This window comes from Microtus pennsylvanicus, chromosome 9 (assembly GCF_037038515.1).
Source record: "Microtus pennsylvanicus isolate mMicPen1 chromosome 9, mMicPen1.hap1, whole genome shotgun sequence".
Lineage (NCBI taxonomy): Eukaryota > Metazoa > Chordata > Mammalia > Rodentia > Cricetidae > Microtus > Microtus pennsylvanicus.
The window spans coordinates 60540607-60603706 of NC_134587.1; the positions used below are offsets into that span (position 1 = coordinate 60540607).

A 63100-nucleotide genomic window follows, 5' to 3' on the forward strand; every position below is an offset into this window, starting at 1 on the left:
GGCACTCAGGTGGCAGAGGTAGGCGAGTCTTTTGGAGGCCAGTTAGGGATATATAGTGAAATCTTGTCGTTAGGGGGAAAAAGTGTCTTTCCTACCACCACTTGGCACCATCAACATGCCCTTAAGGGCTGCCCTGTGCCTGGACCACGGAAAAGACAGAGTTGTGGCTGGTCCAAGACACCAGTTCTTCGCCTGAGAGTGGAGGCCAGCCTGGGACTAGCTAGGACGTGGGGTTAGATGTGAATACCCACCTGGAAATGGCTTTGCACACTGTCCTGGATGTAAACACTGGTATGACCCTAACCGTGGACGTCAGCCGACTGAACGGTGGCAAGCAGCCTGACCTATTGGCCTCGGTCCAGCCTTTGCCGCTTCCCGTTTCCGCCCTCACTTTCCCTGGCAGCGTTTACTTCGTTCCCTTCTCAAAGCCACAGCCTACTTTCCATTTCGGGACACACCGGGGAAAACGACCGACGGTCACGCATCACGTGGCCGGCGGGTCACGTGACAGCGACCGACACGTGACGGCATCACACGCGAAGCGGAGGCTCGGGGGAGAGGTGGGGAGGAAGCGGCAGCCGGGGACGCTCTCGCGAGACCCCCTCCCCCCTCGGCTCACGTGACCGGCGGGCGCGGCGCTGCTCACGTGACACGCGCTGCCGGCCGCAGGGTCCCCTCTGTGCCGGCGCCGCAGCTGCCGGGCCTCTCGAGTCGGTGGACGCGCCCTCCCGCCGGCCTCGCAACCGCCGCATCCCGGCCTCGGCTGCGTCGCGCCATGGCGGCCCCCGGCGCCCGGCGGCCGCTGCTCCTCTTGCTGCTCGGTGAGTCCTGGGAGGGCGGGAGGGCCGGGCGGGGTCGGCGTCTCGGGACGAACTGGGAAGGGGGCGCCAGGCCGGCTGGGAACGGGGCGCCCGGGCCGCGGGCGTCGAGCAGGCCTCGAGCCTCCGGCCGGCCCGGCAGTGGCGCTTGCTATCTCGGAGCCCGGGCGGGCCTCAGGACTCGGGTGCGCGTTGGGAGCCCAGCCTGCGCCCCCTGAGACGCTCGAGTTCCCGGTGGGTAGTGCTGCTGGCACCCGGGCTACCTTGTGAGCCCTGCCTGAGGTGCCCTTCCTCACCGCCGGACCTCAGCAACACGAAGGGTTTAGCCGCAGTGCCCGCATCTGCAGGACCCGAGAGAGGTGGCTGGCGAGAGTTCACCTGGGCCACTTAGGGACGGGTACTCCTGGGCACACATGCTCACGAATTCCCGAGCACCTCTTAAGACCCGTCAGACCCCCAAATTCTGTGACTTTGTGGAATTTGGGTCCCCCCCTTTTTTTTTCTGCGGTGTGAAATGAACTCTTCATCTCAGAAGAGAGGCGCGCTTACCCGGCGGTCTCAAACCTTGCTAAGGGACTTGTGACCCTTCACAGTTCAGGAGCTGTAACTAGAATAGGAATTGCTGAAACAAGTTCGGTCGTGTCGCAATGGCTTCATGAGAAGAGCTCACGGGGTTTGGGGGATGTAACTCAGCCATACAGTAACTAACTTACAGTGACATTACTTGTGGGCCCGGAGTTAAATCGCCAGCACAGCCAGAACTACATAAAACCCTTAGACTGTGTATACTTTACTTTCTTTAGTCTTTTAAAAAAAAAACAACAAAACAAAAACTAGGACCTCAGCCATGTAGAACATGCTGACCTGAGTTCAGAGTTCCGCCGGCATCTGCTTCCCAATAGCTGGGGTTAAAGCCTTGGGACAGCATGCCAGGCCTCGTTTGATCTTTTTAAAGCTAACCTCTGGCTGGCGTGGTGGCTTCTGCCTCTAATCAAGCACTAGGGAAACAGAAGGAACTCTTTAACATGCCAGTCTGGTCTGTGCCCTGAGTACTGAGTTGCAGGACAGCCAGGACTAGAGACCCTGCCGCTAAATAAACAATAGATAACTAGAACTAGCTAGTGGTGCCTCACTCTTGTTAGACTTGGGAAGCTGAGGCAGGAGAATTTCGAATTAGAGGTCAGCCTGGGTTAGGTAGTGAAATCCTTTTTATTTATTTTTTGCTGGACGTGGTGGTTAATGCCTGAAATCCTAACACTTAGCAAGTGAACGTGGAGAGTTTCTGTGAATTGGAGGCCAGCCTAGGCTACAGGGTGAGACACTTTCTCAAAAATCAAATTAAGTGGAGAGAAAAATCAGTGACACTGCGTACTGTATTCCATGAGTTATGTCCCAGCTTTCACAAAAGCACTTTAACAAGTTTGCTTTAGCTCTTACTTAAATCTTTATTTCAATTTCATAACTTCAAAAATAATTTTATCTTTAGAAAAATTCTAACTTTGAAATTATTCATTGTTCCTGCATTAGTTTTTAGCCCCGCTAAGCTGCCGTTGCGTTGGGGTACTTACTAGAAAGCAGCCTCGTGTGAACCGAAACTAGTGTGTTTGGTTGCCTAGTGGGACTACCTGTTAAGTTGTTGGCTGACCCCATGACCTTCCCCTTTCTGGATGAGCTCTGCCAGCCTAGAGGTCTGAGAAGTCTGCTAATTAATAGTGTTAGCCTGGACCGTGGGATCTTGAGCTCTTCCCCTAGATTGGCGCTCAAACGTCCTGTGGTCCTTCAATTTTGAATTGATACCCAATTGTTATCCTGAGCTGGCCTTTTAACTATGCATATGTAGACTGTAGCTCCTGGCACCTGTCCTGGGAATGGCCATCTACTTTGTCCAGTTCAGAGCCCCAACCTCCTGTCCTGACACAGGCCCGTGGATGGTGCTGTCATGACGACGTGCCCAGTTTGATAGCAGTGGTTCTGAGCTGGATCTAAGTAAAGGCAGCTGTCTGGCAGTGCGACTCTTGTCTTTTCTCCACAGCAGCTTGCACAGCACGAAGCAGCCTTGTGGAAGCTCGCCAGCAGGGAAGGAGGCTGCTCCTCTAGAGGTGGGCAGTTCAGTGCCTGCGGTGGAACTTTGGTCTTGAAGTGTTCAATGGTGATTTATGTGTCACTAGATAAGAAACCTGGTTTAAAGGAATCAAGCCAAGATAAGTTAGGGTGCGGCTGGTTGGTGACAGGGTCTCCCTGTGTAAGACTGGCTTCAAAAATACTCCCTCACCAAGTGCTGCAGAAGCAGCACTGTCAGCAGCCACACACTGAAGCCAACAAAAACTGGACCACTCACTTGCTTTAGTACCTCTGGGCCTCTCCATCTCAGCAGGAGGGATTATCATAGTAACTGTCTTTTAGGGTTGTTATAGTAACCTGATGGAAACATGGTTTGAGAAGTGCCTGTCATAAAGTAAGTGTGTCACAAGTAGTTGTTAAGCAGGTCTTCATAGTAGCAACACACTTGAGTCCAAGAATTCCAGGACATCCTTGACAAAGAAGCAAGAGAGCCTCCCAAACAAAAGTGAGTCAGTAGCAAGGCTTTTTGATAAAAGGGTGAACTGTTGAGAGTGTCAGGCAGCCTTGAGGCTGCACTCTTCCTGTCTCAGTTGTGTAATGGGGTGGTTAGGTGGCTGCTCCTGGCCCAAGATCACGCCAGCAGTAACTGAAGAGCTTCAGGCTTGAGCTGCCTGCTTCCCACTGCCTCGCTAGGTACAGGGAAGGGGATTTCCTGTAATGCGTTGTTTTGAAAGAATTAACCAGGATTGCCCTTTGACCCCTGGAGAAATGAGAAAGGAATGGATTGTCATTAGTAGGCAAGTGGGATTCCTGACAGCTGATCCTGTCCCGGGTCCAGGATTGCCATAGGCATTGTAACTGATTCGAAAAAAGCTCTTTTTGTTAAAAGATTTAAATTTTGCACGTTAAATAATTTCTTAAAGATTCATTTTTATGTATATGATTGTTTGCCTGCATGTACAATGTGCCTAGTGCTTGTGGAGGTCAGAAGAGGGCACAGGATCCCCTGGTACTGAGTTGCAGGTGGGCAGATGGTTGTGAACCACCATGTAGGTGCTGAGAAGCCCAGGTCTTCTGAAGCAACGAGTGCTCTAAGTCACCAAGCCATCTCTTAGCCCCATTTTATTTACAAAGTTTATCTTTATCTTTTTATTTTATACATGTGTGTTTTGCTTGCATGTATGTCTGTGCACTGTGTATATGCAGTGCCCACAGAGGCCAGAAGAGAGAGAGCATCAGATCTTGTGGATCTGGAATCCTTGTGAGCTGCCATGTTGTTGCTGGGAACTGAATCTGGGTCCTCTGAAAGAGCAACCAGTGCTCTTAATTGCTGAGCCATTCCCCCCCCCCATTTTATTTTATTGTTCTATGTAGTAGAATTAAAGACAGTTTATTAAGAAAAACTCACCAGGGAATGGTAGCAGTTAGTGACTTGGGAATGTTCTCAAAAGCCACAACGTTTATTTTAATTTATAGTAATACTTTGTTTTCCTTTGAATATGGATGTGTACTGCTTTGATTGACAAATTCCTATACTGACAAGAAAACTCAAGAAAAGACAGCCATAGGGCGTCTGTTGGCGAGTGTGACCTCGGGACGTTGTAAGGACCAGGAAGCCTTGGGCTTGCAAATACTCACTGTTCCTGCCACTGATCAGGCTACGGGTTTGGGGCTTGGGGTTTTTGGTGTTTTCTTTTTTTAATAAGCTATTTTGTGTATGTGTGAGAGGTGCTCACAGAGGCCAGAAGAGGATGTTGGACCCCATGTAACTAGAGTTACAGATGGGTGTGAACTACCTAATGTGGGCACTGGGGCTCGAACTTGGGTCTTGTGGAAGAGCAGCAAGTAGTTTTGACCACTGAGCCATTTCCCTGACCCCTAGTTTCAGTTGTTTCTCTGAAACAGAAACTTGTTATGTAGCCATAGGCTGGCCTAGAACTTGATGGGTGAGCCAGGCTGCCTAAATACTTGTGTGATCCTTTTGTCTTTCCTATCTAGTTCTGGGATGACACATGTATGCCACCACACTCGGCCCTTATACTGGCTAGTTTTATGTCAACTTGACACAAGCAAGAGCTATCTGAGATATGGGAAGCTGAATTTAGAAAATGCCTTCATAAGATGGGGCTGTAGGCAAGCCTATAGGACATTTTTTTTAATTAGCAATTAATGGGTGAGTAACCAATCCATTGTGGGTGGTGCCACCCCTGGGCTGCTGGTCTTGGGTTCCATAAGAAAGCCAGGGGGGTGCCAGGCGGTGGTGGTGCACGCCTTTAATCCCAGCAGAGGCAGCCTGGTCTACACATAGTCAGATAAAATCACAAAGCAAGACCCTGTCTCAAAAAAAAGAAAAAAAAAACGGGGGGGGGGGGTGCGATACTTTGACAACTGGTAAGCTTCATTACAGTTACAGATGAACAAAGCCAGGTACGTCTGCCATTCTAAAGGCATATAACTGCACAGGCTTATCAGCCATGCTGTCACAAGCTTGCACACACTCCTTCCAAGGACACTGACACATTCGGGGCCTGGGATGTCTACCTCAGGGTGAGGCAGGAGCATAAGTTCCAGGCTGGGATATTCTACATAGTAAACTCAGAGTCCAAGAGGGAAACACAGCAAGACTCTCGCTTAAAAACAAACAAATGAATAACAACAAAATAGAAAAATCTTACTTCCTGAGAAAACAAATGGACTTTGATGAACCCAATTTATTTCACTCTTGTAACTTGGGGGGGGGGGGAAGCTAAACTAAAAAGTATAGATTAAAAAAAACACCATGACCAAAAGCAGCTTGGGGAAGATTTATCTGGCTTCCATTTCTGTATCACTGTTCATTCTGTTCAGTACTGAAGGGAAGTCAGGACAGGAATCCAAACAGGGCAGGGACCTGGAGGCAGGAATTGATGTAGAGGCCGTGGAGGGTTGATGCTTACTGGCTTGCTCCCCCTGGCTTTTTTTTTTTCTTTAGACAGGGTTTTTCTGTAGTTTTTGGAGCCTGTCCTGGAACTAGCTCTTGTAGACCAGGCTGGCCTTGAACTCACAGAGATCCGCCTGCCTTCTGGGTGCTGGGACTATAATAAAGGGGTGAGCACTTCTGTGCTCATTCAAACTTGCTTCTGGGCATCTCGATTAGGAGAGTGGGGTTGTTAGTTTGTAGTGAGTCTCTACACTGCAGGTGGCCGACTGGAGATCTCTGCCTCAGCTTCCCCAGTGCTAGGATTACGGTGTGAGATTTACTAGCTTTACTTAAAAAGCCAGAGTGGAGCTGTCCTGGAAAGACCACTGTTCACTTGAAAACCTTCAGAGCCTCCATATGTCCTTGAACCTCCACAAATAGGGCAGCCCTCACTTGTATGGACTGAGGATGTGCCCAGTGTCCCTCAGCCATGCTGGTGGAACCCAGACACTGAGCTCAGTTCTTTTGCCACAACCCTGGTCTGAGGTCAAAACTAGCCACACTGTAGCTACTAGTTGCAGACTCTCCTTGAGCTCCTCTAGGAGGCTGATGCTTGCTTGGCTTGCGGTGCACCTTTCAGACTCTATCACGTCCTATAGATAGATCCTCTGGGGGACATGTGCCTAGGGTAAGTACCCTGATACCAGCATGCAGGAGCTGTAGGTGGGGTTGGCAAGTTGATGGCAGTTTTCTATGGGCTCCAGGGTTGGGAGGTTAGAAGGACACCAGCCTATAATCCACTTGTCTGGTTCAGTGTTTACCAAATACCATGAATCTTAATAAAAGTTACAGAAAACAGAAATACTAGTTGTGCTTTGAAGTAGGTTTGTGATTGTTTCTTTTTACTGGAAGCAGCAGGCCTTGCACACGGTGCCTCAGCATTGTTTGTGGTGAAAGACAACAATGGCACAGCTTGTATAATGGCTAACTTCTCTGCCTCCTTCTGGACCATCTACGAGACTGCACATGGTTCTCAGGTAGGAGACACCAACATTTGTGGGACTCTGAAAAATTACCCAACCTTGGTCTGCCTTTCTCACTTGGGCTTCTAGCTTCTAGGTCCATAGGTGATCTCTGCTGTTTCTGCATTCACAGCAAACCATTTGCATTCTGTTTCCACTGTTCAGTGACCACATTTTCTGGGTTTCTTCATGGTTGTTTTATAACCACTTTGTAGAACCTCATGGTAGTCAGCAAGTTTGCCAGATGCTTTACTGGTGCACCTTGGTGAGCTTTCTTAATAGTTTTCATGGCCAATATATAGCTCTACATTTCTTGATCTTCATTTCCTCCAGACAGTCACTATGTTCCAAGAGATGTATCCTGTGTGGTGGCTTGGCTTGATGAGCAATGCTAGACTGTGTTCCTTTAAGAACCTGGTGGCACACACCTTTAATCCAATCAGTCAGTCAGGAGACAGAGGCAGGCAAACCTTTGTTGATTTTTTTTGTTTGTTTGTTTTGTTTTGTTTTTACTTTTTAAAGACAGGGTTTTTCTTGTGTAGCTCTGGCCTGGAACTCACAGAGATCCGCCTGCTTCTGCCTCCTGAGTGCTGGGATTAAAGGCATGCGCCATCACTGCCAGGCCAGGCAAATCTTTTAATTCAAGGCCAGCCTGGTGTACAAAGCTGAGATTCTGACCAGTCAGAAAAACTTGGTGAGACCCTGGACCAACAAATAAACAAGCAAAAGATGTTCTTAGTGGTTACATTAAAGCGGGTTTGTGTTTACACGCTGAGTACAGACTTTATATAGTTCTTAGATTGCTAGCAGATGATCAGCCTGTATTTTAAATTTAATTCTAATTACCTGTTAGTGGGCATTTCACATACTCATTATATGTTATTACCTTCTTAAATGCATCCCTGGATCACGAGATATACCACACCTATAAAGAACCAGGAGTTCAGGCCTAGCCTGGGCTACAGGAAACCTATCTCATAAATTCAACCCTGAATCACATTTTATTTTCAGTTCTTGGTTGGAAGTGTCATGTTTTCTCATGCAGCCCCATAGAGCAACACTCAGTTCTCCACTGGAGGCTAGTAGGAACTAGGTCTGCAGGACTGCTATTTCTTAGAGCTGCTGGATCCCTAACTCATTTGTACTGGTTACTGTGTAAATATGGAAAGACTTGGTCTCACAGAAATCTCTTGTAGTAAATAATTGTCCAAGCTTATGTAAGCTTCTGAGTAGTTTTTATTTTACTTATTTTTTGTAAATAAGTGTTTGCATATGTCTATGCAGAACATGTGTGCAATACCCATGAAGACCAGAAGAGGGCATCAGATCCACTGGAACTGCAGTTCAAGATAGTTGTGAGCCACCATGTGGGTGCTGGGAATTTAATCCAGGTCTTCTGAAAGAGCAGCCAGTGCTCTCAACCTCTGAGCAATCACTCCAGCCCCTCTATAGTTTACTTTTTAAATTTACATATGCGTTTGCTCAACTTGTGCGTGTGTGTGTGTGTGTATGTGTGTACACGTGTACATAATATACTTTGTGAGCAGTCTGCCACAGTGCATGGATAGAAGCTAGAGGACAGCTTGGTAGAATTGGCCTTTCTACCATGTGGGCCATGGGCCCTGGTATTGCACTTAGGTTACTGGGCCTGATGGCAGGTGTATTTACTCACTGAGCCATTTTACCTGCCTCAGCTTTTTACTTCTCTTCTGTGGTTTTGGGGCCTGAGGCTGATAAGGGTGTGTGGGTGGGTGGGTTGGTGGTTGTATTGTGAATGATGGGATCTCACATACCCCATTGTGACCTGAAATCCCTGATCCTCTAGCTTCCCACTCCCAAGTCTTGCCAATCCAAGTCTGGGATTATAGTCTTGTCCCATCTCGCTCGAGTTGTGCAATGCTGGAGAGCAAGGCTGGGGCTTCATGCGCGCTAGACAAGTGCTGTACCAGCCGAGCTTGCTCTCTCACCCCAGGAAACTTTCTTTAAAGAGACACTTTGTCCTTAAAAAAAAAAAAAAGTAGATTCAGTTAGATTCTTTACTTTCAAGGTAACTTTGGCTTTGGTTCTGTTATAACTTGAAATTAATTTGCTAGTATATTTTTTTAAATATTTATTTATTATTTATTATGTATACAATAGTCTATCTGTGTGTATGCCGAAGGCCAGAAGAGGGCAGCAGACCTCACTACAGATGGCTGTGAGCCACCATGTGGTTGCTGGGAATTGAACTCAGGACCTTTGGAAGAGCAGGCAATGCTCTTAACCACTGAGCCATCTCTCCAGCCCGCTAGTATATTTTTTAAAAAAATTTATGCTGTATTTTATTACACAGCATTGGCCAGCCTCAAAGTATGATCTTCCTGTCTCAGCCTCCTGAGTATTAGAATGAAGCTGTGCACACAGTGAATGAGAAGCAGATTTAGCTATGACTAATAAGTCGTTCTCTCTCCCTTGATTCACTTGTCAGCCTAATTCTGTCGGTGACACTGCAGGGAGCTTTTTATCAGTTACGTTAAAACTGCACCCTTTATAAACACTGTCTCTGTGCTAGACCACCACTGTCTACTCAGCAGTGTTTGGCGGTTCCTAGTACACAGGGATGCACACATTGAACTGCCCTGTATTCCAGCAGTCTGCACTAATGCTGTGCCACAGACAGTGTTTGTAAGTGACCACTTGAGCACTGGTGGACGGTTAAGTTTCTATCAATGGACATCCAGAGCCCCCTTTGGCAGCATGCATTCTCAGTGTGTTGTGTTGGAATTGTCCTGTTCTAGAACTCGACCATCGATCTGCCGCCCTCCGCAGAAGTACTGAACAGCAGCAGTTCTTGTGGTAGAGAAAATGTTGCTGAACCCAGCCTCACTATTGCTTTTGGAAGCGGGTATCTACTGACGCTCAACTTCACGAAAAACGCAACCCTTTACCGTGTCCAGCACATGCGCTTCACATACAACTTGTCAGACACACAGCATTTCCACAATGCTAGCGCCAAAGGTGGGACCTCTGTGGTAATCCCACACCTGGAGGGACGGGTGGAGGACCGGCCTTTCCAAGAGCCATGCGAGGGTCTCTTAGGTCCCTGCCTTTCTTAGTCCTGACATCCTTTTTCTCTTCTGTCCCTTTCTTTTAGATGCTGGCCAGAGCCTAAGTATGTTTTCTCTGTACTTCAGGCTTTTTTACTCCCCACTGTGGCTGACTGCATGCTGGTTTGCAGCTAATGGCATGGCTCTTCCTTTTCCGTTTCTCCACCTTCCTCCCTCAGCCTCTGAGATTTACGGCTTGCTTGCCCTGAGGCTTTTTTCTTTTCCACTAATAAACTGTCTTTAAGCTTCAAAAGAAAAGAAAGAATACAAAATGGTGGTAAATAAGTCACATTTCACTAAGTACTACCTACAGTTAAAAATTATGTGTTTTGTTTTGTTTGTTGATTTGGATCTAGGGATCCACTCTGTAGACTCCATAACTGACATCAAGGCAGACATCAACAAAACATATCGATGCTTGAGTGCGACCAAGGTCCACATGGGCAATGTGACCATCACACTCCGTGATGTCACTATCCAGGCCTACCTGTCGAATAGCAACTTCAGCAAAGAAGGTAAGGTGCTGGGCTGAGGTGTCCACAGGGCCGTGAGACTGTGCCACCACCTGGCAGCCCTTCTGCTTTTACCAGATGCCTTTTACCTTCTGCCTTTGAAGGTGAGAGTGGGTACGTCCCGGTTAAGAGGCGAGAGCATGGGATTAAACACTTGGTCTCAGTCACCCATGGAATGCGAAAGAGTGATCTTGTCAAAACCCTCTACCTGTGAGCCAGTTTCCTTAGACCAGCTCAGGCAAGCTCAGGGTTGGCTTCACCTTATGGCCCCTGGCCTATACCTGTTGACTAAGCTGGTGATCCCTGATATCCAATCAGCTCTGAAATTGTCCATTGGACAGGTGAGGGTATGTGATTTGTCTAAGATTTACTTGACCTAACAGCCTTCTAAAAATCCAGACCTGCCCTGATTGGCTTTTCTTCTCAGGCTTCCTCAGCAACCCTAATGGAAGACTGTGATGTAACTGCTGGAAGAGCTGACTCAGGCTGTCTTTCAGCTCTGTCAGTGGAGGGTCAGGGTGTAGCACGTATTTTCTCCGCAGGTCACACTAGTGCGGGCCCTGTTCTGCCCCCTAAAGTTAAACAAAGAAAGTGTTTCATTCATAGGGAGCTGTTGTGAAGTCAGTGTCTAGAAACAAGGCTTTGCTGTGATGTCGTCACCCCTTTTGTTTTGTTGAGACAGTCTCTCTATTACATAATTCTTTTTTTTTTTTTTTTTTGGATTTTCGAGACAGGGTTTCTCCGTAGCTTTTTGGTTCCTGTCCTAGAACTAGCTCTTGTAGACCAGGCTGGCCTCGAACTCACAGAGATCCGCATGCCTCTGCCTCCCGAGTGCTGGGATTAAAGACATGTGCCACCACCACCTAGCTATCTATTACATAATTCTGATTGTCCTTAAGATCATAGAGTAGACCAGGCTGGCCTCAAATTTACAGAGATTTACCTGCTTCTGCCTTCCAAGTGCTGGGATTAAAGGTGTGTGCTACCGTGCCTGGCAGTATAGCCATTTGCACTAGTTATAGGTGCTCCTGCACTGATGTAAGCAAAGCCCAGTTGTAATAGAGTCCTCATCTGAAATACGTATTGTCACGTTACAGATAGCACTGGTTTTTTATTCTGTTTGTTTCGAGACAGGGCTTCTCTGTAGTTTTGGAGTCTGTCCTAGAACTAACTCTTGTAGACAAGGCTGGCCTCCAACTCACAGAGATCCGCCTGCCTCTGCCTCCCAAGTGCTGGATTAAAGGAGTGTGCTACTACCGCCTGGATTTTGTTTTGTTTTTCTAAAAAATTGTGGGGTTTTTTTGTTTTGTTTTGATAAGATTTATTTATTATGTATACAATATTCTGCCTGCATTTATGCCTCCAGGCCAGAAGAGGGCATCAGATCTCATTACAGGTGATTAAAGCACTGTATGGTTGCTGGGAATTGAACTCAGGGCCTTTGGAAGAGCAGCCAGTGATGGCTTTTAACACTCTTTTGGTTTCCTAGGCATTGTTTCTCTGTATAACAGTCCTAGCTGTCCTCTGTAGACCAGGCTGGCCTCAAACTCACAGAGATCTGTCAACCTCTGCCTCTAGAATGCCACAGTATACACTCTTAACCATCAAGCCTGTCTCTATAGCCTGATCATTCATGTCTTAATCTTAAAGGTTTGTTAGGTGAAACTTAAGCATACTAGACGCTTCTTCCATGACCTTGAGAAGTTATGAATAACAAACAGCATGTAAAAATAGACTTCCCCTCCCCACCTCTCCTGTCCTCTCCCCTCCCCTCCTCTCCTGTCCTCTCCCCTCCTCTCCTGTCCTCTCCCCTCCTCTCCTGTCCTCTCCCCTCCCCTCCTGTCCTCTCCCCTCCTCTCCTGTCCTCTCCCCTCCCCTCCTGTCCCCTCCTCTCCTCTCCTGTCCTCTCCCCTCCTGTCCTCTCCTCTCCCCTCCTCTCCTGTCCTCTCCCCTCCCCTCCTGTCCTCTCCCCTCCCGTCTTCTCCTCTCCTCTCCCCTCCTCTCCTGTCCTCTCCCCTCCCTTCTCTCCTGTCCTCTCCCCTCCTCTCCTGTCCTCTCCTCTCCTGTCCTCTCCCCTCCTCTCCTGTCCTCTCCCCTCCTCTCCCGTCCTCTCCCCTCCCTTCTCTCCTGTCCTCTCCCCTCCCCTCCTCTCCCCTCCTCTCCTGTCCTCTCCCCTCCTCTCCTCTCCCCTCCTCTCCTGTCCTCTCCCCGCCTCTCCTCTCCCCTTCTCTCCTGTCTTCTCCTCTCCCCTCCTCTCTCCTCCTCTCCCTCTTCTCTTGTCCTCTCCCACTTACCTACCATCTTCTCTTCTCCAGGCTCTTGTACACCCTTGCCAATAGTACTAGACTGTAGTTAGTTCGTGTTTTAACAAATGACAGGCCTAGTCCACCGTCTGTCAGGAACCCCTGTCTTGTTTCTAGCACAGTGCCTTCCTTATGATAGCTCAGTGTGAACACTTGAATTCAAGCTACCTTCATCACCCCCTTGTGACAGAGTGAAGTTTTCTCTTGGCCTCATCTCATAGTATAAGTTTTGTGTGCCCACGGAGAAGGGATGGGGCAGGTGCTGACGGGTGGGCAAGGGTGCTCTGGGTCCTCTCTGCTCTACTGCCCAGGACCTGCTGTCCATGTACCTGGCAATTGTGGGTGGGAAGTGTCCTGCAGAGTTTATAAGTGGGTGTTTCCACTTCTGATAAGCCTTCCAGCATCTGAGGTAGTCATAAGCAAACTTGACTTCTTTATTGTCCCTGCAGAGACACACTGCACGCAGGACGGACCTTCCCCAACCCCTGTGCCACCTAGCCCCTTGCCACCACCTGTGCCCACAAACCCCACTGTGGCTAAGTACAATGTGACTGGTGAAAACGGAACCTGCCTGCTTGCCTCTATGGCGCTACAGCTGAACATCACCTACTTGAAGAAGGACAATAACACGGTAGGAGGAGTGGGGGGTTGGTTTATTCATGAGAGGAATATGGTGATGCAGGTTGTGGTGCAGAATTAGAGGCACTGCTGATCTGAGTCCCGTGTTCACTTCTGTCCATCATTCTGAGTCTTGAGCTGCACTTGTGTGATGGGGCTGTGGCACACCATCTGCCCAGGAAAGCCTTGCTGCTAACTAGCCACCTCACACAAGTGCCCACATCCTAGTGGGAGCATTGTTACACTTCTGAAGTTGTCTGTCCCAACAGGAACAGTATCTGTGGGGATGGGAGAAGGTTGTTGGTTTGAATTTTACAGTGTCTTATTCAACCAGGCCAAGGTTGTATGCACCTGTAGTCTTGGCTGTTCAGAAAGGTAAGCCTGAAGCAGAAGGACCTGTGGAGAATGATAGGAAAAGCACTGGGGTCTGTTTAGTCAGTGCTCTCTAAAGAAATAGAATGTTTATCTGTAAGCCATTTTAGTAAGTCCCTTGTATATATTAGGTACATGTATAATATATATTTATAGTATAGATAGATTTTAGATAGATAGATGAATAGATAAGTGGATGGATGGATATCTTAGAGTGTCTGTTGCTGTGCAGAGACACCATGACCACAGTCACTCTTGGAAAGCATTTCATTGGGGCTGGCGTACAGTTCAGCAGTTTAGTCCATAATCACCATGGCAGGAAGCGTGGTGGCAGTCAGGCAGACATGGTGCTGGAGAGGTAGCTGAAAGTTCTATGTCTGGATCTGCAGACAGAGGAAAAGACAGCCACTAGGCCTGGCATGAGCTTCTGAAATCTCAGAGCCCGCCCCCAGTGACATAGCTTCTGCAAGGCCACACCTCCTAATAGTGACACTATTTATGGGCCTGTGAGGGGCCATTTTATTTCAGCCATCCCAGTGTGTATGTTATATGATTTCTAAGAATAGGCTTGGTCCTGCTAACCCGACAATGACTGTCTACCAATGAAAGGTCCAAGAATCCAGTAGTTGTTCAGTGCACCAGGCTGGATGCCTCAGCTCTTCTTCCAGATACAGCAGAATCCCAAAGAGTAGGCTCTAAAGCCAGTGATTGAATGAACTTGCTAGCAAGAGCAAACAGGCTAAAGCATGAGCTTCCTCCTCCCATGTTCTTTATACAGGCTGCCAGCAGAAGGTGTGACCCAGATTAAAAGTGGGTTTTCCCTGAGGAGGAAGGATTGCAGGAGCCAGAGGAGTCAAGGACACCACAAGAAAAACCACAGAACCAACTAGTCTGGGTTCCTAGTGACTCATAGAGACTGAATGGGCAATGAGAGAGCCTGCACGGGTCTGACCTAGGCCCTCTGCTTATGTTATGGCTATGTAGCTTGGTCTTCTTGTGGGACAGTAGGAATTGGGGCTGTCTCCGACTCTGCTTGCTTTTAGCACCCTTTTCCTCCCACTGAGATGCCTCATCCAGCCTTAATATGAGCAAACATGCCTAGTCTTACTGCAACTTGATATGTCGTGTTTGGTTGATAGCCCTAGGAGACTTGCCCTTTTCTGAAGAGAAATGGTGGAGGAGTGGATGAGAGCCTGGAGGGGGCACTAGGAGGAGAGGAGAGGGGAAACTGGTCAGGAAATAATATATGAGAAAATAATAAATCAAGAAAAAAATTTAGGTGGTTCTTCCCACTTCAAATAGTTTAATTAAGAAGAAACTTCTCACAAGTGTACTCAGCCATTTGGGTTTTAGTTATTCCAGGTGTTGTCGAGTCGACACAGAGAATAGTCATCATAAGGTCCAGTCCAAGCCTCTAGTGCAAGGTAGCATTCTGAATAGTAGCACTATTCAGAACCCAGAAATCTCTGGACGGGTGTGGTTAATAGTTCTCCTGGCTTGTTCAAGTGGGTGTTATCACTTCATTAGCCATTGGTGGTCATGTCTGTGGTTTGAGAGGGTCACCAGAGACTGGATTGATGACTTGTTTGCTTTTCTTGTCAGACTGTGACCAGAGTGTTCAACATCAGCCCAAATGACACATTTAATGGGACCTGTGATATCTCTGCGGTGACCCTAAGAGTTGGGAACAACAGCACTCTCCTGCAGTTGAAATTCGGGATGGTGAGGTTCTGTTCTAGTTTGTCAAGTGAGACATGCTCACTAGATTACTCATGTGTCACCTTTCTCAAGCCCTCGGTATGGGTGGCAGTCAGCAGAAGAGTTCAGTGCTTCCTCGGGAAGGAAGAGGTGGCTCTCTCCTTTCTGCCCACCCTGTGTGATAGGAGTTCTACCTTTCCTTCCTCACTTCTCACCAGCAAATATCCCTGACTTCATCTGCATATATATGGGGAAGACCTATTGTGAGTTAGGTAATGGGGGTGGCTGCAAAGAGCAGTGTGTGAAGCCAGGCTGTGCCACCTGCTCCTCACTGCCATTCTTTCTACTGCTTGTACCATCTCCTGGGAAGAGTCACATTTATAGTTTGCAAAGTCAACGAAAGTTAATGGCTCATGGAGTATCTTTGTTTGTTTCTGTAGTCCTGGGTAATGTATGTGCCCGGAGCCTCCTGTGTGTCTCCCAACTGTATCCCAGCCAGCATAAACATTTTAATAAGAGACACAAATGAACTCAATAATTTCTTATAAGAAAGTATGGAGCTGGATCATGGTGTCATATCTCTTTGATACCAGCACTCAGGAGAGAGAGGCAAGCAGATCTCTAACTTCCAGGTCAATCTGGTTTACAGAGTAGTCCCAGGACAGCAGGGCAACACAAAGGAATCCTATCTAGAAAAACAAAGTCTGGAATGGGCTAACCAAAATATTTGCTGTTTTTGTGCTGCAAATGTAGATGTCCTATTAATTAGGTGCCTGGCGGGTGTCTTTTTTTTTAGAATGCCACTTCGAGCCTGTTTTTCCTACAAGGTGTCCAGTTGAACATGACTCTTCCCGATGCCAAAGGTAAGATTTGCTTCCTCCTTCCTGTGGTTCATGTGCTCCTCGCCCAGTGTAGCCCACGGTTGAGCGGACTCTGTCTCCCATTGCAGATTCCTCATTCTATGCCTCTAACAGTTCACTGAGAGCTCTTCAGGCCACGATTGGGAACTCGTACAAGTGCAACACTGAGGAGCACATCTTCGTCAGCCAGACCTTTTCCCTCAATGTCTTCAGTATTCAGGTCCAGGCTTTCAAAGTTGAAAGTGGCAGGTTTGGGTCTGGTAAGTAATATCCATAGTAACGGTAACAAAAGAAGCATCTTAGATCTTCTTGTGGGACCAAGATGGCAGGGCGAGAAGCACCCTTTTTCTTCACAGAGTGTTCCCCTTGTCCCCTTGTGAGGAAGGAACTGCAGGCATAGGTATGTGAGGCAAGGGTGTCATGGATGAGGAAAGACATTGAGGAAAGTGACAGTAGTGGCTCTCTCTAAAAGTGGTTTTGAGGGACCTGTGCCTAGGTACAGCACAGCTGACCATTGGTCCAGAGTGGTTGGCGCCGTTCATTCTAATTTGGGTGGAGCGTACCTGGGCTCTCCCAGCTGCACAGAGAACGCTCATGCCTGCAAATTTCCCAGAGGTAGTAAACTTGTCATCCCTACCCAGGCTTCATCCTGTCCCCTCAGGAACAAGAGGGTGGGGAGGGTGGACTCCATAGTGAATACACTGGACTGTCTTTCTTGCAGTGGAAGAGTGTGTGCAGGATGGTAACAACATGCTGATCCCCATTGCTGTGGGCGGTGCCCTGGCAGGGCTGGTCCTCATCGTCCTCATCGCCTACCTCATCGGCAGGAAGAGGAGTCATGCTGGCTACCAGACCATCTAACCTGGTGGATGGGCGGGTGCACCACAGACGCACAGGGGTCTGTTCTTACGTCCCAAGCTTAGATAGGTGTGGAAGGGAGGCACACTTTCTGGCAAACTGTTTTCAAATCTGCTTTATCAAATGTGAAGTTCATCTTGCAACATTTACTATGCACAAGGAATAACTATTGAAATGACGGTGTTAATTTTGCTAACTGGGTTAAATATTTTGCTAACTGGTTAAATGTTAATGTTACCAAAGTAGAGCTCTAAGGAGAACAAGAAGGTTTTTTGGAATCGCACAGGCTCCCCCATTTGACTTTTTAAGATTTGGTGTTTGGTTTCTTCATTCTTTTACTTGGATTTAGCCTTACAAAGGGAATTTCTGGTCTGAACCCTTGGGCCTGGTGAGGGCGGCTGATGGTTCGGCTGCACACTGCAGATGCCAGAAGGGGCGAGCGGGAAGCCCTGCCGCAGAGGCGTACGCAGGCTCAACCTCTGGACATTCAGTTGGGCTGCTGGCCTGGGGGGCTGGCATCTGGTTGGGCACATTCACCAGTGTTTTGTGCTCTGCCACCCACGCGCTGGCACTTTTCTAAATAGAAAATGGCATTATTTTTATTTACTTTTTGTAAAGTGATTTCCAGTCTTCTGTTGGCATTCAGGGTGGCCCTGTTTCTGCACTGTGTACAATAATAGATTCACACTGCTGACCTGTCCTGCGGCGTAGGTGGGTTGTACACTGAGGACCAGCTCACGTGTAATGCATTGCTGTAACGATGCTAATAAAAAGTCTCCTTCTTTGTCTGTCTGGACCTTGTGCCTCTGTGATCCACCAAGAGAGCCCTCTGAGTGATGCTGATAGGGTTTGGGGACTGTGGGGGGAGGGTGAAATTGTGTTGCTCATGTGCTTAGGTTTGGGACAGTGTTGGGATAGCCAGCCTTGTGCTTAGCAACCAGGAGAAAACTAAATGGTGGTTTATTGTTTTGTTAAGGAAATGTTACTGGTCATGGTTCTAGATGCTAGGTGGTTTGTTACTGTTTTGAGGCAGAATTTCATATAGTTGATGGCCTTGAACTTTCTGTTCAATGGTTCTGTTAAAGGGTGCTTTAAGCTCCTGAGATGAGAAGCATGTGCTGCCATGTCTGCTTTTAGATGAGTCTTAATTAATGATGACGTGGCTGTATAATTACAGTCTCCAGATGAGCCACACCTGTGTCACAAGAACCATATACACATCAGACCTGGGCTGAGCTGAAGAGGCCAGTGCTGCTTCCTTGAAGGTCTGATCTGTCCACCCTCCTTTCTGTCCTCTCAGGCACAGGCTGTCTGGCACAGACCAAGCCATGCCAGACTAAGCAGCTGCAGCCTTCTGCAGTGTCTTCTGCTCACATGTGGGATTTGTAAGGACTTAGGAAACCTCTCCAATGACCACAGCAGCTGTATTCATTGATGTGAGAGGCCACCATCCTAAAGTGCCCCACCCCATCTTGTGGGCCATCTCCCTCTGGGTGCAGAAGACAGAACAGGAGCCCTGCCATAGAAGCGTCATGTGTCTTTGACTTCAGAAGCCAACAGCAAGCAATACAGACTCCACACTGGCAAGCACTTCCAAGGTTTGCTTGCTGGCCCTGGAACTCGAACTTCCTGTCCGGTCACCGAAGGGGTCCTAGACTCCTGCCTTTGGGGAGAGGGAATCTGTACCTCTGTTGGGGTCGCTGGCAGGGCGGGTGCAGGTTTTACCTTTCTGGTCTGAACAGAACAGAAGCAGCTTGAAGTCAGCTGTTAGAAAGGGACTGAGCTGAAGAGAGTTCTGTTCCTTGACTGGGGCAGGCTCTCTACCACTCAGACTGAGCACGAGTTCTCCCCCAGGTGCCTCTAGCTGCTCCCTGGGGCCCCAGCACGCTTCCCTCCCAGCTATACCTTGGGGGCGGGGCGTGCATACTGCCTTGTGAAATATCTCTACAGTAATGTTAGGTACAGCTCTGGGTCTGCCCACTCCCAGACAGAGTTAGTACATCACGATTTGGGGCCATCCAGGTAAGACTACTGGGCAGCTTTGATAAATGATTTGGTGTGAGGGGGTCCCTTTCAGCTGTCATACTGGCTGCAAGACAATGGGCTCAGTGCTTATTTGCAACTAATGGCAGCTGCCATTGGTCAAGACCTGATGATCTAGCTTCATGAACAGCCTGTCCCAGAGGAGATTTTGTCAGTCTGCCAGGCTGTGCTGTGGCTGTGGGACATTAGGGTGGGTGTTTTAGAAGGTCTGAATGGAGGACAGGGACCTCACCAACCTAGCTGTAAGGTCCATTTCTAAAAAGCAAGTATAACCATGTTTAGCAGGTGGGCTGCTCTGCTCCATCTATCCCTCATAGGGCCCTGTCTGTGTAGGCACAGCACGAAAGTATCCTGGGAAGATGGGGGTGGGCCACACGTGACAGTCACTAACTTCAGGTTGAATGATACTAGGAAACTCACCGCTGACCTCTACTCAACAAAACGTGTGCTTCCTGTCTCACGTTCCGGACATCTCAGGGGAAATAGATATTTCCAGTGTGTGCGTGTGTCTCAAAAAACAACATACGGTGCCAGGACCCGGGTACGGCCTGGTAGGCGATTGCTGAGCCATCTCACTGGGCCAGATAATTCTAATTCTGACTCCAAAGACAGGCAAAATGTGTAGAGCACATTTTAAATCATTTTCTTTTAAAAGTTCACATTACTAGTGTCAAGACTTCAAGTATTTACAGAGGAACTGCGCGGTCGGAATCGGTAAAGTGTCTGCTGTGGCGGTAGAGTTGCAGCAGCGAAATGGGCGTGGGCCTCAGCCCTGGGTCAGCAGCACAGCCCGGCAGCTCTCACGCAGTCTGCTGATGGTCGTCATGGACAAGCTGCCTGGCTCTGAAAAGATTTTCTGCAAGAAAGGCAAGTGTGTCTTTCCAAACAACCCCTCATGACACATTTTTCACTTTGTGTGGTGTTACTTTAATCCCACCACTTAAGGGACAGGCACAGGCAGGTCTCTTGAGTTTGAGGCCAGCCTGGTCTATAGAGTTGAGTTCTAAGACAGCCCTTGCTACACAGAGAAACCCTGTCTCAAAAAAAAAAAGTTGGCACCTAGCAGGCCGACCAACCTGCCAAGCTTTGACAGGGAGGTGGCCTGGGTGAAGATTCCATTTCCCAGAAGATAGGGCAGCACAGTGCCCTGCGCTACCCTAAAGCGGTTACCCCAAGACAGCCACAGTGCTCAGTACACTTAGTTTTCGGTTTCTCCAAATCCCAAGCAACAGTGGCTACTACAATTCTGAGGTACAGAGGTCAGTCAACCAAGACTCTCAGTCCTGGAGTGTCACGCTCAGCTCAGGGTCTGGCTCTGCCACGTGATGAGGAGACCAGAGGAATGGAGACAGTTCTCTGGGAAAGGTAAGGTAAGGCCTGGGCATCCCTGCCTCCACATCACATAAAAGCATGTCTGAGTTTGTTCACTTGGCATCCAAACCGGACTAATGAGGTACACAGCGTGAGCCACAGTTAGGCTTCTACCCATGAATGGAGATCATTTCTTCCAGGTCTGTGAGGGAAGACCATGTGGGCTCTATCTTGTAGGGGGCACAGGAGAGGTTATTCCAGCTCCTGAGAAAACAATCTAAACCATTCTTCCCAAGAAGCACCATGTAAATGGCTGTGGAAAGATGAGATGTATTGTTCTAGGAGCCAAGCTCAGGGGAGGTGGCAAGGTGCCTTCACCGAGCCGTTTCACTAGACCAAATAATTCAATTATAACTGCAAAGATAATGATAACAAGACCTGCAAAACACCATGATTTTAAATCACTCAGGGCACAGGGACAATAAAACACAACTTTCAGTCCTAGTTCTTCATGGAGACAGGAACTGGTGGCAGGCACTACCTGCCTGTAGATATGGAGGATGGCCCCCAGGCACTGTCCAGACACTTGAATCTTGTCTATGAGAACACAGATCCTCTGCAGCCTGTGAGCCGCTGGTTCTGGAAAGCCTGGAGTCTGTCTGCTTTTTTTATTCTATGTTGCTATTATACTTAAGTTTGGGATGAAGCCCCAACTCCAAGAAGTTCACGGAAGAGCTCTCTCCACCACACCTAGACCTCCCTGGCTTGGCTTCAGCCTCCTAATATGAGGAATGGGAAACAGCTGTGGGCCTGTTTCCCAGGTTCCTACGAGGCCCACCACAGGTTCCCGTCCCTTTACCCACTCGGAACTGCTCACACTTCATCTGAACTACAAAAATTAGAAGCAACCCAGGTATGTATGGGTATCCTTTCTAGAGGTATGTACCCCAGTGGTAAATTCTGGGGGTTTTGTTTAAACTTCTTTGGGCTTTTTTTGAGACAGGGTTTCTCTGTGTAGCCCAGGCTGGCCTGGAACTCTGTAGCCCAAGCTGGCCTCTCACATAGATCCTCCGGTCTTGGCCTCCCTAGTGGAGCTCTAGGACTAAAGTTTTGTGGGGTTTTTTTTTTGTTGTTGTTTGTTTTTGTTTTTGTTTTTTTCAGACAGGGACTCTATTGTAGTTCTGGCTATCCTAGAACTCTGTGTAGACCAGGCTGGCCTTGAACTCACAAAGATCCTTCTGAGTGCTGGGAATAAAGGCAATGAGTTGCTAACCCCACCCCATCCCACCCCACCCCCGCCCCAGCCTCAAAGGGTGCTTGCCAGGAAGGGGCTTCAAGTATGGTAGAACAGAACATGGAAGGGACCTCGGCAGCGTCCTCAGACTTAGTGCTGGATGTGACGATGCACTTTTAATCCCAGGCTTCAGAAGACAGCCTGATATCTGAAGTTTGAATACAGTGTTGTCTACATAAGAAGGTCCAAGCCAGCCCTGAGTCAAACCAACAAAAACTTGAAACCTCAGGTTCTGTTTTGCATGGGTTCCTGCCAGGGTCACTCAGCTCCGGGCTCTGCTGGCTTCTCAGTCCTCCAGCCTTGGTTTTGCCCAGTCTCATCCCCACCTCGTCCTTAGCAGTTTCCAGCCAGTCCACACAGCCTGCATTTCCTAGCCTCACAAGTGGCCCTCTGAGGGGCCAAGGATCAGGGCAGGAGGGAAAGCTGGTGGTCAACAGCTGGTGACGAGACTGAGCTAGCTGAAGACGTGAAGGCCTCACTAATATGTCTGCCCTCTCTCCCAGACAACAGAACAAGCTCTCCAGGTGAAGAGCAATGGCCTCAGACTTGAGATCAGAGAGACTTTTGTAGCCACCTGGGCAGCTCTCAACTCAGCAGAGACACCAGGACACTTGACAGTTGCTGGGTGGGACAGAGAACTGCCCCTCCCTGCACAAGCCAAGCAGCCCAGAACTTACCTGCATGAACGTGTGACACTCAGTCACAAAGTCCCCTTTGGTGATCTGCTTGAACTTGTCACAGATGTCTGGAACACTGCTGGCTTCCAATATAAATTCCTGATGTTGCTTAATTAAGGTCAGAGCAACCCGGAAGATGATCTTGGAGCCTTCGTTGAACAAGCAGTCCCAGATCCGTAGTACCGTCTGTAGAGACAGAGATCCCCAGTCACTCTACAGCAGCCCCCACAGGCCCTGAGGTTGATCAGGGAGTTACTCGCCTCCACAGGCAGGATGTCCACAAACAGGCAGATGAACCAGCGGGATACCAGCAGGGTCCACAGCACACCATGGGCGTCCATCAGGGCTGCCACTGCTGGCAGCTTCATCCTCACCAGCTCTGCCAGGACCTCCTGATCAGTCTTCAGCCCCAGCATTGCTGGGCTGTAGTAATCTGCCACACAGAGGGGACAGAACCGAGACTCAGATCAGCAGGGCCTGGGGGCAGAAGCCTATATTCCCAGGTTCTTGGGAGGCTAAATTCAAGGACTGCTTGAGCTGCAGAGAGTTCAAGGACAGCCTGGATAGTTCATGAGCCCCTGTTTCAAAATGAAAGTTAAGAAGAGGGCTAAGGGTGTAGGCCAGTGGTAGAGCATTGGCGTAGATAGCAAGCTCTCACGGCTCCTGGGTTTCATCTTCCGTACAGAAAAAGATTCATGACCCATGGGAGGAAATTTTGACATAAGATCCTCCGTGGAGGAGCCTCGAAGGCACCCAGCTTAGTAAGCTAGGTCGGAAAAGACAAGTCCTCAGGACATAGACTCAGGTGAACCACGGTGAGGAACAGGAGTCACAGGTCAGTGGCTCTATGACGTCGTCAGGATAGGTTCAGGCCACAGCAAACGGGTGAGGAACGGGAGACACAGGTTAATGGGACAGTTTCAGATTCTCAGGGCTGGGATGCAGCTCAGCTGGCATGGCACTTGTCTAGCAGGCAAGAAGCCCTGAGTTTATCCAGTGCTTCATAAAACTAGGTATGGTGGCGCACCTGAAATCCCAACACTTGGGACAGTAGCACTTATCTGGATAGTGAGTTTGAGACTAGCCTGGGCTACATGGGGCAGAGAGGGGAGCAGAGGGATGGGGAAGGAAATGTTAGGGTAAAATTTTTATATTACAACAATAATCAAATTCTCAAATGCTTCCAACAGCATTTCATTTGAAGACACAGGTCTTAAAATACTTTTGGGTTTCCTATTTAATTTTTTTTCTTTAAATTACAGTGCTTTATTCAGTGGGCAGGAGGGGCAGGTGGGCTGTCACAGCCATGCAGATGGAGATCAGAGGACCAGCTTCTGGACTCAGCCCCCTTTGTTCAGCAATGTGGTTGCCTAGGAGACAAGTGGCTTTGCCCACTGAGCCATCTCACTGGCCTTCCTACTTAACTTTTTAAAAAACTTGTTAGGGCAGTGCCAATGCTTGGTTTACGCTACAAAAGAAATCATTAAGTCTATGACAAGACAGAAAGCCATGGCACACTAACTATACACCAACAGTGTCCTGCTCATGAAGTGAGCCACTGTAGCATGGGATGAAGAGTGCATACTCATTTGACACCAGGGTTGGAACTGACTCTGTTGACACGGGAGTGCAGGGCAGCCTAGCTCAAGGAAGGAGGAAGGAGAAGCTGTCCTCTTCCACACACTTGCCTTGAATCTTCCTCTGGGGGCCTTTCCACCCTTTGTTCTCTGCCTTGTTTTTGCTGGTGACTTATTCTGGGTGTTGCTGGTGACGGTGGGAAGGTTTCTGAGATAGGTTCTCACTCTGAACCCCAGGATGACCTACAATTGGTGATCCCCTTGCCCTGACCTCCTAAATGCACGGATTACAAGCTAGGATTACACACCCAGCTGGCTAACCGTTCATCCTGTTGAGCTGGGAGAGGCGTGTTCAGAGACAGCCAGGGCCATCCCCAGGTCTGTCCTCCCAGCAGAGGCAGGGAAGATTTGCAATGGAGTATTTCATGACCTTGGCCTTGCTTGGAAGCTTAGAGCAGCTTCCAAAAATAGAGCCATTCGAACTCCATGGCCCTGACACGGTCTCCCAGGGGAGGATTACATTAACCCCTTCACCTCCCCACCTTCCTCCCACTCTCCTGTGGTATGACCACACTGCACACTGGCCCAGAGCCATGCACAGCCCTAGCTCCAGTGCCTCTCCTAGTCCAGGGACATCCATGCCTTTGTTCAGAGCCCCACACCTAGCTCAGCCACCACATCCTGGCTGCCCCACAAAAGGCAGAGCTCCCCACGCTCTGATAGCAAATCCAGGAAGAGCCACAGAGTGGTGTGGTCTGCAGGTGGCTGACTTTCTAAGACTTTTCATTCCACATGTTTCCATATGGAGTTGTATGCATTGGGTCACACATGTTTTCATATGCAGTTGTATGCATTGGGTCACACATGTTTTCATATGCAGTTGTATGCATTGGGTCACACATGTTTCCATATGCAGTTGTATGCATTCTGGGTCACACATGCTGAGACTCCACCAGTTTGCTACCAATCACAGATAGGACATGTCAAAAGGACTTATCACTAGTTCCAGTTTTCAGGCTGGCAGAGAGGCTCTGCTGGGAATGGGGGAATCAGCACCTTCTATTAGGAACCACTAGGGAGCCAGGCGGTGGTGGCGCACGCTTTAATCCCAGCACTCGCGAGGCAGAAGCAGGCGGATCTCTGGGAGTTCGAGGCCAGCCTGGTCTACAAGAGCTAGTTCTGGGACAGGCACCAAAGCTAACAGTGAAACCCTGTCTCAAAAAACCAAAAAAAAAAAAAAAAAAAAAAAGAACCACTAGCGAGGCCAACTTGGCCCTGCAAGCAGCCTAAATGAAAAGAAGGAGCTGGGTGGTGGGGTGGTGGTGCACGCCTGTAGTCCCAGTACTCAACAGAAGCAGGCAGAGCTCTGTGAGTTCGAGGTCAGCCTGATCTACAGAGTGAGTTCCAGGATAGAAAAAAAAAAAAATGTATCAAAAACAAACAAAAAAGGTGAAAGCTCAAGTCTAGAGTCCAGGGCAGACCCAGAGTCCAGGGCAGACCCAGGCAGAATCCTTGGGTCTGGGCCATATCAGGGTCTACAGAACAAAGGGATGGCATGGGCCACTGTGCTGGAACCCCTCACTGTGGACAGGCTGGGAGTTTGGAGACAGCTGTGCACAGCAGAGAACAACTCCTCATACAATGAAGAAGGCCCCAAAGCTATCATTGTATAAGCCTACAAAACAGTACCTCACACATACACACACACCCTGCACACCCAGGCCTTGCAGGTAGATCTCCATAGCTCGGTCATCTCTCAGTGAGGGCCCAGGTCCGGAGGTTCAGCCTTGGAGACCAGTGCCTTCCCCTTGCTGTGCCCTGGGGTTACCACTCTGTGGCTCTGTGCCTCGCTCACAGATCCTCACCCCAGCTCTACCTACCTGCACACAGCCACATCCCTAGTTAAAGGACATCCTGAGGATCACTCTCACATCTTAGGCAAAGAGCAGAGACAGAGGAGTCTAATCTTCAGGATAAAGCGTTCCTTCATTTGTCCTAAACCCTAGCCATAGCATAAGTCCAACTCAACACACAGGGGCCCCAACCTACAGAATGTCCCTGTGTGCTTCTAGTCTAAATCCCACAGAGTCTCCTTGACCTCAAGGGTGTCAAAACAAGGCATTCTGGGAGAGGCTGTCTTCCCTAGCAGGTCTCACAGTGCGTTCCTGTTGGTGTGCCCCCCAGGAAAGAACGGCACACCAAGGCTCAGTGTCCAGGAGCCCGTGTCTTAGGGTGCACCCTGGAGTCTGAAGTGGTACTGAATTATCTCCCACACCCTCTCCTGGCCTTTCAGATAAGAATTCCCCAGATGTCTCAGGCTGTCCTTGAACTCCTAACCCTCTGATGACCATTCCCAGCATAGACCACTCTTTTGAACGGATGAGAAATGCTTCTATGGGTCTGAAGGTTGAGAACTTGGGAACGTAACTGGGTAACTGGTGAGCATGAACAACAAAAGTAAATGGACTTTAAAAGTCGTCAAGATGGGAAGCTGGGGGTGGAGCAATGCAGCCCCTGCAGTGGGAAGCTGGGGTGGAGTATATGCAGCCCCTGCAGTGGGAAGCTGGGGGTGGAGCAATGCAGCCCCTGCAGTGGGAAGCTGGGGTGGAGTACATGCAGCCCCTGCAGTGGGAAGCTGGGGGTGGAGTGCACGCAACCCCTGCATTGGGAAGCATGCAGCTCCTATAGTGGGAAAATTGCAGCCCCTGCACTGGGAAGCTGTGCGCAAGGTTCCTCATGAGCCCAGGAGGTCCAGGCTGCTTGGATGAACAGCGGCTTTGCCTCATAAGGAAGATGCCAAGGAAATGGCTCAGATGGTAGAGTGCTTACCTAGTGGGTTCTATTCTCAGCACCCCATGGCAAGTGTGATTATGCTTGACTCTCTTCTCAGCACTGAATGTGAGAGGAGGGTCAGAGGCTCGAGATCAGGCCGGGCGGTGGCGGTGCACACCTTTAATCCCAGCACTCGGGAGGCAAAGGCAGCCGGGTCACTGAGTTCGAGGCCAGCCTGGTCTACAAGAGCTAGTTCCAGGACAGGCTCCAAAGCTACAGAGAAACCCTATCTTGGGGGGGGGGGGAAGAAAAAAAAAGAAAAAGAGAAAAAGGATTCCCATGTTCTGGGACACTAGGGTGAGAAGAGATAAACAGACAGGAAAAGCAAAGTCCCTAGTCTGAAGCCAGGCGTGATAGTACACACCTGGGTATCTTGAAGTTCGAGGCCAGCCTGGTCTATATAGCAAGTTCCAAGACAGTCAGGGATATATGTGAAAGCCTGTCTCAAAACAAAACAGTCCTCAGGCAACTTCTGCTTAGCTGCTGACTGACAGGCGCAACTCCAGGGAGGAAGACAGATGAGGGGAGGGGTGGGGCTAGACCCAGCCTCAATCAATGGCTCAGAGGTGGGACCGGGACAGCCCTGGGCTAGTCAGGTGGCCTGGGAGTCACTCAATCTCTCACATCCCCAATTTATAGCATAAATAGCATCTCCAACAGGCTTCCCGCAGACCGGGACCACGTGCCCCATAAGGGACAGAGGAACCTGACAACTACAGGAGCTTGCCTCTCCTTGCTCCACGTCCCTCCCCCCTTCCTCCCTCCCTCCCTCCCTTCCTCCAAGCTGGATTTCTGTAGCCACAATCCCGATACTAACCGCGTCACCTATAAGGACCACACACACTTCCTCAGTACTACAAGCGACCTCACTCATGGCATCTTTAACTAAAACTCCTGGCATGGGCTTTTTATGGGCTTTTTTTTTTCTTTCTTGAGATGGGGACTCCTGTGTTGCCTTGGATGAACTGGAACTTGCTATACAGACCAGGTTGAACTCAAAACTCAAAAAGAGCCTGCCTCTGCCTCCTGAGTGATGGGATTAAAGGCTGTGCCTCCATGCCCGGCCTCCCCATCTTACTTAGGGTTTCTACTGCTGTGATAAAACACCATGACCAAAAGCAAGGTGGAGAGAAAAGGGTTTATTTGGCTATAGTTCTATATCACAGTCCATCATAAAGGACCTCAAGCAGGGCAGGAATCTGGAGGCAGGAGCTGATGCAGAGGCCATGGAGGGGAGCTGCTTACTGGCTCGCTCCTCATGGCTTGCTCACCCTGATTTCCCAGGGATGGCACCATCCACAGTGAGGTAGGCCTGCCCCATCAATCACCAGTCAAGAAAATGTGCCACACGCTTGCCTATAGGCCAGTCTGGTGAGGGCATTTCCCCTGCCGAGGTTCCCCTTCCCAATGACTCTAGCTTGTGGGAAGCTAACACTGAACCAGCCAGTTTGCATCCCTACCCCTGTGGACTAACAGCAGGAGGAAAGGGAACTGTTTTCTCTCTGGTGGGTCCCTGTCCACCAGCACAGCCCTACCACACGCCTCAGCGAGGACACATACTACATACAGTCCTCAGAACCCAGTCCTGGTACCTCAGAAACTAGGCTTAGAAAAAAACAGCAGTGGATCGGCCTTGCGCTGACACATTCCCTAGGCCTCCGGTTTCCTCATCTGGGAAATGGGCCTGACCAATATGAACACACAACTTAGGTAGAAGCGAAGGCTGTGTTTGAAGTTTAGCAGGGACCCAGGAACTAGGAAAACATCCCAGGCTCAAGGCCACACACCCTCTCGTGTTCTAACTCACTTCTGAGGGGCCAGGCACAGGACTGAACAGGCAGGAAATCTCTCTGTTCCAAGTCACCTCCCTCAGGACAGCACTGATTCTTCCTGGTGACCCTCACCACAGCCTGTGGCGACTTGATTACACTGAATTTACTACACCTGGTGACTGTTCTCTGTTAACAGACAGCAGGTCGGCAGCCTGAAAAGGACGAGCGACTCCCAGCTTTGAAAGCAGCAACATCTGTCCACAGTGTGCTTCCTCACAAACTCAGTACCACATCTGTCCACAGTGTGCTTCCTCACAAACTCAGTACCACATCTGTCCACAGTGTGCTTCCTCACAAACTCAGTACATCTGTCCACAGTGTGCTTCCTCACAAACTCAGTACCACATCTGTCCACAGTGTGCTTCCTCACAAACTCAGTACATCTGTCCACAGTGTGCTTCCTCACAAACTCAGTACCACATCTGTCCACAGTGTGCTTCCTCACAAACTCAGTACATCTGTCCACAGTGTGCTTCCTCACAAACTCAGTACCACATCTGTCCACAGTGTGCTTCCTCACAAACTCAGTACCACATCTGTCCAGTGTGCTTCCTCACAAACTCAGTACCACATCTGTCCACAGTGTGCTTCCTCACAAACTCAGTACCACATCTGTCCACAGTGTGCTTCCTCACAAACTCAGTACCACATCTGTCCAGTGTGCTTCCTCACAAACTCAGTACATCTGTCCACAGTGTGCTTCCTCACAAACTCAGTACATCTGTCAACAGTGTGCTTCCTCACAAACTCAGTACAACATCTGAGCTGTGTGGCTCATGTGTGATCAATTCAACTACATGAAGGCCCCCCCACACACGTACACACACACACACACACACACACAACACAAGGAAGGGGCCATGGAGAATACCTGCCCAAAGGCAAGCCCACCCCCCTCAGCAGAGACCACAGAACTCAAGTCTTAACTTTGGCTTCCACAAACTAACTATGTTTTCACTAGATTTCTCCCCTCTCCTCCCTCTCTCCAGTGATGGGGATTAAACCCAAGACCTTCCTTCACAAAAGCCCAAGAAGTGCTCCATCCCTGAGTTAACCCAGCCATTTCCCTCCATCCTGACAGTCCAGCCATCAGGATGTCGAAGGCATCAGAAGCCGGGCGGAGTGAGGGCAAGGACGGGGCAGGACAAAGAGAACTTTCAACCCACCAGGTAGTATTCTTCCAACAAGAGCGTCCAGGAGCCAGAAAGATTCCTCTTCATTCTTGGTGATAAGGATCAAATATCCTGCTATGAAATTCATTCCCTGAAATCAGAATGAGACACAAACCTCACCTGAGTGCTGGACAGACAGAGTGCAGTATTTCAGCTCATGGTAGGTTCCTATTCCTGTGCCCTTCTTGGAAACTCAGGGCGCTCTAGAGCAGGGGTTCTCAACTTTCCGAACGCCGCCGTCACTGAACATTCGGTGACCCCAGCCATACAACTATTTCCGTTGCTGCTTCAAAACTCTAAACTGTAAGTCTCTGATATGCAGGATGTCTGATATGCGACCCCCAAAGGGGTGGAGACCCACAGGTTGAGAACCACTGCTCTGGACCCACCTTTGCGTGGCACAGAGACCCAAGGCTAACTGTCTGTACTGTCCAGCCATTCAACATGAAAGAGGGAACTCAACCTGAAGAACACTGATTGCCACCCAGAATAGAAAACTGAAGGCTTTCTCTTCCGACTGCAGGCTTATGGCACAGTCAGTGGGGATCAGTCTGACCAGTACAGAGCTCTGGCAATCCGCTAGTGACTGTGTTTGGGACAGTAGCTATACTGGCATTTCATCTGTATTTTAATAAATAAAGCTTACTTGAGGATCAGAAAAGTAAAACAGCCACACTGGCTGGCCTTACAGACCAGGCAGTGGTGACACACACCTTTAATCCCAGGAGCCACACTAGTTGCCACAGAAACCAGGTGGTATGGTGCATGCCCTTAATCCCAGCCCTAGAGAGGAATATAAAACGGGAGGAGATAACTCTCCGACAGTCTCATTCTGAGATTCCTGGAGGCAGGATTCCCATTTTGGACTGAGGTTGAGGTAAGAGCCAGTGGCTGGCTGTTTTGCTTTGCTGACCTTCAGGCTGAACCCCAATTTCTGTCTCTGAGTTTTTATTAATCGTGTTTCAATCAGCAAAGATCAGCCAGGCCTGGTGACTTAGTCCTATGATCCCAGTGTTTTAGGAAGTTTAGGTAGGAGAACCGGGAGTTCAAGGCAGCCTAGAGACTCTGATTCAAAATAAGAAAGTGAAAAGAGGGGGCTGGAGAGATGGCTCAGAGGTTAAGAGCACCGACTGTTCTTCCAGAGGTCCAGAGTTCAATTCCCAGCACCCACATGGTGGCTCACAACCATCTATAATGAGATTTGCTCCCCTGTCTGACATGCAGGCAAAATGTTGCATACATAATAAATAATAAATCTTAAATAGAAGTGAAAAGAGGCCCCAGGAATAGCTCAAGAGTAAGGCACCCACTTCACATGATCAATCCTCAGCTCCCACAAAAGGCAAGCAACAAGAAGTCCTGACTGAAGAGGTGGGACAGTGAGGACTCCCCGCAAAGGGCAGGAGCTCCAAGTACTGGCACAAAGCCAGGCAGAGGTCATGGCACTCGAAGCTCATGATGGGGACCTAGCAATGTGTGCTCCTGTTACCTCTGAGAGAATAAACCCTTGCATAATTTCTGTCTTCCTCCCTTTTGTTCTGTCTATACTTCTAAAAGATAACTTACCAGGAGCCAACTGCCACTGCCAGGCACCCAGCCTCTAATACCTCAGAATGTCCTCCACACACAAGAGGCCCAGGGCCTAGGGAGGCGGCCCTGGTAAATTGTTAGCTCCACAACTGAATGCGGATCTCTAGCGCCCCCTTGAAAAGGCAGGCACTGCTGCTGATCTCTTTCCTTCCTTCCTTCCTTCCTTCCTTCCTTCCTTCCTTCCTTCCTTCCTTCCTTTCCTTTCCCTCCCTCCCTCCCTCCCTTCCTGTTTTTTTTTTTGAGACAGGGGATGTAGCTTTGGAGCCTGTCCTGGAAGTCGCTCTGTAGACCAGGATGGCCTCGAATTCACAGAGATCCGCCTGCCTCTGCCTCCTGAGTGCTGGGATTAGAGGCATGCGCCACCACCACCCGGGTAACAGAGAACTTTTCAATCATGAAAAAGATATAATGCCCAGCAATGAAAAAAGTAGCCGGGCGATGGTGGCGCACGCCTTTAATCCCAGCACTCGGGAGGCAGAGGCAGGCGGATCTCTGTGAGTTCGAGACCAGCCTGGTCTACAGAGCTAGTTCCAGGACAGGCTCCAAAGCCACAGAGAAACCCTGTCTCGAAAAACCAAAAAAAAAAAAAAAAAAAAAAAAAAAAAAGAAAAAAGTAAAGAAGGAAAAGTGTACAGACCAAGGCACCGTAACAGCCCAGAGGCCGGGACCGGCTCTGTGTCCCTGGGTCATGAGAGTGACAGCAACTGGGAAGATGCCAGCAAGGTATTGGCGCTCACACGGAAGCACCTGTGGAAGTCAGCACAGCTTCATCAAAGCAAATGCAAAGCCATTTGCTAGCACTTTATGACTCCCCATGTCATGGGAAGGACTGTGTCCCCATAGAGAGTGTCACTACTAGGAGGTGTGGCTTTGTTGGAGTAGCTATGAACTTGGAGGAGGAAATGTGTCACTGTCGGGGTGGGCTTTGAGGTCTCCTATGCTCAAGCTGTGCCCAGGGCCTCAGTTCACTTCCTGTTGCCTGTGGATCAAGATATAGATCACTTGCCTCCTTCTCCAGCACCATGTTTGCCTGCATGCCACCATGTCCACCATGAGGATAATGAACTCCAAAACTATAAGCCAGTCCCAATTAAATGTTTTCCTTTATAAGGGTTCCTGTGGTCATGGTGTCTCTTAACAGCAATAGAAACCTAAGACAGTCCCCAAAGGCAGAAGTCTTCTGTCTTGGAGTATGGCTTCACTTGGAGACAGGTCTGTGCAGATTTTCTAGCTAAAATGAGGTTCCCTAGGAATAGAGACCTTCGGCTAGATGGTGTGTGGCCTTACAAAAAGGGAGATGGAGACACTGATGACAAGCAGGGCAAATATGGAAACAACAATCCCAGAAGTCTCAGATTCTTGGGTGGAGCCTGGACAGGAAGTAGGAAACAGCTGCAGAGGAGGTAGCCCTGACTGTCGTCCAGCCCACACCTGGGTCTCATATTTCCAGAGTCATTCTTGGTTTAGCCAGTTTACAAGTACATAGTTCCATCACACTCCCAACCACAATCAGGAAACTGCTCCCCAGCTGGCAATCCGAACAAGACCAAAATCTACAGGTAGGATCTATTACACCAGGCTTCCAGAAGCAACTGTGAGAGATTGGCTCTGCATCACATGGTGGCCACACCCACAGAATGTCTGCACAGTGCACCTCAGACCCCAGCCTCCTTTTCATTCTGTGCCTCTCAATGTCACTCCCATTGTTCCCAGCTTCCACCCTCACCTTATTCACTATGTGACAGCTCAAAGTCATCCGGCAGGTGTCCCCTGCTTTTCCAGCAGGGACATACAGAAAGCTAGGCCAACTTTGAGACAGGCATCCCAACCCAGAGCCCATGACTCAGGAATAATGTTTGTGTAGTCATTTAAAAAGCACCGCGCAAGAGAAAGACGCCACGCAACAGAGTTCACGTGGAGGGGTCTTTATTGGGGAAAGGAAACGGAAAAAGAGGGAAGGGGAGGGGGGAGACCAGACTCTGGGGACAGGAGCAGCAGAAGAGAAGAGAGAGAGTGAGAGAGAGTGAGAGAGAGAGAGAGAGAGAGAGAGAGAGGGAGGGAGGGAGGGAGGGAGGGAGGGAGGGAGGGAGGGAGGGAGGGAGGGAGAAGAGGCAGGCAGAGAAGAAGAAGAGAGAGAAAAGGACAAGCAGAGAGAAATGGAGAGAGAAAGAGCGAGCAGGGAGGTGCGCAAGGCCCACCTTTTAAAAGGGAACGTAGCAAATGTGCACAGGAGGCGCCCTTAGTGGCTGCCGCTGAGGACGCATCCTGTAAGGACCCTAAGGGCAGGCTAGTGCAGATGCCTGAGTACTAACCGTTTGTACCTGCAGAATGTCACTGCTATGGACCTATGGGGTATAGAATGACACACCCCAACACATGCCAGCTCTGTCTGGGGGCTCACCTGGCAGTACCCCACACCTTGGTTGTGTAGCCCATACGCCAGCAGCACGTTGTACAAGGTCTTCTGCAGACAAGGCTCCGCCGTCTTCCGGAACCTCACGTTGTCAGGGAATGTCCGGTTCAGGTCTACACAGAAACGCACCAGCGTCACCGTCAACCTCTCTGCGGCTGCCAAGGAGGCCAGACTCTGTCTCGGATCTGAGCAGTGGCACCACCCTGGCTGCACCCGAGTCAACTACCACCTCAGGCGTTCTGCACACAAGATCCTTAGCCCAGGAGATGGTACAGGTACCAGGAAGGAGGGCAGGGATGGGCCCTAGTGCTCTTTCCGAATCGGGAATGGCAGGCAGCTGCCTGGACCCACGGTCTCCACGGGACACTTCAATTACTGTCAGCATGGGGAAAAGGCCTCCAGAATCAAAGATCAAATATATAAGACTAGGGTTGGGCATGGAGCACACCCCTCTCTGGTACTTTAATCCCAGTACTCTGGAGAGAAGAAGGCAGGTTTCTGTGAGTTCAAGGACAGCCTGCTCTACACAGGGGCTTGCAGGTCAGTCAGGGCTAAGGAATGAAAGTCAGTCTTAACAAACAACACAAGGCTAGACGTGGTGGCTCACACCTATAACCCAGGAGGCCAAGGAAGGATGATTGCAGAGTTGGGGCTAGCCTGGACTACAAAGTGAGCTGCAGTTTCAAAAGAACTGAAACAAAAACCCGCCGAGAAGCAGGGAGGAGAACAGGCCAAGACTCCCTCCAGAGATAAGGTGATAACCAGGAATTAAATAAACTCCGCTGCTGGGCTTTGTGCAGACGCTTCTCCACCCTGCGCCGCCCCACCCCTTCCTGCTGCCACAGCCTTTCACCCTCCCTAACCTCCCAGGCCCAAAACATCTCCCCTGGAACCATAAACATTCCCTGAGCAGAACGGTCACAGGAAGAGCAGGGCCTAGCCACTTGAGTCTAATGGTGCAGGCTGCATTCACCCTATATGGCACCCCTGGCTGTGATATTTTCGCCACACGGCAGTGTCTTTCTGTGACACAGGTAAAGCCGAGTATAGACAAGTCTCAGTGCCCTGTTTGTGCAGCACCAAAGTGATTCTGTGGACACAGAAAGTCCACCGTGTGGTTCTTTATTTATCCAGACGGTCCAGCGTAAACCGGGGCTAGGGATGGGGTGCAGCTGATAGGTGCCTGTCCGCATGGAGAAAGCCCTGGTTTGATTCCCAGCACCACATACACCAGCTGTGGTAGCATACACCTGTAATCCCAGCACTCAGAAGGCAGAGTCAGGTCATCTGTGGTTACATACAGAGTTCTAGGCCAGTCCGGAAGACCATCCTGTCTAAAAGACAAAGGTGCCTGCTACCAAGCTTGAGGACCTGAGGTCTAGCCTTGGTATCCACATGATGGGAGGAGAACCAATTCCTGCGAGTTGTTCTTTAACCTCCATATATCCATGTGAGCTTTCATGCATGCGCACGCACACACATGCTAAATAATAAATGTAATAAAAAATTTAAAGCAAGCCCGGTATGGTGGCTAAATATCTTCAGTCACAGCTGTTGGGAGGTAGAGCCATGCAGATTGTTAGCTGAGGCCAGCCTGGTCTACATGGCAAGTTCTAGGCCAGCCCCAGGACTACACAGTGAGGCCTGTCTCAAAAAAAAAATAATTTAAAAATGGCTACGTGATGGCGCTTGCACGTGTCCCACAGGATCGACGGTAAGAGACAAAAGCAGAACTGACACCTGCCAGAGCTGTAATGTTGTGGGAGAGCCATTTCCTACACTGTGAGGCATCTCTGCAAAGGCACCTTCTGATTGGCTTAACAAAGAGCTGAATGGCCAATAACTAGGCAGGAGAAGACAGGCGGGACTTGTGGAGAGAGAGAGGAACTGAGGAGGAGGGTTTGAGAGGTGAGGAATTCACCAGACACAGAGGAAGTGGACCGCATGATACTGAACAGAGGTAATGAACCACACTATATAAACATGGATTAATATAAACATAGATAATATAAATTTAAGTTGTAAGAGCTAGCTGGGAACAAGCGTAAGCTAAAGCCAAGCTTTCATAATTAGTAACAAGTCTCTGCGTCAATATTTGGAAGTTGGAGGTGCAAAGAAAATCTTACCATAAAAGATGTTAGTGTTTACAGGGGACGGTTTCGATTTGGGGAATAGAATGTGAACGATGATATGCATATTTTCCCACAATAATTATTTTCCTAAAATGCACTAAACAGAACCTTAAACTCATTTTCCAAATAAACAGCGATAGTCTACTATTATCTAAAATACACAAGGCTACCTGAGGACCTGTGCTTCTCAGCCTGAGTCAGCACCATAGCTCACTGAGAACCTCGGGCAGAGCTGTGTTCTGAGACCTCTGGCTGGGTTCCACAGCCCCCACAGACTGCCTCAGTTCCCGCAGACTGCCTCAGTTCCCACAGACTGCCTCAGACCCCAGACTGCCTCAGCCCCCACAGACTGCCTCAGCCCCCACAGACTGCCTCAGCCCCCACAGACTGCCTCAGCCCCCAGACTGCCTCAGTTCCCACAGACTGCCTCAGTTCCCACAGACTGCCTCAGTTCCCACAGACTACCTCAGCCCCCACAGACTGCCTCAGCCCCCACAGACTGCCTCCGCCCCCACAGACTACCTCAGCCCCCAGACTGCCTCAGCCCGGACAGACTACCTCAGCCCACAGACTGCCTCAGCCTCCCACAGACTGCCTCAGCCCCCACAGACTGCCTCAGCCCCCACAGACTGCCTCAGCCCCCACAGACTACCTCAGCCCCCACAGACTGCCTCAGTTCCCACAGACTGCCTCAGTTCCCACAGACTGCCTCAGTTCCCACAGACTGCCTCAGTTCCCACAGACTACCTCAGCCCCCACAGACTGCCTCAGCCCCCACAGACTGCCTCCGCCCCCACAGACTACCTCAGCCCCCAGACTGCCTCAGTTCCCACAGACTGCCTCAGTTCCCACAGACTGCCTCAGTTCCCACAGACTGCCTCAGCCCCCAGACTGCCTCAGTTCCCAGACTGCCTCAGTTCCCCCAGACTGCCTCAGTTCCCACAGACTGCCTCAGCCCCCACAGACTACCTCAGCCCCCAGACTACCTCAGTTCCCACAGACTGCCTCAGCCCCCAGACTGCCTCAGTTCCCAGACTGCCTCAGTTCCCACAGACTGCCTCAGCCCCCACAGACTACCTCAGCCCCCAGATTGCCTCAGTTCCCACAGACTACCTCAGTTCCCACAGACTGCCTCAGCCCCCACAGACTACCTCAGCCCCCAGACTGCCTCAGTTCCCACAGACTGCCTCAGTTCCCACAGACTACCTCAGCCCCGACAGACTACCTCAGCCCCCACAGACTGCTTCAGCCCCCACAGACTGCCTCAGCCCCCAAACTACCTCAGCCCCCCACAGACTACCTCAGCCCCCACAGACTACCTCAACCCCCACAGACTGCCTGTCCCCCCCAGACGGCCTCAGGGCCCCATACTCCCTCGGCCCCCACAGGCCCTGGCCATGTGAGCAGAGACTCAGAGGCAGTGGGAGCCGCAGAACAGCCCTGCCCATGGCAGGAACAAGTTGTCCCCTCGGCTTCTGTGCTCTGTTAGGTAACAGAAAAACTCCAGCACACTGTGTTTACGCTGGTATTGTTCACTGGCGTTTGCCCTTTGGAGATGCAGCTGTGGTTCCTAAATATTAATCTCACAACACTCAGTGTATGCTGACTGCAGAGCTTTTGGGGGTGGTAGGGTTTGTTGTTGTTGTTCCATCTTTGTTTTGAGACAGGGTCCCTCTCAGTGGCCCTGGTTGTCCTAGAATTTGCTATGGAGACCAGTCTGGCCTCGAACTGAGATCCTCCTGCCTTACCTCCTGAGTCAGCTGGAACTAACGGTGTGAGCCACCCTGCCTGGCAACTAGCTTTCTGAGAGCCAGCAAAGTCCTGTTACTGGGGTCCTAGAGGACAGGGAAGAAGAGCACAGAGAGCACCCAGGTCAGTCATAAAGGCCATCTGACACCAGGGTACAGGGAGCACCCTTCACAGTGACGCCAACACGACCGAGGCCACTGCTGCTTAGCGCCACGGTGCTGCCTGCTGCTGGGGCTCCTAAACCCCCCACAGAGGAAATTCCATCTGTGCAGCCATTGGCTCACAAGCTGGTAGTCCCATAAACGTCTGCTGTTCCCCTTGTGAACACCTTAGTCTTGATTTCTGCCCCAAACACAGCATCCGCAGGCTTCCTTATTGCCCTCCCCATCCGAGCTACACGGGCCCAGGGCACTGAGCGCAGGCTTCCCACCTGTCCGGATGGCTTCCTCCAGGCTGGGGCTGCCCTCTCCCTCCAGCAGTCGGTGGTAGTATCCAGGGTTCTGGTCCATCTGGGCCTGGGCTCCACTCACGGCCATCCAGACACGGGCCCGGTGCTCCAGTGGGATTCCCTTCCGGACATAGCGCTTCACTGAAACCCAGAGAGACCGAGGTGAGCTCGGAGCCCAGGGGATCGGAAGGACACCCCAGTCTTCCTCCTTCACCCAAACACTTGTCTTCCTAAACTGCTCCAGAAAAGACCTGAAGCTTACTAACTTTGTCAAAATAGAAGTTCTCAAGACCTGTGAAATGAAACACACCATGTATCTACACTAACGGTTCACTTCTAATGCAGCCACTGGCCAGAGAGAAGACAGGCTAGGGTTACACGCTCATCACCCACCACACTGAGTAGACCCAGTACATCAAAGAGTTTATCTGGGGTGTAGCTCAGTGGAATAGCATGTGTTTGGCATGTACAAGGCTCAGAACCCAAAGAGACAAAACAAAGTTTAAAAATGCCTCAGCTGGGGAGGTAGGTAGAGGTGTGGGTTCTCTGTGGAACAGTGGAGCTTCAGGTAGAGAGGCAAGGGCCCAGGGACTTAAGGGATACAGTTCTCAAGGATCCTGGCCACCAACCAGGCGCTGGTCCTAACCTGGCCAGGTCTAGCAGTCACCCAGCACATGGCTATGCGGCCAGAAGCCAGTGGGAGCTAAAGAGGACCATTCTGCACGAGAATCAGCTCACGAGCCCATGAGCCCAGAGGGACCACAGCTTCAGCACAGGGAGAACCTTGGTTGGAATGTAAAATGAATTAAAAAATAAATTAATGTAAAAAAAAAGCAAATACTGGAATTCTACAGGCCACCATGAAAAAGAAAAAACCTGGGGTCAGAATACTGCTTAATGATATAGCATTTGCTTAGCATAGATGGGGGTCCTAGGTTCAATTCCAAACACTACAAAAAAGAAAGAAAGAAAGAAAACGAAAAGAAAGAAAAATAGAAAAGACCCGAGGCAGCAGTTCTGTCCAACAGATTAAATCATTAAAAAACAAAACAACTTCATGTGGGCTGGAAAGGTCAGCAGGTAAAGGAACCTGCAGCGAATGCTTGGTGAGTTTAGTGCCTGAATCCATATAAACCCATGGAAAGGTGGAAGGAGAAGGAGAGAATTGATTCCATAGTATTGTCCTCTGACCTACACACACACACACACACACACACACACCACATAGCAATTCTAATGCTGACTATAAACTCACAATAACAAGAACAATATGGTACTGGTGAAGGGTGAGGTCAGTGGATTCATGGCACACAATAAAGAACGTCAAAAACAGCCATCCAGAGAGCTGACTCAGCGGCTAAGAGCACTTGTTGCTCTTCCAGAGGATCTGGGTTCAATTATCAGCACCCACATACATGCAGGCAAAATACCCACAATCATAAAAAAAATGTTTTTAAGAAAGCAATACTTTCTGTATTTTCTATTTTCTAACAGGCTCACACAAAGAAAGCCAATTGCTTCCTAACCAAAGTAGCAAAGGAAATTCAATGCAAAAAGAATAGTCTGTCCAATAAAGAATGGTTGAAAATAAATAAATAAATAAATAAGCCAACAACGTAAGATTTGCATCCACCGGAGCTCCCAGGCATGGTGGGAATGCAAAAATGCACAGCCACTTTGCAAAACACTTGCAATTTCTTTTCTGGCTTCCCTCTCCCATCTCCTTTTGATTCTGGGATCAGAAGGGCCTTACCTTTGCTAGACAATGCAATATCTTACTAGTTAAGATATACAATCTAGCAATCCCACTACGTGTTTACCTAAGAAAACCTACATTCACACACAGAAGCCTGAGAGCACTTTTGCCAATGGATTTCATGTCCAGTGTCAACTAATGAGCAAACAGGATGGGAAACACCTCAGCCATAGAAAAAAAGAGCCAGTGATATACACGAGACCGTAGACGAGCCGCTAGAGCAGTGGTTCTCAACCTGTGGGTCACAGGCCCCACAAAGGTCGCATATCAGACATTATGATCCGCAACACTAGCCAAATTACAGTTATGAAATAGCAATGAAATTCTTTTATGGCTGGGGGTCATCACAGCATGAGGAACTGTATTAAGGGCCGCAGCGTTAGGAAGGTTGAGATCTAGAGGCCAGGGCAATATCAAAACAGACTCAATGCTGCAGCCTTGGCAAACAGTTAGTTACACGGCATCCTGGGAAGGCTGACTCAGAAATGATTGACAAGGAGTGGCCCATAGAATTCGGAAGGTGATGAAACTTAATTTTTCATGTGTATAGGAGGGTACACCTGAGTGCAGGTACACATGAGGGTACCGGATCCCTGGGAGCTGAAGTTCTACAGGTTGAAGAGCTTGACATGGATGCTGGAAACCAAACTCAGGTTCTCTGTGAGAGCAAGACGCACTCTCAACCGCTGAGCTGTCTCTCTAGCCAACCCCCACCTTGGCAACTCATCCATTTTTGGAGATAGACCTCACTATGTAGCTCTGGCTAGCCTAGAACTCTGTGTAGAACGCTATGTAGACCAGGTTGGCCTCAACCTTATGGCAATGCTCCTGCCTCTGCCTCTGCCTCCAAAAACTGAGATTAATGTCACTCTGGCTCTGGTTTGAATTTAGTAATGTAAGTTTTGTGTTGTTTGTTTGATTTTAAACAAAAGACAAAATAGTCCCACACATCAGCTCTGGCATCTGGACACCTGCTCCGCTCTGGCTTCCTAGCTCCACACCCAAGCATGCCTCAGTTTCCTTATCTGTGGCGTAGAAACAGCACGGAGCCCGCCTGCTGCAGTCGTAGAGCTGGGATGCCCTGCTGGCCCAGAGGCCAAGTCTCTACGCACACTTTTTTTTGGGGGGGGTGGTGGTAGGTTTCAACAGGGTTTCTTGCCGGGCGGTGGTGGTGCACGCCTTTAATCCCAGCACTTGGGAGGCAGAGGCAGGCGGATCTTTGTGAGTTCGCGGTCAGCCTGGTCTACAAGAGCTAGTTCCAGGACAGGCTCCAAAACCACAGAGAAACCCTGTCTCGAAAAACCAAAAAAAAAAAAAAAAAAAAAGGGTTTCTCTGTGTAACAGCACTAATTGGCCTGGAACTCTCAGAGATCCGCCTGCCTCTGCTTCCCCTGGGGTTAAAGGTGTGCGCCACCACCACCCATTTGTTTGTTAGTTGGTTTGGTTCCTCCCCACACACACACATGCGCTTTTACCTCATGTAAACTTTTTTTCTTCAAAAGGATGAATTTAGCTTTCTTGCCCTCATAGACTGAGCTCCTTCTGAGGGCAGGGTTCTCCTACAGGTGGCCACTAAACCCTGCAGAGAACCCCCGAGAGCTAGCTTCCACCTCCACCTCTCTGCCCCAACTAAATCAAGCAAAAGCTAGGTTTGGGGCATTTGGCCCTGAACGTGCTCCCACAATACACCGGGAATTCAGGTGTGTGACACTAAAGCCACCAAGGAGTAAATGGCCACTGCTTTCCCTCTGCACCAAGTAGGGATGCTAACCAGAGAACGGCAGGACAGGAACAGCATGCTCTATTTCTGGGGGCCCCTGGCGGATCCTCACATAGACAGGAAAACAGCATTCACTGTGCCTGCTCTTGATCAGCAGAGTGACTTAAAGCTGTCGTAGGAGATGTCTCAGATAACAAGATATGCAGGTAACTGGACACGTTCATATGATAGGGGATACTTTGCAGGGAGAACACGAAAGAAAGGGGCCCAGGTGACCATTTGAGACACCCTGACAATCTCCTCTGATACCAATGAAACAAACTATGACCCAAAATATCTTTTCTCATACAGGCAGAGGGGTCATCCTGAATCAGAAACCTCTTGGGGACACACAGAATACCAACATGGTGACATCCTCTGGCATAACCGGTGGTCAGTGATCTCTGTATAGATGAAGCCATTGTTTGACACCATTTTGATAGGGAAGGTGCTCGCCTTACACAGACAAGGCCAAGAAGACCCGCGTAAAGTCAGATGAAAAGAAGCATGGGGCACCAGAATACACGGTAAAGAGAACAGGAGGAGTGATGGCCCCTTACAGATCCCCAAATCTCTTCCTGGATCCAGCTGCTTACATACTCCCAACTTTTCCTCTTCTAACCCCAAAATGGTAACTCTTCCCCAAATTGATCTCCCGGCAGCTGCTGAGATCTATAGCTTGCCTGTCCTACAGTTTCCTCTATTCAATGCCAGTAAGATGTCTTTGAGTTTCCTTCCAAACCTGTTTAAATCCTATTACCAACTCCAAGGCATGGTAATGCATGCCTCTAAGGCCAGCACTTGGGATGCAGGGGCAGATGGATGTCTGTGAGTTCGAGGCCAGCCCAGTCTATAGAGCAAGTTCTATATCAGCCAAGGCTTGAAAAGACCATAACAGGTAAACAAAAATTTACCAGTGAGGTCAAGAACTTCAAAAGGGGCCCTGTAGGTACTATTGACTCAGAGAGAACACCTCCAAAACCAGAAAACTATGTATGGTGGTAAACAGGCATAATGCCTGCGCTCTGGAGGCTGAGATAATACAGGAATCTTAAGTTCAAGACTAGCCTGGACTACACAGCCAAGACTCAAAAAAAGAAACAAGTGAGACAGATGTGGGGGGGGATGAACGGACAGAGGGATGGAAGTCAGCAGATACCAAGGGATGCTTACTGAAACTCAAGAGTGGATTTAACATTGAGCCCCTGGCTCCTACCCCCATACATGAACACAGCTTCCTTGGTCATGTGATCTCTCTCCTGGGGATATTTGCCCTGCTGATTACACTACAGTCAACCTAGAATACCTGGCAGGAATTTCCCATTTCTGAAATGACTTGCCTACTCCTGTTTAATGCTTGATTGAACTTCCTCAGCTCTACAGCTTCCCTGCCTATAAACCTAGAAACAGGGGCACCTGGCAGACTCCCAGGGACCCCCACACACCCCCAACTAATTAGGCTTGTTTCCTGCCAGAATATCAGGGCAGCTCTCACCCTTCCTCAGGCTCAGGGTCTGCCAGGAGCCAGACACATCTGCTTGCACCATCGCTACCTGTTACCATAATGACAGCAGAATGAACGTTACATAATCGAAATGATGGTAAAGCGAAACGATGGTTAAAGCAAGTGAAACTTTTTCTTTTTGGGGGGGGGCACTTATTCTTAGCCAGGCCTGGAGTGGTGTCACGCACATTCAATCTCAGTCGGCAGTCAGAAGATGGAGGCAGGGGGACCTCTGTGAGTTCGAAACCAATCTGGTCTACATAGAGAATTCTATTCTGTTCCAGCTTTGGCTTCACAGTGATACACTGTCTCACAAAACAAATGGGGTGGCGGGGGGGGGGGGGGGGGGGGGGGGGGGGGGGGGTGTCGGTCCTCCGTGTGGTCCTGGCTGTAATCCAGGCCTGAACTCACGGATATCCACTCAAGTGCTAGGATTAAAAGCATTTGCTATAAAGCCAGCTATTTTTACTTTTTATCGTGTGTGTTTGTATGTGTCTGCACATGGGTGTGTCTGCACATGGGTGTGTCTGCATGTGGATGTTTACACAAGAGCTTGTGTGCCCAAGGAGGCCAGAGGCATTTGATTCCCAGAAAGCTGGAGTTATAGGAGGTTGTGACCCACCCCATCTGGGTGCTGGAGATTGAACTTGGGTCCTCTGGGAGAGCCGGGAGCATTCTGCCTCCTTCCCAGCCCATCAAGTTAAAACGTCCAGAGCGTTGAGACAAGTGTTCCAAAGCAAACCAGACCTGCTGAAGTCGGTACCAGACAACTGCTAACCAGGCCCAGTGTCTGAGGCCTGTAAAGGATCACAGTTCGCAGCCTGCCTGGCCCTCAGAAGGACGCATTCATGCCAGCACGTGGAAGTCCCCAGTGGCTTTTTTTTTTTTTGGTTTTTCAAGACAGGGTTTTCCTGTGTAACAGCCCTGGCTGTCCTGGAACTCCGTAGACCAAGCTGGCCTTGAACTCATAAAGAGCCCCCCCTGCCCCCCTCTGCTTCCTGAGTGCTGGGATTAAAGGTGTGCGCCACCATCACCGGGCTACCCAGCGGTTACTTCTGTGGTAGACTAGAGCCTGGGCTGGGAGAGAAGCAACTTCATGTCTATCTTTCCATATAATGAAAACGTTTACCACGTGCATGGATTATGTATTAAGTAAAAATAAAACTGCCAAGCCTGAGAAGACCAAAGAAGTGGGTGCTAGCTGAAACATGCCGGAAACATGCTGGCACAGAGAGACAGGATGGGACAAGGAGTGTCCTCTGCCCTCAACCTTAGCCCTTCTGATTGGGCCATCCAGCTCTAGCACCATCGTTAATGTTCTCAGGCTTACACTGCAGGTCTGTCGTCTATCACCTGGCAATCGCCACCTTTAACAAATGTGAAATCCCTATTACTTTAACAAAACAATGCTCCCTGTAACCAGGATTCCACAGTGAAATAAACAAAGTTCCCTTCAAGCAGGGAGGGACCTGATTCTAGCAAGGAAACAACCAGCAGTCAAATATGATAGGGGAAGGGGAAAAAAGCTGATTGGGAAAGCCTACTGGTTACTATTGAGACCAGGAAGAAGGTTTGTCTTAGAACTGGACTAACCAGGAGCCCAGCCTGTCTGATGTTGAAGCATGAGGTCTTTCTGGTGCTCAGTCCCCCAATGCTGCCCCTGTTAGGGAAGGACATACCCAGAGCCTCACCCTGAGTGCCCCACTCTTACCCAGTCTCTGGGGACTAGGCGCTGTTCTAAACCCTCTCAGAACACGAGGCTTCCTCGAAGCTTCCAAGTAAGTATGGACTTTGCCCATCTTCAGTTAAGAGGGCGTGGTGGCCATGGTGGAAGGGCAGTGAAGTGTGGAGCTCCCCAGCCTGCCTGCTGTGGCACACACACACACACTCACACACACTCAGTCAATGCTTGGGCAAGGATCTCGTGGTGTCCCAGGAGTGGCGCTTGTGGGTGGTGGGGGATCAGCTACTGAGGGATCCAGCTCCTAGGAAGTTGCTTGTGTGTGAGCGCCAGGGTAGCGGTAGCTCTGTTTTAGGAGTTCCAGCTGGTAGGAACCCTGCTGCTGAGGAATTCCATTATAGTGAGGTCCTGATGCTGGGGGTTGGGGGTTGGGGGGGGGGACACACTCGCGGGTTGCCCTGTACTGGGTTCTACTGCTGGGGAGTCCTGCCACGAGGGCTCTAACTGCTGCAAAGTCACTCTACAGGAGGTCCCGCAGTCCAGAGGTCGCGCTAGGGATCGCGCCACAGAGGGTCTGGCTGCTGGGGGAGGTCACGTTTGGTCGAATGGCTGCTATGCCAGCCAATATCAGGCCTCTCACCTGTCAGGCTTTTTCGGACCCCGCCGCTTCCCTTTAGAAGTTTGGACCATTTGATCGCCCTCTTGGTGAGTATCACCAGGTACGTGGAAAAAAATTCTTCATAAGCCACATAATCAAAGTCTTCGGGCCTTTCAAATCCATACGGATCGATCCTACAAACCACAAAAAGAACCTGTTTCCCGAACCAAGTTTCCGCGCCCGCAAGGATGCGGCTGGGGTCCAGGATCTCCGCCACCCGACACCCCTCGGTTCTCTCCTCAGTCCATCCTCGGCCCGCCGTCCCTCCCTCTCTTCCTCCCCTCCTCCATCCCCTCCACTCCTCCGCCCCTCATTCCCCTCTCTTCTCTCCTAGGACCAGAGCGCGTCCCCCGCGCAGCAGCGATCGGCTCAGATCCAGTCCAGGGCGGGCGCCCGGCACCCCGCGCGCGGCCTCCGCACCTACCTGGGCACCCGAGCCCGTGCCGCCTGCGCGCGCTCCGCGGGATCCATGCGGAGAAGGGCGGCCGATCGCGGGACTCCGATGCAGCGCAGCCCAGAGCGCTGGACCCCGGTGCGCCGCCGGCCCCGGGGCGCGTGAGTGCTTCCGGCGGGGGCGTGGCTGAGACGGGGGCGGGACGGGGACTAGGGGCGGAGCCAGTGTGGGGGCGGGGCGGGTGGGTGGACTGGGCGGGGCTGGGGTGGGGGCCCTGTGGGCAGGGGAGGGCCTAGGGACTCCGGGCGTCCAGACCGGGTGCACCTGCTGCAGCCGGGCTCTAGGGATCCCAAAAAGTCATAGAGATGGAAACCTTCGCCGAGCTTGGAAGACCGGGATCCACTTTGCAGTCGTCTAAGACTCCTTCAAGCCTCAGTGCCTGGCTGGCTGGACTTTGGAATTGAAGCTCCTATGCAGAAAAAGAAAGTCTTTTTTAAAATTATTACTTTTATCTCTTCCATTTCAAGGCTGAGAACAAGCGACTTTGAAGGCCACCACCTACGGATACTCTCTTCTCCAAACCTCAGAACCTGACTCTAGCCTTGGAACAAGTCGCTGCCACCTCCCTGCCTCTTCTCGCTACCGCAGGGGCATAGTGCCATGATCCTGGCCTCCTTTTGCCACGGTCCCCATCGCCCGCCGTCAGGTTCTTGAGATTTCAGACTCTGGGCACGGAAACCAGCGGACCGCTTTTCTTAGCGAGGTGAAACCTGAGGAGGAGTCGTGATTATCTACGTGCTGAGGTAAAGCACCCTGGGGTCAGCGGTGGCGCCGATCGGACATCTCAGAAGCACTTTTTGTGTGTGTGGTGTTCTGTCCTGAGCCTCTTGCAGCTGCCCGCTAGAAGTTCCTTCTGAAAAAGTCAGTGAACTTTGCTGGCTGTGGTAGGGAACTAACCTGGGCTAGTTAGACGCCTCAAAGAAGTACCTAACAGGAAGCCCGCGGGGAGTGTAGGGGTGGGGATTAATAGAATTTTGGCTGGTCCATTGGAGACACTGGTGCTGGTGCTCAGTACTATTCTCCATACACCCCCAGTGTAAATGAACCTGACTTCAATGCTAAGAATAGAGACAGCACCCCAGTGGGACCCTGTCTCCCAGCTACATAGGTATCTCTAGGCCTTTGCTTCATATTCTATCGGTTGTGAGACCACAGTAAGACAGATGGAGAGAACATGGGTTTGTTTTTATTTTTTTAACCCTCTCCTGTTTTGACCAAACCGTAATAAACAAAGTTTCTATACTAAGTTTTGGTGTCCCCATCTTTCTTTTATTTACTTAAACCTTTTATCTTTTAATTATTTTGTTTTTATTTATTTATTTTAGAGGCAGGGTCTCACTGTGTGGCTCTGGTTGGTCTACGTCTCACTACGTAGACCAGGCTGATAGAGAATTCAGAGAGATCTGTCAGCTTGTGCCCCACCTCTGGGTGCTAGGATTAAAGGCATGAGCCTCGATATCTGGCCCCATCTTTCTTTTAGAATACAGCAAGAAATGAACCTGGGAATCCAGTTAGAGCCACAGCCAATGGGATTTAGCACTGGCATGAACAGAACCTCAGATTCCAGCTCCCACTGATGCCCAGTTTGCTTGCTGCTCCCTGGGAAAACTTGCAGAGATCAGGTCAGCCTAGTAGTGAATGGCATTTTAACACCAAGCGTCCATTCTTCCGGAACTGGCAGCCCTGCCCATGCTCTGGCCTTGGCCTTTCCCTCTCGGGAACTCAGAAACATGACAGGCCTTCATTCTTTCCCATTCCTGACTTTCCTCTTGGTCTGGCCACACAGGGCTGGAGTGCTGTCCACCAGGAGACCGCCTCCACCTTTGCTCGTCCTCTCCCTCCTCCTCCTCGGCCATTTATTTATCTATTTGGGTCTTTTGTTTTCTGAGACAGGGTCTCTCTATGTAGTCCTGTGTCCTGGAGCTTACTATGTAAGTAGATCAGGCTCTCCTTGAACACACAGAGATCCTCCTGCCTCTGCCTCCTAAGCCTATTTTGGTTTCCTCCCTGAGATGGTCTGTCGCAGTCAAAACAAACGAAAGAGACAAAACTCAATTCTGATAGCCCACCCCCTTGTCTCTTTTCTATGTCCTGCTCCGACCCCTCCCTCGGCATCTTCGATACCCCTCTCTTGGCAACTCCTGTCCTTCTGTTGATGGAGCTTGGGAATCGGACCTTGGTCCTTTCTGTGGCCCTGATGCAGACTAGGAAACACCCATGGGCCTCCTACACTTGAACTTGAGAATAAAGGCATACTCTCCACTGAGAGAGTTTTGTGGCCAATGTGACCACAGGGTGGGATGCTGGCCCTAGCCAGTTAGTGAGGTAAGAATAGCTGCCCTGTAGGAAGAATGCAGAGGGAAGATATCTGGCTCCTACAGAGGGATGAATATGACCCACTTGTCCCACTAAGCACCTACAAGGGACTAGAAGACCTAAAAGCCACATGGTCCTGATTCCCCCCTCCAAACCCCCCACACCAAGTGTCTTAACATAGCCTGACCCACAGTGGCCAATGGTGGTCAACCATACCCTGACCAGTCCTAAGCCACCCTTTGAGGCATGTGATCTCTTCAAGGCCTTGGATGGACAGCCCTGGACAGTGAAAACTCAGCACAACGACCCAGAGTCTGAGAGAAATCTAGCCTTGCTTCAGGAGTTAAGCGTTTCTGAGGCTATTCCATCAGACTAACAGAAAGCAATATTCAAGATGGATGGATGGGGTACTGGTGTAGAAGAATGAAGATTGTAGCAACCAAATCCACTGGCATATCTTCAATGCCTTGGAGAGGTGACAAGCTGGACTCTGGATGGGGCTTAAGGAGCCTCACCTCTTGAGAATGTGTGGGTGATTCAGCTTTCTTGTCTGGTGAGTATTTTCTCACGTGTGGGATTTTATTTTTATTTTTGTAGTTCTGGAGACTGAATCTTGGGGTTCCTGCTTGATAAGCAAGTGCCCGACCACTAAGCTTTTTACTTTTCCTTTTGAAACAGAGTCTCCCTAAATTGGCCAGATTGGCCTTGAACTCACCTACTAATCCAGGTAGCCTTTTGTGATCCTTCTGCCTCAGCCTGGGATGACAGGCCTACATCCCCAGGCCCCCCCCGCTGATTTTGGTTTTTAGCTCCTGGTTTGAAGTCTAGCCATCATGGCCTGTAAGTCAGGGCAGCAAGAATTTGAAGCAGTTGATTGCATTGCAGTCAAGAAGCAGAAGCCAATGAATGTTTGGACTCAGTTTAGGTGGTGGTTTAAATGAGAAGGACCCCCAGAGGCTCATGTGTTCTAATGCTTGGCCCCCAGTTGGTGGAACTGTTTGGAAAGGATTAGGAGGTGTGGCCTTGTATGAGGAGGTGTGTCACTGGGGGTGGGCTCTGAGCCCAGGCCATTTCCAGTTAGCTCTCTCTGTCTCCTCCTTGAGGATAAGGATATTAGCTCTCAGCCACTGTTGTGATGCCATGTCTGCCTGCACGCTGCCATGCTCCCCACCATGATGGTCATGGACTCGAGCCCTCTGGGACTGGGATCTCATTAAACTCTTCTATAAGCAGCCTTGGTCATGGTTTCCTATCAGAGCCTACTTTTGCCTTTTTAACAAAAAAGTATTTTTATTAATAATTCTTTGAGATTTTCATACATTCATACACAAAAAAATTATTTATTTTTGTTTGATGTGGGAGTGTCATATATCAATCTGTTGATTTCATTGGTTAAGCAATAAAGAAACTGCTTGGCCCTCATAGGTTAAAACATAGGTGGGTGGAGTAAACAGAACAGAATGCTGGGAGGAAGAGGAAGTGAGCTCAGACTTGACAGCTCTGCTCTCTGGAGCAGAGACGCCATGCTCCCATCTCCTGGGTAGAGGCGATAGCTCTGATCTCTGAGACGCACGCCATGAAGCTCCAACCCAGGATGGACGTAGGCTAGAATCTCCCTGGTAAGCCACCTCGTGGGCTACAATAGAATATTAGAAATGGGCTAGTCCAGGTGCGAGAGTTAGCCTAGAAGAGGCTAGATAGAAATGGGCCAAGCAGTGTTTAAATGAATACAATTTGTGTGTTGTTATTTCGGGGCATAAGCTAGCCAGGTGGCCAGGGTGCTGAGGACATAGCCCCGGCGCTCCTATTACAACATTTGTTTGTTTGGGTTTTTTTTTTTTGAGACAGGGTTTCTCTGTGTGGCTTTGGAGCCTGCCCTAGAACTTGCTCTGTAGACTAGGCTGGCCTCAAACTCATAGAGATCCACCTGCCTCTGCCTCCTGAATGCTGGGATTAAAGGTGTGTGCCACCACTGCCCGGCCATACAAAATATTTTTATATTCACCCATAACTACTCCACATAGCTTTTCCCAGACCTACTCAGCACTGCCTACTCTTCCCAACTTTTGTCTTCTTTTATCTTTTATTTTATTTTAATTTTTTGAAACAGGGTCCATCACCCTGGCTGACCTAGAACTCTCTATGGAGACCAGACTGGCCTCAAAATAATAGAAATTCAGTCAGGTGGTAGTAGCACATGCCTTTAATCCAAGCACTCGGGAGGCAGAGGCAGGCAGATCTCTGTGAATTTAAGGTCAGCCTGGTTTACAAGAGTTAGTTCCAGAATAGGCTCCAAAGTTACATAACACCTGACCCTAAAGATTTATTTTAAATGAGTGTTTCATATGTTTGGGCATTATGCAAATGCAGGTTCCCCTGGAGACCAGAAACAGTGTTGAATCCCTTAGAACTGAAGTCACAGATGATTGGAGCCACCATGTGGTGGTGCATGCCTTTATTCCCAGCACTCGGGAGGCAGAGGCAGATGGATCTCTGTGAGTTCGAGGCCAGCCTGGTCTACAAGAGCTAGTTCCAGGACAGGTTCCAAAGCTACTGAGAAACCTTGTCTCGAAAAACAAACAAACAAAAATTGATGTTGTTGGACTTCGTCTAAGCCCTTTAGCTTGGAAAAAGAGCACCTTGTGATTTGTGTTATAGGAAATAGTTCCTTGCCTATGTGCTGTGGGTGAGACTGGCCACAGCCCATGTGACAGGCCAGGCATAGGTCCCTCCAGCCCCACCTCTGACTCATAAAATCTGTGCAGATGTCTTTGCTGAGCCACAGGCCTCTCTATCCCTCACCTTTACCCTACCCAGAGCAGGGCCCCTCTGGGGAGCAGGTTCTCTGGCTGACCTTTGCCCAACCCCACATGTTGCTCTTGTGATTTTTAAAAATAATTTGTTTATTTTTATTTTATGTGCACTGGCATTTTGCCTGCGTAAGGGTGTCCAATCTTGACATTACAGACAGCTGTAAGCTGTCATGTGGGTGCTGAGAATTGAACCCGTGTCCATTGGGTAACCGCTGAGCCTTCTCCCCAGGCCCTGCTCTTCTGATTTTGAGTGCCGTTCAGAAGAAAACCCCTGTCTGTGGACCCTGTATCATATCCTTGCAGTGAGGATGGCCAGAGCTTCCACGCATTACTGTTTTCTTAAATTTGTGTTTATCCCTTACTGCCCCAGCCGCCAACCACCATCAGCTCTCAGCATCTGTGAGTTTGGCAGGCTCTTTAAAAACTTGACAAAAAGCCAGGCGGCGGTGGTGGCACACGCCTTTAATACCAGCACTCAGGAGGCAGAGGCAGGTGGGCAGGCGGATCTCTGTGAGTTCTAGACCAGCCTGGTCTACAAGAGCTAGTTCCAGGACAGGCTCCAAAGTGACAGAGAAACTCTGTCTTGGAAATAAAATAAAACAAAACAAAAACTTGACAAAAGTAACGAACATAAAGTCTGCTAAAGATGTCCCAGCTGATGGGGACTGGGAGCAGCTTGGGGCAGTGCTACCGACCAGAGGTAGAGCATTTGCCTTGACACCCAGCACTAGGACAAATAAACAAAAACAAGCACCAAGCCCTCAGCTAAATGAAAAGGAGGAGAATCATACCACCCTCTGTGTGCCTGGGGAATGAGCCTCTGGGGAGATTTTTGCTTGGATTTGAAATTTTCCATCCCTTCCTTGGAAGGAACCTTTGGCTTCCATCCCAGCCCTGTGCCCTAGACAGCTTCCCACTGAAGAAATGGGGTGGAAATCCACCCCTTCAAATGCGGGGGTCCTGAGGGGTAGGGTCGAGGTCACACTTTTCTCTGCAAAGGGCTCAGGTGTCCAGAGCAGTGGGGCAGTTAGTGCAGAACCATGGGTGAGGGAAAATGGGTCAGCATAAAGGGGGTCCCCAGTGACCCCAGAAAGTGACTAAATTTTGCATGTCTTTAATTCCAGCACTTACAAGTCATGGGGTAAGTCTGTGACCTCTAGACAAGTTTGCTCTACAGGTCTACCTACTGAATTTCCGGATCCCGGCAGGATGTCAAGATCACGGCCTTTCCTTCAGAGCCCCCAAACTCCCTCTTCACCCTTTATGTGAGGCCTAACTGGGACCCAAGACTACAATTCCTGGGGCCATATAAGCAACCTCTTCATCCTGGCCACAGAGTCCTGGGATATATGGGTTGGCCTAGCTTAGCTACACTGTGAGAGTGACTTCAGCAGGGTCATATGGCTCACAGGAGTAAGAGCAGTGGTGGCAATGCAGTCAGCCTCGGGTCTCTTGAGCTGGTGACTTTATCCGTCAGACACTGAACTCCCCAAACTCCGGGGCTTCCTGATCCAGAAGGCACTCTCAGAGCCTGACAGTCCCTCCCCGGAGACTGTATCCAAGAGTACTGTGAAGAAAGAAAACAGGTTTGGGGTTGTGAATGGATGGGGCTCGGGGAGGCTGGGTGGGTCCGAGCCTCCCAGTTCCCTGAGCAGAGCGCCTGAAGATTATCATAAACCAGGGAGCTGGCTCCACATGCAGCTTGTAAAGCAGACTAACCCTTCTTTTTCAGTTTATTAGTGTATGTTAGTCATACAAAATAATGGGTTTCGTTCTGACATTCGTGCATGTGCAGAATGTGCGTTATAACTTGCTGGCCCAGAGCTGATCCCAATCCCTGTAGGCGGAGCCTACTTCCCATCAGCCCCACGTCGGGTGGAGAGGGCCCACATGAGCATCATTCCCCTTTAAAGACGCCACACTAGCCTTGGCAGCATCTTGAAGGCCAGAGAGAGAGAGAGAGAGAGAGAGAGAGAGAGAGAGAGAGAGAGAGAGGTTTGAGATGAAAGTCCCTGAAGTTGCAAAATCCCAGGGCTTGCAAGGCAGAGGCAGGGGAATTGCAACTTTGAGATCAGTCTCAAGGGAAAAAAGGAAGAGGAGGAGGAGGAAAAGACAGAGTTATTCTTCCTGGCAACGGGGCAGACAACCTCTCGAGAATTCCCTGGGGGAAGGATGACCTTCTCTCTGGTTCAGAGTCTGGGTCACTGAGGTTCCTCTCCTCTGTGCAGCATGACCAGACAGACCAGAACCTGGTGGCCAGTTTTCAGCCAAGCCAAAGGAAGAACACTTTGGTGGCCCAGCAGAAGGCCTATCATCCAAATACCTCCACCACACACACCTTGCATCCCCTCCCATGGCTCCAGGATGCCTGGATGACACCATGTTTTTTGAAGTTGAGAAGTGCTCTAGCAAGCGTGTGATCTGATATTCCTTCTTTTCATATATGCTGCGTTTATCCTGGTAGAGTACATGTGTAAAACATAAAAGGCCTGCAGTTTGGTGTTGGAACACACCTTTAATTCCAGCATTTGAGAGGTAGAGGCAGGTGGATGATATCTGAGTTCCAGGCCAGCCTGATCTAGTGATGGAGTTCCAGGACAGCTGGGGCTACAAAGAGAAACGCTATCTCAAAAAACAACCACCAACAAAATCCAGCAATAACAAAAACAGTAAAACCCTAAACATGATTGTTTACCTATGAAACAGGTACTGAATAGTCCGCAGTTCAGATATTGCTTTCATAAGGAGACATTCCAAGTGTGAATGCTAGCTCATCTCCCTCACTCCAGGATACAGTTCTCTCTCCTTTTAAAGACCAGGCATTAACTGTGTGTGGAAGGTACAGACAGGAGGGACCAGGGTCGAGGACTAGCCTCAGCTACATGGTGAATGTGGACGAAATTTCCCAGAAAGAAGCTGCATTTTCAAACAGCACTTTCTACAAGGCTGATTAACTGATTGGAGCAGCCAATGATTGTGAAGAGGTTGGGATGTTGCCAGTTCAGAGCCAAATTATCTCTGTTCATCTTTAACACCTCCTAAAAGACCTGGCAGCTCTGTGACCTGGAGGTGAAACACTTGGAATGTGCAAATGGAGCACCAGTCCCTTCTGAACGCACTCACTAGCCCCACAGCTCCAAATGTCCTCAGTAGTATCTGAGGCCCAGAGCAGAGTTGTTTTCCAATCTGCCAGAGCCAGCCTCCCCATGCTTCCACCAATGAATTTGAAAAGCATCTCGATTTATTTTTTATGACTTTTATTATTTATTTATGACTAGATTCTGTTACTAGACGAACTTCATAACACTGCTTCCACAAGGTCACATGGAGTTTAGAGGAAGCTACATCTGAGTTCCCAGGTTACCATCACTCATATTTGGCTCCAAAAATAATATTTCTTATCTCTTTTGAGAGGGAAAATTATGTGGGTTTTTTTTTGTCATTTTTATTTGGTTTTTGTTTTTTTGTTTGTTTTTCAAGACAGCCCTGTGTAGCCCCCCGCTATCCTAGAACTCACTCTGTAGATCAGGCTGGTCTTGAAACCACAAAGATCCTCCTGTCTCTGTTTCTTAAGCACTGAGATTAAAAGTGTGGGCCACCACCATCCCTGAGAGTTATGGTTTTGATTTGACATGAATTTGAGGCCAGCCTGAGCTTGAAACATGAGGTCCTGTCTCAAATTAAAATAATAAAAAATAAAACAGCTGGTAAGAAGGCTCCAGAGGGGGGCTGGAGAGATGGCTCAGTGGTTAAGAGCACTGCCTGCTCTTCCAAAGGTCCTGAGTTCAATTCCCAGCAACCACATGGTGGCTCACAACCATCTGTAATGATATCTGGTGCCCTCTTCTGGCCTACAGGCATACACACAGACAGAATATTGTATACATAATAAATAAATATTAAAAAAAAAAAAAGAAGGCTCCAGAGGTAAAAGTGCTTACAACACAAACCTCTTGACCCAAGTTCCATCCCTGGAGCCCACATAAAAAGAAAGCCAGACTCAAGTAATCACAGTGTAATGTGCCATAATCCCAGCCCCTCTCCATCAAGATGGAAGGGGGAGACAGGAACTCTTGGAATACACGACATGACAGAAATAGCAACAGAGTCTCCACCTGAAAAACCAAGTGGCAGAAGAGAACGGGATCTTTAAAATTGTCCTCTGACCTTCACACACATGCTCTGGCACCCACACCCACGTGAGTACACACACGTGCACACACAATAATAATAGTAGTAAAATAAAATGTTGAACTAGATTAGGCATAGCTGGTCATGGTGGCTCATGCCTGCACTAAAGATGCCAAGGCAGAGGGATTTTGAATCTGAGGACAGCCTGGGCCATATATATAGTAAGACTAAGTCTGGAAGAAGGGAAAAAGTATTGAGAGGAGCAAGGTAAGGTTTTTGGCTGCTATCTTCCGGGGGTGAGCAGCCAGCCTTGGCAATACATGTTTAGACACAGGAACAGCTTTTGTGTGTCAACACTGCATCTGGCTCTCTGGCCGTGCCACTGAACGATGACTAAGCACATTTGGAAATGGGAGCCAGTGGAAGAAAGCTATTTGTGAAATCCTTAAATAGGAAATGTGTCGGACTTGAAAATACCGCAACGAGGCATGGAGAAAGGTTCTGTCCAGTTCCCGGGGCGGGTCTGTGTCTGGGTGGGTTTGACAGAATCCTGCTGAGGTCAGACCTCCAAAAAATGTGAAATTGTCAGCCTTGCCCTGTTCCTTTTGGAGAAGTCACCTGCTCCTCCCCACAGAGAACATCTGTGCAGGGTCAAGAGGCTCCTCCTGCAAAGGGAATGCAGCTTCCGGGCCACTCCTCTGACAGCTTGCCAGGAGCCTGGAGAGGTTGGGCTCCTTTCCAGCCACACCCTTCTCCTTCCCTCTCCATTCCGCAAAAGTTTAATTTTTATTTATTATTTATTTGTTTATTTATTTTTAATTTTTCAGGACAGGGTTTCTCTGTGTAACAGTCCTAGCTGTCCTGGAACTCTTTTTGTGGACCAGGCTGGCCTTGAACTCACTGAGATCCACCTGCCTCCTGCCTCCCAAGTGCTAGGATTAAAGGCATGCACCACCACCGCCTGTTTAATTTAATATTTTTGACTTGCATAGAAAGTGACAGGTTTCCTCGTGGCATCTTCAGATATACTTATTTTTGGTTGACCCCCACAGTCCCTGTCCATCTCTCTGATAGATTTATTTATATTTTTTATATTTGCTTTATTTATTTCGTGTGTGTGCACACGTACACATGGGTCATGCACGTGTACACATACACTCGTGGAGGTCAGAGGTCAGCTCGTAGGAGACAGTTCTCTCCTGCCAGCTTTCTCTTCACCTTGTGGGTTTTACGGATCGGGCTCAGATGGTCAGACTTGGCCGCAGGTGCCTCTACTCAAGAAACCATCTGGCCTGCCCTTGTTTTGTTTGTGTTTTTCATTGAAGTAGGACCTCCCTACTGACCTCACACGTTTGGGAATTCTTATGCCCAAGACTCTGGCTAGGATTACAAGCATGCACTGCCATACCCAGCCATATCCTGGCCATTAGTGTCTGGCACATAATCTTGGGAACAGGAGTGTCATAGAAACACAGTCCAAACACAGTGGGCTCTTTGGCCATTTGTCTCAGATCTACAACAGCAGCCTGGAATTTCTCAGTGTAGGTTGGAACTGGTGCTAGGAAGCCAGGGACTGACCCAGATGAGACTGAATTGATAGTGGTTCCTGCTTTTGGAGCAAGGTCAAAGCGTGAAGCTCAGCGTGCCCCCAAGGGGCTGCCTGCACTCCTAGAACTCCTCAGCAACCTCGGTGGACAAACTCTGAGCCCCGGGGTTCTGGGCTGTTTATTTTTAGGAACTGTTGACATTCGTCAACAGCCAGTTCCACCACTGCCACTCCTTAAGCCAAGGTCTTACAGCTGTCCCCAAGCACAGGAGAAGATAGTGCCAGCTGTCCCCAGCTAATGCTCCCAGCCTCTCCCACCCCTACTCAACCCTGCCCACCAATGTCAGGGCAACGCTGCCCTTTGTTTACTTATGTTTATTTTATAGTTACTTTGTATGTGCGTGCGTGTGTGTGCACGTGTGTGTGTGTGTGTGTGTGTAAGGTGGTGCCCCTTGGAGCTGGAGTTACATGTGAGTCTCTCAACACGGATGCTGGGGTCTAAGCTCCATCCTCACGATTGAGCAGCCAGTACTCTTTAACCGCTGACCCGTCTTTCCAGCCCAGACCCTCTTTAATGGCAGAATGCATACAACGACATCTGGAGCTTCCTGAGTGTGGCCTCACAGAGCTGTGCACCTGCCGCCACTATCCCCGTCTTCCCACAGTGCACCTTGGCATCTTGCCACACCCCATAGTTCTCTGCAGCCAGTGCGCTGTGTCCATGCTACGCACCTCGCGCGATAACACCCTCCTCACTTTGTGTCTTTGTATTTCCCTCATCTTTTTGTTACCAAGGGTGATGTAAGCAGTATGACTGGAGGTGGCTTCTGTGGACACTTTTGTGGCTTTTGTCTCAGGAAGGCGTTCACCAGATGCATGTTGGCTGATCCTTTTCTTCCGAGTTATTGGACAAGCTCCTGTTTGATAGGTAAGTGTCTATGGAAGAAGTATGCATCAGAGGAGACCCTGAGGAATGTCCCCAAGGGACTCAGCTATAGCGCCCGCCTGTACTACGTGACAGTATGGTACTACTCCTGTATTGCGGCACCTGCACTACAGGACCATTCACGAGCCTCGGGCAAGGGCCTGGAGATTGAAACACACAGACTTATAGACAGAGACACAGGTCATCATTGATGCCAGAATGCCCCAAGAATGCCCCCTTTATTGTGTCCAGGGGCAGTTTATATAGGGACAGCCACACCCCAGCCAAACGCACCAGAAACCACTCTCCTGCCATCAGGAACTCCTGAAGGTCTCGTGCTCAGAGCAGCTTTAGGCACTCAGATCAGAGGAAAACAAGTTGTTTACAAGAAATTCAGGATCTGGGGGTTCACAGCTCCCAACATTCAGCAACTCAGGAAAATGCTGGGTGTGCAAATAAAATGTTCTGATTCTCTTTTATCAGAGTCATTGAAAAGATGGGCATATTTTCATCTTTACATTTTTTATTATATTTATTTACTTGTTTTGAGGGGAAACACGACAGAATCTGTGGAGAGGTCAAGGAATGGTTCTCAGGAGTCAGGTCTCTCCTTCTGAGGGAGTAGAAGCTAAGAAAAGAAAGAAAGAAAGAAAGAAAGAAAGAAAGAAAGAAAGAAAGAAAGAAAGGAAGGAAGGAAGGAAGGAAGGAAGGAAGAAAGAAAAATCTAACAAGCAGACAAAGGGCAGGGAAAAGGTCACAGAGCCATAACCAAGATGGCGAACTTCCAGCTTCTTCCTTATCCTCCTGACCTGGAGACGAAGGCCTGGGGGAGGGGCAGGGACCGGTCCAGGCTGGTCAGATGTGTACAAGGCCTGTGCTGAACTTGTTTACCTGAAGCTGTTGGGTCCACCAGAGCCCCTTTCTTTGTTCAAGCAGGTCAGTCCAATATCAGGGGAGGAGAACTTAGCCTGTGCTAGCTACCAAAACAAAGACCTTAAAAGACCCAGACCCTCCCAGAGGATTTGGCTCTTCAATGGAAAAAAAGAAAAGAAAGAAAGAAAAGGAAGGGAAAGGATAGGACCGCTCTTAGGGATGGTGGAGGAGAGAGTTTATTACAGATATGTGGGAAAGAGCATAGTCAGCATTAGGGACATCTGGGAATGTCCAGAGTGGACAGGACCAGACTGAACTGGGTCATGTGAGGGGGGGAGGGGAAGGGAGACGGGAGAGAGGGAACCAGGTCAGGAGGTCAAAGGTCCAACAGGGCGGGTAACCAGAATGTCTGGGTTGTATAGGGAAGAGCCTCTGGGGGAAGGGCAGCCAGGCTGGCGAGCTCTGGGTAGAGGGCGGGGCACACCAGCCATACCCAGGAACAGGTAGGGATTGAGGGAAGCTGGGAGAACCTGTCGGCCAGGTCCGGCTTTGATGTGTTAAATGGGCGCCTTGGCAGTTGGGCCTGGGTTTTAAATTTAATGGCTATCAGTCTCCTCTCTGTTTTGCAGGGAGTTCTGTGTTTTGTTATCTGTGTGTATATGTGTGTGCATGTGTTTGTTCATGTGTGTACACCCATATGCATGCGTGTGTGTACATACGTGTGCACGCATGTGTGTACATCGTGTGTGTATATATGTGTGTACGTATGTGTATGTGGGTACAGCCGTGTGTGTGTGTATATATATATATATATATATATATATATATATATATATATATATATGTGTGTGTGTGTGTGTGTGTGTGTGTGTGTGTGTGTCTGTATATGTGTGTGCACAAATTCCTAGCCTGCCATAGCCTGAGTGACTGCAGAATCCACCCTGTGAACAGGACAGTCCGTGTTCACAGCACCCTTGAAAATTATGTTGAGAAAAGGTTCTAAGGTTCTTGTCACAACAGATGCTCCCGGCAATGGAAAGGTAAACAGCCCCCCTGAGGCTCACAGAGCAGAGCCACCACAAGACCCTGCCCTCTGGGAGCTTCAGATGGGTGAATTTTATTGTATATGAGTCTCATTCCTATACTAGGAGAAAGTGAGAAATTACTAGAATTAAAAGGCAGGGTGCCGGAGAGATGGTTCCATGGTGTGTTGTGTGAGCTGAGGAAAGCTGATGGAGTTAAGATGAAGGCTCTGAGTGGACTCAGCTCGCCTGCAGCCTGCAGCACCCTGGCCTGGGGCGTCTTTAGGACACACCTCTCCCTAGAACAATCTTAGCTTTGCCAGCAGCTGTGTGAAGGTTTTTGACCGTGAGCCTGCAGGAAGCAGACTAGATCCTGGGGTAAGGAGTGTCTTTTCCCTCCCACGACTCCTTGTTTTTCTCTGTCCTTGCACCCACTTCAATCCCACTTCTCATTTCCATGCCAGGTCTCTGCCCCCATGGTCACCAGGTCAGAACCTCTCGGGACAGAGATACCTCCTCAGAAGAAGAGATAAGCTCTGTCTGGGAATCACATGATAGACCCTATGCTTGCTGATATTCCACAGCACACATAGGCGTTCCCTGGCCCTTGGGGCCTTCAGGAAGGGGTCACCATGACCTAGCATGTCTGAGCTTAATTGTCTCCCTATTGCTCTAGCTGTCGTGTGGTACCTGTTCACTGGGGTGATCTGTAACTGCTGACCTCAGAAAGCCCCCAGACAGCTGTTTCTGCTGGCTGCCTCATCTGCGGTGACTTCACTTCACCCTGTGGTCTTCCCCTGAGCACTCAGGGGCACTGAGGAGGCCTGACAGACAGCAGGAAGAAGGGGGGAAAAGAGAGGACTTTTCCATCCCCCTAACACAGACAAAACCACAATACTGACATCTGCCAAAGAGGCCATCACAGAGGGCCAGGAAGCATGCCCCTCCACGGAGAGGCCGGTAGCTCAAGAAGACATCAGGCCAGGACATGGAATGCCCAGCCCCTGCCAGAGCTACACAGTAGGCACCGTGCCCAGCACTGCATTGAGTGCTGAATGCTTATGTCCCATTAGAGGTCAAGGTCTTGCACTCTCTCCTTAGAAACCCAGGCAATCAGTGAAGTTCCAGAGCATAGAGAAGGGACAAGAGTCTCAGGCGGTAGCACTGACATCAGCGGAGGAGTCTTGACTGGAGAATAATGACCACTGTCATGCTGTGAGCTGGTGGGCCATGCTTTGTCCCCCTCCCCTGTGTAGCTCATTCACCTCAGTTTTATTCTGGAAAAGCCACCAGGCCACCACCAGGCCAAGGACACTGGTAGCAGTTGGATCTACTTGTTGGATTTTCCTAATAGCAGTTGTGTCCTGGACCCCTGCCAATGCAGCCATCTGGTGGTTGACAGTGCCCCCTGGTGGCACGGAAGAATCGAGAGTCCCTGGAACCCAGGTGCAGAAGTGGACAGCCACAGGTGGTCCCCTACGTGGCCTTGAGGCCTGCCAGACCCTCACAACGTCCCTGTCTCCAGCTCAGAGATGAGAATCCAGATGCAGAGAGCCCGAGGACGTGGAGAAAAGTCGCAGGAGGGTTTCCCACTCCCTTTGTGTCCGTGGGGCTGACCCACTGGAATAGCCCGCAGCAGAATTGTGCCAAAGATCCTCTTCACAAAGGATCTTCAGCTGCCTGCTGTCCTCTGTGCTTGTAGGGGAAGTGCCTCAACACAGCAGAAGTGCTCAAGGGAACTTTCTAGCAGGTTACTGTGCGTTCTGGTGGATTTAGAGATGCTACTTGTGGATAATGAGGGGTGGGCTTCTGGATACATTGAGTCAGTTCCATGCCAGGCAGCGGTGGGGCACAGCTTCAATCCCAGCAGCAGGGAAGCAGAAGCAGGCTGATTTCTGTGAGTTCAAGGCCAGCCAGGTCTACAGAGTTCCAGGACAGCCAAGACTACACAGAGAAACCGTGTCACAAAAAGCAAACAAAAAGTTCCTATCGGAAACCGATCATAATCATTGTATAATAATTGTAGCAAATGGGCCAGAATTCACAGACGAACACATGAACATTCCCTAGTGCGGTCAGCACTTCTTCATAACATTCAGGAACCTCATGACGTCAAGTGTAAAGCTTCCAATAAGAGCTTTCAAATGAAAACATATCCCATAGAAAATTTGCATCGTGGCTTAGTGACAGTGTTTTCCTCTCTAGACGAGAAGTCCCCACATCACCCCAAGCTCTGACCACAGGGAGGTCCTAAGCTCGCTAGGTGCTGTCATGCTCTTGGTGACACAGGGGAGGGCTCCCACCCTGGGGACAGAGTCCCTTCTCATTTCAGAGTGAAGGGTTTTCCACCCAGTCCTTCATCATAGGCAGAAACTGACTGCCTTGGCGGGGGGTCAGTGGGTTGTACTTACTCCCCTCTTATTCTCCTCACTCCTATTCTGTCTCCTTGGGTGGCCTGGCTACTTAGACGTCATGCCACATTGTGTCCCCACTGAAGGACAACATCCTCCACCTACGTGTGGACTGGAGACAGATTAGAAGAACCCACCTCTCTGGCTAAGAGTTAACACTGTCAAACGTATTGTTGGATGCTAAACATTGATGATGAACTGTAATAAACCTTCATTGTAAGCACCCATTACACTTCATTGTAAGATGTTGAGAAGAGAGGTCCTGACCCCCAGTTGGCAGCTGGTGGACTTTTCCCGGTACCCCGGCTATACTGAGGGAGGCATTGTCAGTTGCACAACCAGCTGGGCTTCCCTTATGTGGTACTGGCTGCTTGGAGCACTCCAAAGAAGGTTTGGGGAAGCCATATGATGATTGCAGATGCTCTTGGCTGAAGTCCTGAAGATACAGCTACAACCATTCCATCTGTGACTGACTTTATGCATCTCTGAGCCTCATTAAACTTGAAGGACTCCTACAGCCTCTGTACCTCCACCAGAGAAGGAATGCTTCCTCTGGTGGCCCAGCAGAAGGCCTGTGACTGGATCAAATACTCTTTTGTTTGCACGGCAGGACGGCTGTAGGTTTTCATTTGCATGAGAGACTATGCCACAGTGGGCACAGATACTGCTCTTTCCTTCAGAAGTTTGCCACGATTGGTACAAACTCCCTTTCCTTGGCTCACTAGATGAGCAGGTTGGGAGATAACTTCCTAAGGGCCTTCCCTGGAGATGCAAATTTAGGCTTAATAAAATGCTTTTGTCAAGTGGTCTTGTCTGTTTTTAATAGAGTTGCTTGAGCTAAGAGAAGGAAGAAAAAAGCAACAGCAGGAATGATAACCAACAGGCCCGGAACAGTGGCATTTATTCGGACAACTCCATAAGGGGTGGAGCTAAGATACCAATGACTGCAGTGGCAGCAGCAACAACAGGATCCTGATCACACAGGCCCTGGAGCTGCAGTGCTATTTGCTGCCAAGGGCTGAGGGATCAGGACGTTTTAGGGTGCTGCAAGACCTGCCCACAATATCCTTGCCG

The 63100-nt window shown here is 49.6% G+C and overlaps 2 protein-coding genes across 4 annotated transcripts; one reads left to right on the forward strand and one right to left on the reverse strand.

Annotated features, from left to right (window-relative positions):
* The first annotated feature begins 559 nt into the window (after positions 1-559).
* Positions 560-17897, forward strand: Lamp1 (lysosomal associated membrane protein 1). 2 transcript variants are annotated; one of them, XM_075986203.1, is made up of 10 exons: positions 560-821; positions 6694-6815; positions 9578-9797; positions 9934-9951; positions 10243-10401; positions 13151-13332; positions 15294-15413; positions 16186-16252; positions 16339-16509; positions 16971-17897. In XM_075986203.1, exons 1-10 carry the CDS (start codon positions 776-778, stop codon positions 17108-17110), a joined length of 1245 nt encoding a protein of 414 aa, XP_075842318.1. In that variant the 5' UTR covers positions 560-775; the 3' UTR covers positions 17111-17897. The 2 variants fall into 2 exon arrangements, with proteins under 2 accessions (XP_075842318.1, XP_075842317.1); XM_075986202.1 differs by lacking the exon at positions 9934-9951 and having other exon boundaries at positions 642-821.
* On the reverse strand, positions 13944-46116 carry Grtp1 (growth hormone regulated TBC protein 1). Of its 2 annotated transcripts, none has more exons than XM_075986205.1 (8): positions 45960-46094; positions 45518-45669; positions 38160-38318; positions 33837-33961; positions 29840-29936; positions 22693-22865; positions 22433-22618; positions 13944-14074 (listed from the first exon to the last, which is right to left on the reverse strand). In XM_075986205.1, the coding sequence occupies exons 1-8, from the start codon at positions 46004-46006 to the stop codon at positions 14063-14065; spliced, it is 951 nt and encodes a 316-aa protein (XP_075842320.1). In that variant the 5' UTR covers positions 46007-46094; the 3' UTR covers positions 13944-14062. The 2 variants fall into 2 exon arrangements, with proteins under 2 accessions (XP_075842320.1, XP_075842319.1); XM_075986204.1 differs by lacking the exon at positions 13944-14074 and adding an exon at positions 19771-20006 and having other exon boundaries at positions 45960-46116.
* Between the last annotated feature and the right edge of the window lie 16984 nt (positions 46117-63100).

Bases quoted from the DNA above. Each gene is read 5' to 3' on its own strand.
- Lamp1 (XM_075986203.1), top strand. From the start codon at position 776: ATGGCGGCCCCCGGCGCCCGGCGGCCGCTGCTCCTCTTGCTGCTCG. The intron at 15,414-16,185 runs GTGAGGTTCTGT...CTTTTTTTTTAG, and splicing joins TGCAGTTGAAATTCGGGATG to AATGCCACTTCGAGCCTGTT. The intron at 16,253-16,338 runs GTAAGATTTGCT...CTCCCATTGCAG, and splicing joins GACTCTTCCCGATGCCAAAG to ATTCCTCATTCTATGCCTCT.
- Grtp1 (XM_075986204.1), bottom strand. From the start codon at position 46,006: ATGGATCCCGCGGAGCGCGCGCAGGCGGCACGGGCTCGGGTGCCCAG. The intron at 29,937-33,836 runs GTGAGCCCCCAG...TTCTGATTTCAG, and splicing joins AAGGTGTGGGGTACTGCCAG to GGAATGAATTTCATAGCAGG. The intron at 22,619-22,692 runs GCGAGTAACTCC...CTGTCTCTACAG, and splicing joins TGGACATCCTGCCTGTGGAG to ACGGTACTACGGATCTGGGA.